The sequence below is a fragment of the Bidens hawaiensis genome, unplaced genomic scaffold, assembly GCF_021521415.1.
Source record: "Bidens hawaiensis isolate Kalapana, Puna unplaced genomic scaffold, B.hawaiensis_p1.1 tig00006734_1, whole genome shotgun sequence".
NCBI classification, from domain to species: Eukaryota; Viridiplantae; Streptophyta; class Magnoliopsida; order Asterales; family Asteraceae; genus Bidens; species Bidens hawaiensis.
This window is the reverse complement of record NW_027491459.1, coordinates 559,884-631,972: the sequence shown is the minus strand read 5'-3', so window position 1 is coordinate 631,972 and position 72,089 is coordinate 559,884. Positions and strand designations below refer to the sequence as shown.

The 72,089-nt window shown below is 37.7% G+C and overlaps 2 protein-coding genes, 4 non-coding genes and 1 pseudogene across 8 annotated transcripts; 4 read left to right on the top strand and 3 right to left on the bottom strand.

Moving 5' to 3' along the window:
* Positions 1 to 12,732: 12,732 nt before the first annotated feature.
* LOC143633473 (transcription factor bHLH148 pseudogene) lies at positions 12,733 to 14,256 on the bottom strand (annotated as a pseudogene). Its single transcript, XR_013153674.1, has 2 exons — positions 14,065 to 14,256; positions 12,733 to 13,529 (listed from the first exon to the last, which is right to left on the bottom strand). The product of XR_013153674.1 is annotated as a transcription factor bHLH148 pseudogene (transcript).
* Positions 14,257 to 26,906: 12,650 nt separating this feature from the next.
* LOC143633481 (small nucleolar RNA R66) lies at positions 26,907 to 26,977 on the top strand. The gene has a single exon (XR_013153675.1). It is a non-coding gene; the product is annotated as a small nucleolar RNA R66 (small nucleolar RNA).
* Positions 26,978 to 27,019: 42 nt separating this feature from the next.
* On the top strand, positions 27,020 to 27,102 carry LOC143633484 (small nucleolar RNA snoR118). The gene has a single exon (XR_013153678.1). It is a non-coding gene; the product is annotated as a small nucleolar RNA snoR118 (small nucleolar RNA).
* A 22-nt stretch (positions 27,103 to 27,124) lies between these two features.
* On the top strand, positions 27,125 to 27,228 carry LOC143633483 (small nucleolar RNA snoR69Y). Its single transcript, XR_013153677.1, has one exon. It is a non-coding gene; the product is annotated as a small nucleolar RNA snoR69Y (small nucleolar RNA).
* Positions 27,229 to 27,273: 45 nt separating this feature from the next.
* LOC143633482 (small nucleolar RNA snoR69Y) lies at positions 27,274 to 27,371 on the top strand. Its single transcript, XR_013153676.1, has one exon. It is a non-coding gene; the product is annotated as a small nucleolar RNA snoR69Y (small nucleolar RNA).
* Positions 27,372 to 48,149: 20,778 nt separating this feature from the next.
* On the bottom strand, positions 48,150 to 53,865 carry LOC143633456 (uncharacterized). Its single transcript, XM_077101766.1, has 17 exons — positions 53,651 to 53,865; positions 52,903 to 53,097; positions 52,742 to 52,816; positions 52,482 to 52,649; positions 51,737 to 51,900; positions 51,420 to 51,641; positions 51,203 to 51,329; positions 50,952 to 51,112; positions 50,726 to 50,753; positions 50,101 to 50,187; positions 49,868 to 50,022; positions 49,668 to 49,787; positions 49,365 to 49,590; positions 48,933 to 48,992; positions 48,670 to 48,843; positions 48,483 to 48,592; positions 48,150 to 48,410 (listed from the first exon to the last, which is right to left on the bottom strand). The coding sequence occupies exons 1-17, from the start codon at positions 53,837 to 53,839 to the stop codon at positions 48,245 to 48,247; spliced, it is 2,427 nt and encodes an 808-aa protein (XP_076957881.1). The 5' UTR covers positions 53,840 to 53,865; the 3' UTR covers positions 48,150 to 48,244.
* Positions 53,866 to 55,794: 1,929 nt separating this feature from the next.
* LOC143633455 (uncharacterized) lies at positions 55,795 to 61,554 on the bottom strand. 2 transcript variants are annotated; one of them, XM_077101765.1, is made up of 14 exons: positions 61,247 to 61,554; positions 60,406 to 61,040; positions 59,245 to 59,629; positions 57,895 to 58,495; positions 57,776 to 57,816; positions 57,606 to 57,674; positions 57,409 to 57,509; positions 57,247 to 57,325; positions 57,052 to 57,150; positions 56,892 to 56,960; positions 56,729 to 56,778; positions 56,547 to 56,628; positions 56,033 to 56,127; positions 55,795 to 55,961 (listed from the first exon to the last, which is right to left on the bottom strand). In XM_077101765.1, the coding sequence occupies exons 2-14, from the start codon at positions 60,912 to 60,914 to the stop codon at positions 55,811 to 55,813; spliced, it is 2,331 nt and encodes a 776-aa protein (XP_076957880.1). In that variant the 5' UTR covers positions 60,915 to 61,040; positions 61,247 to 61,554; the 3' UTR covers positions 55,795 to 55,810. The 2 variants fall into 2 exon arrangements, with proteins under 2 accessions (XP_076957880.1, XP_076957879.1); XM_077101764.1 differs by lacking the exon at positions 61,247 to 61,554 and having other exon boundaries at positions 60,406 to 61,196.
* Positions 61,555 to 72,089: the final 10,535 nt, after the last annotated feature.

Here is a 72,089-nt window from a genome sequence, read left to right as displayed (position 1 = left end):
TTGCCTACAAAAGTAGAAGTAAATAAAATACACACACAATAGGAAACATTAAAAGAAATATTAAAACTGTTTTCTTTAAATCCGCTTATATGTTAGCCCGAGCTTCTGGTAAGGCATTCTCATAAATCTCATCTACCAACTTATACTACGATTCTTGTTGGACATTTCTTCAACTTCTTTCTCTGCCCGCTTCTCATTTTTGTTTTAGGTTTTGGTTGGGTGTCGGGGTGCAGCCTCTTCTTCATCGGATTCGTGTGAGACTTGAGTGGGTTGTTGAAATTGTTGTGATTCGGCTGTAAATAAATCAAACTGAACAAAACAAGACTATGTTCGTGTTCGTTTGTTAAGCTTTTGTCTGACAAATAGACGGTTCATGAACACATTACCCAACAAAATTTTGTGGCTATGTTCGTTTGTTAAAGAATTGAGCTTATTCGTGTTCGCTGGTTAATTTTGTAAACAAACACAAACATGCACTTACAGAAACAAGCCAATGTAATCGAACATTAATGGATACAAATGAATATAAAGGAACACAAACGAACGCATGTTAATTTGAGAATAATAATAATAATCATTCAAAAATAGGAAAGTACACCACAAAATATCCTCACCATAGTAATCATAAATATAATTATATCAAAATAGAAATACTAAAATAAATAAAAAGGTATACTGATTTTAATTCATCGAAATTATCACCTCTTGGTTGTTGTCGGTCTCAACTAACAAAATGGTTAGTGACATTCCCACCTTTTAACATGTTTGTTTCCAACAATCCACGAGTAACGGAAGCGTAACTCCGTTAGTCTCTGGTCGTATAAAAAACGTTTTCGGCCGGTAAACTTCGTATTCGTCGGGAAACTCCGCCTTTTCATCCCAAACCTCTTTGAAACCTTAGATTGGACCTTTAAGAATCTTTTTTAGTAAAATCCAACTGTTGATGTAGCCGAACCCTGGGTGGTGTCACCGAAAAAACGTTTTCGGCCGAAAAACGCCTTTTTCGGGTGGAAGCTCTCGTTCGTGATGTTCAGATAATGATGGTCAGCGGTGGTGGTGTTCGGGTAGTGGTGTTCAATTGGCGATGGTGGCATTCATGCGGTGGTTGAATGTCGACATCAGTGGCGGTGCTCAGGTTGAGTTTTCCAACAAAAAAAAAAAGTTTTTCTGGCTGCCAGAGACTAAGAGAGTTACGATTCTGTTAATTATGGATCGTTAGAAGCAAACATGTTAAAAGGTGGGACTATCACCAGCAATTTCATTAGTTGAGACCAACAGCTACCAAAAGAACGATAGTTGGGATTACTTAAATCCAATATACCAAATAAAAATAGTAATAATAATAAAAATCTAATATAGGAACATAAATATGTAAATTAGTGTAACCGGACAGATGTAAACGGGCGTTAAAGAACGAACTTAAACAAACACATTATCAAATGTTCAAGAAGGCAGTTGAACGAACACGACTTCTGTTTGTGTTCGCTCGTTAAGCTCACTGAAAGGAATTCTTAGTTCATGTTCGTTTATTTACTAAATGGAAGAACATAAAGGAACTTCTCACAGAACGGTTCACGAACGGTTTACCAGACGTTCGGTTCGTTTACAAGCCTATTTGTGATTGATGGAACTGGTGTCATTGTAGGTAACATTGGAAATCATGGAGCACATTCACATTTGGGGTGAAACCGGCAAATGCTAGCAGGTTTTGTGGGAAAACCGAAGGATCAAAATGTGGGGTTTAACCGCAAGTGGAAAAAAGGATTTTGGATGTTATTTGGGTTGTTCGGGTCCATTTCGATATTCAGATATTGTGTTAAGATAGAGGGGAGTGCAAATAGAAGGTAAACCTTTATGTATAAAATGGTAAAGTCATTTAGATTTTTTAAGGAAATAAGGCTCTTTGTTTATTTGATTGAGTGTTCAACGACGGTCATTATTAGAGAATCAGTCACTTTTTAATTGAATGGTGCACACTATGGGGAGCCGTTCTCCATGCAAGCTAATAGCAAAGGCGTGGTGTTCCCTGTGACCCCGCTCGTGCTACGTAGGATCACGCAGACCTGATTGCTAATATAAAACACACACTCTTAGAATGTTGTATATTTAGTAAAAGGTCGAGGGTATTGTTAATTAATAACTAGTTAATAATATCAGTTGAAATTTAATAAGTGGTTCCTTTAATCTCTAATTAAAATAGTTATTTAATAAATGTATATGCAGTATATTATTGTATTTAACAATATCCATTTATTTATATTTTTATTAAAATTATAATAAGTTTTGGGTAGGAGGAGTTTAACGACAAACAAACCATGACCCCTCCATGTGATTTTCGACCACTTTAAACTAAATCATACATTTTTCTGATTCATTGTCCTTTTTATTTTCCATGCCCTTTATTGGCTTTCACATCTCGTAGAAAAATATGAAATTGTTTTCACAAAATGAGAAATAAAATTTCGTAATTTACAATTAATAAAAGCAGAATACTATTTATTAAATTTGCAATACCTTTAAAAAACAAAAAGAACTTGTAACAAAATAGTTTAAATTTTGTTGAAAAGGAATTAATATTACGTTTTAAAAAGTAATCTAAATGTAAAAGATTGTATGTTTAGATAATCTACATATCTTATCCGACAATATTTAAACAAGATTTTGCAAGTGCAATAAAACATACTAACATATGTGATACAATAAGGAAGATGTCATTGATTTCTATAAAACGTATAAATACTTAGTATAATGGCGAAGCATGGACGAAAATGTCGAATGGGCCACCCTAGCCCCAACTATCCTTCGCCACTGACTTAGTATATAGGGCTAATGTTTATTCTAATGTTTACATGGGTTAATATAGTATTTGAAGTTGTATACCTCTAAAAAGTTAGAATGTATATGATTTAAATCCAATATTTAGTAAGTCAACGCTTTTAGTGATCATAAGTGCTATGCCAATCCTCTAGATTATGTAGTTTAAAAGCTATTTCATTTTTATTAGTGTTTTATCGTTTTTTTTAAACAATGCGTTCACTAGTTAGAATCTTAATTAACCTTAATGCATTAACCATCATACATTTTGTACATTTCTTATTTTTTTTCAAGTACAACTAGAGAAGATAATATGCATTATCATTACATATAAGCAGATTAATTAGTTAGTCATAATGCATATATTTTCAAATCATACGAATACGTACATAGCGTTTATTGTGTAAACATTAATGTTTCGATGTCAAGGTGTTATCAAGTAATTAACCAATAATGACAAAACATTAGTGTTTCAATGTCAAGATGTTTTCTCTTAGACTTGCGCGGTGGCCATCTTATGGTTAAATGGATTTTAAATTAATAAATTAAAGTTGTATATATGTTAAATTTCTTTCAAATAATTAGATTTAATTGACTAACAATTGTTGAATATGATTCCTACACGGCTATGTGATCTTAGATACCCTGACGTGTCCTACTGAAGATCACACACTAGCTTATACATGATTGAAGATATATGTGCATGTGAAAGACATGGTTCGTGAATACCATATTTTAACATTTATGTCATCATGTAACTTTATGGAATTAAAGAGATCATATAATAATAATAATACTAAAGAACACAACTTAACTCAACTCTCGACTAACTACATATTTGTGTGACAAGAATTGTGATGCAGACCCCACACCCAAATGTAAGGATTCTATTAAGGCGTGTCGAATGAGGCTAGAACAATATAAATACATATCTTAAGTTCACCCAAGAAGAACTCAATTGGAAACGTGGTGGGTAAGAATTGATTTTTCAGGAGTATAAAAGATTAAGGATTTAAAAAGATTCGAATTCGATCAAGCTTCAAGTTTTTTTGTTCAAGATTCTTACATTTAAGTTATTTTTAGTTTTAACTCGTAACACCATGTATTTTAATTTATTATGGAGTATTTGTTTAATATTTGCAATGGTGAGATGAACCCTAATGATCTAATTTTTTTTTTTTTTTTTTGACTAATCGAAGTTTTATAATAAAATATAGTTTTTAACTTTTTATACATAGGTTCAGAATTATAAGTAGAAGTGTTTGCCTATTATAATTAGTACAATACCAAATTATAGGTCATATTACATAATCCATCAAAATAAAAGTATAGATCAAATTTGTTCATGTTTTACACTAAAGGATAACTAGATTAACATATACACAAAAGCACATTTATCTAAGACACATTGTTCGATCCAATTAAACTAATTCTCTTAACTAATCAAGTAATCATGATCCTGCTGTTTGATGATTTTTTTCTAAAAAAAATAATAAAAGTTAATCACATTTAGCTATAGCTAAGTGAAAATATACATTTAATAATAGAAACCACAAATTGCAAACACTTGAAAATATGTAGTCAATATACATTAATGTCTCTAAGGTTACCCTGGTGCATGCATAAATATAGACAACATCTTTTGCAAGTGTAATTTTCTCACAATCCTGAATCCTCCCTAAATCACGAAGTTGCAAATCCGCAAATATGATAACCGTACAAGTGTGTAATTAATGACTACATATTCTTCACCAAAAATACAATGAGAGTTGATTAGACACTCGACCTTTGTTTCCGAATGGGTAGAGCCGTAGAGCTGGGTAAAATAATGGCACACTTAAATCAGGTGTGTATTAAAGAGAGTGGGGACAACTGGTTGTGGGCAATGGGTGATAATGCGGAGGCCTTCAATGCAAGCATGGAAAGATATGAACCGTAGAAGTGCAAAGGTGCTAGCAAACCTCAATGGGTATTTCCATGGAATAACTGTGTGCCATTAAGGTTAATTACTTTGCGTGGAGAGTGTAGCTGGATAGAATCATAGAATACCGACAAGAGAAGCATTGATGTTCCGAGGGATGATTTGTTGGATACTGATTGTGCAAATTGTTAACTTAGGGTGGAGTCGGTGGAACATCTTTTGTTTAATTGCATGTGGGTTGATACCATTTGGAACCGGTTGTGTATATGGCTAAACTTACCTCTTATATATGGTGGATGTAGACTCGTAGACTCAATGAGGAGTCTTTGGGAGTGGGGTGAAAAATCGAGGGAAGTGAGAAAAGGAAAACAATACAGGCGATACCCATGGTCACGGTTTGAATAATATGGATATGTATAAACAAGAGGATCTTCAATGGTAGGCGTATACGCATTAGGATGGTTAAAGAAGAAGCAAAGTTATGGTTGAACATAAGATTTGTCTCCTCTTTTTTCTGTACTTCATAAACGTTTCATAAACGTATGGTTATAAGTTGTAAAGGATTTTGTTGTAGATTGGCTATTTACATTCTATTTTAACCGTGGGAGTGGAACTACGTGATAAAATATAGTAATTAAAAAAATCAAGTAAATAATTACAAAAGGTTTCATATATGAATATATGATATTGCCTTTGTACTTGCTTTTTTTTAAGATGAATTGATATGTTATTTTGTTTGATTTATTAATTATATTAAACAAAACGTAAAATAAATTGTATATACTCACAAGGCTACATAATATTTATAGTTTGCACCTAGAAAACCCGGTCCAAACCAAATGGTCATTCCGGGGGCCATCCTTGGATATAAATCACCTTGTGCTTCATTTGCACATGCTTCCCAGTACTGATGTGCATGTGGACCTCCGAACTTATCTTTTCACCAATAAATATATCGTCTTAAATAACAAAATCTTATAAAAGTAAAAGCCTGGTAAGAGTAATTATTAATTACCGACAAAGTTGAATTTTATAATCAGTCTCGACGAGGATCACTATTTCGATCTTTGATCTGAACTAGTTGAATCTCACCGCACTGTTGTATATTCGGGCAAGTGTTTACGGACGTTGGCCTTAAGCGAGGGTTTTTCCAGTTCAAAAGACGAGTGTATCTTGATGTGTTAAATTTCGCTAATTGAGTATTACACTAAAGAAAAATAATTATATTGATGTAAAAGTTGACTACGGTTTTGCATAACTCTTCTTTAGAAAGTTTAGTTGAGTATCATAAAATACTTTTAAACTTACATGTGTTACACACAAACTTAAAATAAAAAATGACAAGAATCTATATAATATATAGATACTTAGTGCTTGATAATATGAAAGAGGGGGGGGGGGGGGGGGGGGGTCTTTGGATTTAAGAAAAAACATTCGCTTTAATCCCCAAATTTATGTGACCTCGGTTTTTATATAAAGATTTATAGCCTAGAGAAGTGAGAACGGCCATTTCTTCTTCTACACAGGATTCTTTGCACTAATTTGTAACTTGCTATTCTCTTACCTAACAGGCAAAGATTTGCCTCCGTGGAAAGGATGATTCGTTCGGATCGAACGTTCGTTCTCTTAATTGAATTTCAATGAAATTCGGCCCAATCTTTTTAGTAAAAGATTGGGCCGAATCCAACATGCATATATTTTACATACTTATATGAGAGTGAAGTTTTCATTTTGTACATGCCAGATCATGAATTAGTAACTGCATTCAATTGATCCAATTTCTAAAAAAATCCCAATTGTTAATAAGTGTTTGTTAATCCAAATTCTACTCGTGGGTATATCTTTTAAGTTTTAACCTCAAAAGTTCATTGTTTAATCGTGAGGTTGTGTTGACTTATTTCAGTATTTTCTTTGATTTTCGTTAACCTTTTTTTAAAAGGCAAGCTTGAAATGAAAATCACATCCGGAAAGAAAAATCTAACCGGGCACAAGAAAAAAAAATACATGCTAAGTAACGGGTTTTTTAGACACGCCACCAAGTTCAAATAAAACTTACAATTACGATATGATTTTTCGTTAACTTGTGTTTGGTTCTTACAACAGTCAAGCCTAAATAAGTGTTCTTTTGTCTTTCGGATACGAGTTCTTTTTCCTTTACCCCCTTATTTTATTTTCTACAATAATAAAGAAGAATAGAACGATATCAACTCAATGTTATATTGTATAAGATTAAGTTAATCAATATCAAATTACTACGCATATCATTCCGAACTTCTAGTTCTCAATTCTTTTACATATCCTAACTATCCTAAATTTATCTTGAAATTTCAGTTATTTTTTGTTGCCTATTATTCAAATGCAATAGTAAGGCGAAAGGGAAGAAGAGAAAGCTTGATTCAAGCACTAAGATATTTTTCAACCGTATTTGATATAATGTATTTGATACAAGTCCCCATGTTTCCGATTAAAGTTCCATTTTGCAACATGCACAAAATATGCAACCTATCTCATAAACATGCATATATTTGAAGACCTTAAAAAAATATACATTATTGGAAAACTTGACATTAAAATCACACCAATTCTAAAGCAATACCTTGTGGATGATTTGAATATCTCAACAATTAGTATATGATATGTATTAGCTAGCTAGCGCTAACCGTTACACTCATGAACACATGCTGACATTCTACGTATTTTAATTCTTTTTTATCTGTCATCGGAAATTATATATGTTTTCTATATTTAAAATATTATTAAGAAACTTTTACACCGAAAGTCCTTTGTTTTTTTCGGGTATTGGCCATTAAACTTTCTTATTTTAGTTTCCATAAACTATATATGATTTTGCGATGGTTGTTATTACTATGTATATTATTTCGCTACATGCCTACAACTACGATAAAGTGAATGGTATATTTAGCGAATGTCCAAAAAGTAAAAAAGAGACACGTTTGCAAGGTGTGTCTTTGTCGATTACTTAGCCAGGTGGTATTGAGGTAGCGACATTTTTATGATAGTGGCCCTAGTAATTAAGGTAAATTCCAACAGTGCCAATACAAACAAGTGAAACAACTATTATTTGGGGGCACATGATTCCCATTGTGGGGCTTCACCAATAACTTTTGCTCCAAAAATCTAGGGCCATACATTTTATAAGAAAACTAGTTATCATTTATGGATAAAATGTACCGATTATAACGTGTTATAAACTATAAAGGTGTATCTTTTAAGACTTAAGTAGGTTTAAGTTTTATTATAGACAAATGAAAGTATAGATAAAATGTGGTCATTTCTTACACGCTATAGTTTACAACACCATTAAACGTATGTGATGATCCATGAATTAACAAAGAGTAAGTCTAAACGTATCTCTCGTTGTTGCCTGTCATACTCTCCCCTCCCCCTGAAAAAACGACATAAAAAAGCTTACATGTGCATTACACTTAGATGACTTTTATTGTCTAAAGTGACTTTTATAGGCCAAAATAACATATTAACACGTGATAAAACCTAATTGAGGGACTTGTAACCTAAAATATATCAATATACCTAAATAACTCTTTATGGCCTAATGCTACTCGATATAGTCTAAAACAACATATTAACACATGACAAGGTTCATTAAGTCGACATTAGTGGAACTGTCATATACATATCTCATTTACAACTTACTTACTTGTTATACCCTCATGTGACTTTTTATATGCTTAAACAGCGCATCCTTGTTGGTGTTCTTATCATGTAACATCTGTCATTACATCTGAATGAATTTCGATGACCTAATGTAACATGTTAGGCTATGTGTAGTGGAGGGCTATAAAACGGTGAATTGCGCTATGTGGCGCCCAGTCAACAAATGGTAGGTTTTTGTTATAGGGGTGTAATGATGATGTAGCCCATACACACACACACGGATATATCACACACACATATAATAATAATAAACATTAATAAACAACATGCGATAAGTATTCAGCCCCCCCCCCCCCACACACACACACAGACACACAAATCGCCCCAATATCGCCTGGGTGGGGGGTGTTCCATATAAAAATCGCCCCCATCACCCCTTATTACTTGCCCACTACGGATAGCCTTATAGGCTAAAACAAGACATTAACACATGGCAATGTTCATTAAGAGTCTAAGACCCAATTGGTGGGCTTATTATGCAACATATGCCATTCACCTAAATGACCTTAAATAACTTAATGTGACTTTTAATGGACAAACCAACACATTAACACACATGACAACGCCTAATTTGTAAACTAAACATGTAGCTTATGTCATTGCATCTAAATAACCTTCTATGACCTAATATGACTATATGTCTATTAGACATGCTTCAACAACACATTAGGACATGACTAGGTTCACTAAGAACCAATTGGTTGAATGTCATCTAACAACAAATTAACATCAAAATAACTTGTTATAACCTAATGTAACGTTTTATATGCTAAAACAATAGATTAACACATGACAAACATCAACAGGTGGACTTACAACGTATGCCAATATGACTTTGTATAACTTGTTTTAGGCTAAAATAACATATTAACATATGGCATGGCCCATTAAAACCCAATCGATAAAATTATTATGTAACATGCGTTACTATACGTCCACCCCTAGATGGTTTTATGATTTATTGTGAATTTAATCGGCTAAAGCGACACATTAACATGATAAGGCCCATTAATTAAAACTATTGGAGATCTAATAATTCGAGCCATACCTTTTTAATCCACCAATTCAATAATTTTTTGGTTTTCATGTGTCTAATTTTATTGAGTAATAAAATTATGAAAATTTTAAAATAGCAAGAAGTGTATTTAAAAATCCTAATGGGTAATTTTAACTAAGTAAAGATTATGTGACACCTAACGAGTATTAATCAGATTTAAGACATAATTTTACAATTAGAAGTGAGATAAAAATTACCATTACGTATCCTATTATCTTTCGTAGATTGAGAAGAATTATTAGAAAAACATAATCTTTCATAAACCTTAGGCCATGAGGTATACATTTATGTCCTTAACTCCACGTAAACGTCACATTACCCACTTTACATATGTTTCATCTCACATAAAGAAAATGGTTTAGCCTCATTTAACCCCCCTTAATATAACTTAAAAACAATTTTTAAATTATTGTGTGTGAGTGTAGAAGATTTTAAATCTCGTTAACATTTTAGCTCATTTTACATTAAACGCCCCTTAACTCATGAAATAAGTAATGCCCCACTTGTTAACCTTTGTCAAATAAGTGTTAACGTCCTGGGCATTAAGGTATAATCAAGGGCCTTGTATAATTAGATTTTGATAATCAAATAAATTATTATTTTTCTGAATTAAACCTTAAATTAAATCCTCATCTTGCATATAACACCCCTTAACACATGAAAGGAGTGATGCTCCACTTGTTAGCCTTTGCCAAATAAGTTTTAACGTCTTGAGCGTTAAGGTATAACCAAGGGACTTAATTATATAATTAGATTTTGATAATCAAATAAATTAATATTTTTCTGGATTAAACCTCAAATTAGGAGGGATTCGTTCTTCCTTAGTTGCGTTTGTTGCAAGCTTTCTTAATCAAGCTACTTAATCTAGAAGTTTATTTCCGGTCAAAGTTTGTATGCTATGCATTTAATTAACTAAATACTTAACGAAATAAAATCTAAATAAAACAGTGTATGAAATTAAACTGCTAAAATAACCATATGGTTTCCCATGGAGGTAACCCCATTTACCTTGTACTGGTTTCTTGGCCTTCGGTTAATTTGCATTCTACTTTTGACTTTTCAACATCATTTGACATGCTCATGCTCTGACGCTTTTAATTTACTGCTTGTCGGATAACATGCTAGTTGTTGAATGACATTCTAATAGTCTTATTAATTAATTATTAGAGTAAATTCCTAAAATAGCTCATTTATAAAATGTGGTTCCAAGTTTGTCCCCCTTAAATTCAAGTTTCTAATTTTGTTCCTTTGGTATCTCGTCGCCGGCGACATGTTAGCGAACACCGACGATGTGTTAACATAACATGGGGTTGACGATGCGTTATGTTGCTAACATAGGGTAGCAGCGATGAGTTAATGTTTAAAGCAGGGGTTCCACGATGCGTTAATGGACAACACATCGCTGCTACCCTATGTTATGTTAACACATCGTAGGTGTTCGCTAACATGTCGCAGGCGACGAGATACGTTTATGTTGCTAACATAGGGTAGCAGCGATGCGTTATCAGCTAACGTATCGTGGAACCCCTGCTTTAAACATTAACGCATCGCTGCTACCCTATGTTAACAACATAACGCATCGTCAACCCTATGTTATGTCAACACATCGTCAGTTTTCGCTAACATGTCGCCGGCGAGAGATACCAAAGGGACAAAGTTGAAAACTCAAATTTAGAGGGACAAAATTGAAACCACATTCTATAAATGAGCTATTTTGGGAATTTTCTATGATTATTATTATACTCTTAAATCTACTTTTCTTTTATTATTTTCTTCTTTATAATTCTTGTACGCATCAATATTTTATCTTATAAGACATTTGTTTTGGATCTTCACTTTACCCGTGCCCTAAATTATTAGTTTTGTGTTCTATAAATATGCATACACACATATAACATAAAATTATAAGACTGAAAGCAATTAATTTTTTGAACAAAAAGACATAGTTTTGCTATTCGCTTTAGGCCCTTTTAAAACTCGAGCTAGCTCTGCTCTCTGTTATCTTTTTTTTTTGCCTAAAGCAATTTATTTTAGAAAACATTTTTAACATTTTTTTAAGTAGGATACATTTAGGTATTTAACCACTTGCAGTTTACTCATGATCTAATGGTCTAGTGGTATGATGTTCATCCTTTCAAAATAGAAGTATTGGGTTCAAATCCTTACAAGTGTAATGTTTGAGGGATTTTAGGTGGAAATAAAATTTGTTCTTAAAAAAAATCACTTGGGGTTTGACTTTTTCTAATCATAAATAATGTAAAACTATTTGATATTGACGAATAAGTATTTGGATTTTGGCATGTAAGAGATGGTCAGAACATGTTAGATCATAAATTTTTTCTGATATACGCCACATTTAAAATTTTCTCACAGTGAATCTATAACTTGCTATATTGGTGAACAAAATAAAGTGTAATTTTTGAAATCTTTCGACCCTGTCTACGATAAGAGAATCATCATCATCGTACTCAGTATATCCCACCAATAGCAAAGCTATAGTAGGGTCTGAGGAGGGTAAGATGTAGACAGCCTTACCTCTACCCCATAAGGATAGCACTCAATCATCGGGACACCGGCTGATCGGTGCATGTACCCTTGTCTTTCGGCTATCAACGCCACTACATGATGCCTGATTAACCGTCCGTCACTCTTAACGTTATTTTCACGAGATTAGTAAAATAACGTCAAAATTAGTGCAATTTCACTTTTGCCCACCCGAGGGTTCACACATATATACATCATATGTGCGTACCGCAAGCAGGGCTATGTCTAAGATAAGAGAATGTTACATAAAAAAAAGTTATAATAGATGCCACTTCTCATATTAATAGAAGAAATATATTTGAAAAAAAAAACTCAAATCCAAGCCTTTTAAAATTAACAAAAGTTTTGGACTATTTTAAATTTAAGAATTCTTCCATTTGTGAGAAGCCTTAGTACTTGTTCAGTATACATACAAAGAAAGCAAAGACGTAAGTAAACTTTTTTAAAACCAACAATTCAATTGATGTAACAAAACTAAACAAAAAGTATTAGGTTTTTCCTTTTATATTAAATCAACCACAACAATTTCTTAATAATAATATGAGGCTTTGATTGTTCAATTATATACGACCAACCGGAAAAAAAAATAACAAATAGCAAAAGAGAATGTATTTTAACAATGGTGAAAGTGGACAAGGTAAAAACAAAGACGGTAAACAAAATTATAAAAACATCAAATAGACAGTAGTAACAAACAATATCATAAGCACGGTGACGGCAGCCGACCTACATCACGGGAAGCTGAGCTAGCTCCACCAGATAACAGCTCCACAAGAGCAGCCATAGCTTTAACCTGCATCTCAAGAGCTGGAATATAATCAGTAGCTTCTTTCAACACCACCGGCAACGACTGTTTCCGGCAGCCAGGAACCAATCCGCCGAGAACACGTGCCTTCCGTTGCACCGCCGGTAAGCTCTTCCTGTTTATGTTCACCACCGGTAAGTTCTTCCTCCTCAGTTTCGGTATTCGCACTCTAGGTCTTCTCAACCGGCTATTACCGGTTGCCGTCACGATTGAGCCTCTGTGTCTCCGGTTATTAACAAACTTCAGTTGGAGTTTGTTAGTCAGAATCGCTCGGCTCCACCGTGTACGGCCTTTCGCCGTCGCGGCGAGTACTCGATCAGCCGTCTCACGAACGCCGGTACCGGTGCTGGTGCCGGTTGACCGGATCTGACGGAGAGCTTTGTGTAGTTTTGAACGGTAAACTTGCTGTTGAGCTTCCGATTTCCACTCTACATCCTCGTAATCATCGTTATTACGCGAATTCAAAACGCTTTGAATCTTCTTCCAATTATTATCAGATTCCGTTAGGAGTTTCTTCTTACTTCTGCGTTTTGATAAGTCACGTGATCTGTGACCGTCAGTGCCGTTAGGTACCGGTGACGGTACAGCCGTTGACGTCGTCATCAGCCTTAACCGTTTTGTAACGGAATTTGAGATCTGATCGGTTAGAGATTAACGGAATTCGATCTCGATGACGATGACGCAATAACTTCCTGTAGATTCAAAGTAAATCGTGTCAGAAGCAATAATTAGTCGATTCGGATCACAAATTCGTATATTCAATCAGATTATACCAATCGAATATAGTCGAATATCAACATAATCAGGCAAAATTCAACTAAATGTATAGAATATCAACATAAACTGTTAACATAATCAACATATGGATGAACATCTTTTACCTAATACCGCTACTGTACTGAACCAGTATCGACTAAACACAATTAGTAGTATTAGTTTTTCATGTTTTCAGTATCGGTATTTTCAATGATACTGGTACCGGTACCAATCTCAAGAACACTGTCGGTACCGATACCGGTACCAGTATTTAGTTTTTTATGTTTTCAGTATCATTATTTTCAACGATACTGGTACGGTACCAATCTGATGACCACAATCGGTACTGATATTTGGTTTTTAATATTTTCAATATCAGTGTTTTCAATGATACTGGTAAGATACCGATTTCATCCTAGTGTGAATAATTCCTTGCAAAAATTGATGATTCAAAATGAAAAGTTAAATTACCTTAATGAAGATACTAGCAATCAATTTGAGTATTGAAAATATATGAAATGAATGGGATTATGAATATAGAGAGTAATGAATAATTGGAATGGAGAAAGGGGGGTATAAAGGGAGTAGTGAGCACATGGGAGCACGCTTTGCTGCTTCTTTAAAGTCGCGTTTGTGAATGTTCACTTCTGCCCCTCGCACGTTCGTGGCTTTAGGTACTGGGCCCCTTTGCTTTTGTTTCTTTTTGTGGTGGAAGTGGTGGGCCGGTGACATGGGCCCCATCACCCATTAGTTTTTATTTACAAGAGCTTGTGGGCTCCTCCGTTGCCCCGCTAAACGACCATAATCTTTATACAATACAAAAGTAATGATATGGAAATGCCATGTTTTATACACTTAAACTACACTAATCATTTCGTTTGTTTTATACCCTTATGGATATTGAAATGTCAATATATCATTTATATATATATATATATGCTTTATATAAAATATAACAATTCTTCTAAGCCCGGTAACATTAAAGATAAGTCAGGCAAGTCAGCATCAGTACTCAATCAAGTAACGAAAAGTTGATTGATAAGTTTGGGTCCAAGAAAAACGTAGTAGTATGTGGAAGATTGTGGATTATCTGGATACTTAGCAGCTAGCAACGAGGGACCAGTACGTTTGAACATGTTAGGAAACCTGAAACCCTATTAGATATGATGGCCAATCTTGTATTTTAACCAATATAGTTGCTTAAGCTTCGTGAGAAATTTGATACAAGACTCACATCTCTCTACCTCACCTAGACGTGCACAAAAAAAACCGGTTCCGGAACCTAACCGGTGAAACCGAACCGGAACCGGTTCCAGTTCCAACCCGGTTGGAACAATACCCGGTTTGGGTATTTTTGTACCCGAAAATCGGGACCGGTTCTACTATATATATTTCAGTACCGGTTCCTACCCGGTTATTATTTGGAACCGGTTCGGGTCGTAACCGGAAAAACCGGTTCCGACGGGTTTTTTTTCAAGGGTCAAACAAAAAGTCAAACTAGCCGTTGGAACCGGTTCCAACGGTAATATAGCCGTTGGAACCGGTTTTTTAGACACCAAATAGCCGTTGGAACCGGTTCCAACGGTAATATAGCCGTTGGAACCGGTTTTTGAGGCAATATATCCGTTGGAACCGGTTCCAACGGTAATATAGCCGTTGGAACCGGTTTTTGGGCCAAACCTATATATAACTTGTTTCCATTACTTGTTTCACCATTACTTGTTTCCATTACTTGTAATTATTTGTTTTGGTAAAATTATTTGTAACTTGTTCGACTAATTATTTGTTTTGGTAAAATTATTTGTTTCGACGAAGAAGAATTGTACTATATGTTTTATTATAATTTGTTCGATTAATTTTTGTTACTTTTTTAATAACGACGAACATTTTATTTATTTAAAAACTAACTATTACAAACATTATTAACACATAAACGATACTAAACATAACAACTAAAACATAAAAAACAAAGTCCGTCGTTTTAATCCGGGAATACTTATTTTTGGGTTGTAGAGCCGGACGACTCTCCCACTTCCTTTTTTTTATCTTCCAATCTTTTTTTCTCTCGACAATACTTATTCGTATGTTTTCGTAATGTCGAGTTGGACCCTGCTTTAAGAAACTTCGAGCAATATTTGCAACGTGCCAACTCATGTGAGTCGGTCATGAGACACAAATCGTAATGGACCCAAACATCGGGGCATCTTGTTGTTTCGATCACCATAACAACGTCATCATTGGATGCCATTTGTGGTCGGTTTAAGGTTAATTTTGGTTTGTAGTGTGTTTTATGGTTTTGGAATTGGAGTGTGTTTGATAGTTTTGAAACTTGCTATTCTTAGTAAGAAAATACCCTATTTATAGTTAAAAAACCGGTTCCAACGGTCAAAAACGGCTATATAGCCGTTGGAACCGGTTCCTAACGGCTCTAATTTTTAAATTTCAAAAAAAACCGGTGGAACCGGTTTTTACGTAAAAACCGGTTCCGGTTCATACCCTACCCGGTTCTTAAAAGTTCGCATATCTGGGCACCGGTTCGGGTCGGGAACCGAACCGGTTCCTGACTGGAACCGGTGTCATTCTCTACCCGGGTTGAAAAAAACCGGTTCCGAACCGGTTCGGGTTTTCAAGGTGTACCCGATTTGTGCAGCTCTAACCTCACCTACTCCATATGTAATCGGTGGAAATGGATTATTCTTGTCCATAACATTATACTAAAGAAGTTCCCTTTTAGACGTTGGAATCTATAACAATTCTTTGTGATGATTGATTTACGAAACTTTGGGTCTTAATTTTTTTTGAAAGGCCAATATATATATATAACCGAAACAGGGACTCACAAGAAGCAAGAATCCCAATAAGTACAGAAGCAAAATAAAACACAGAAACAGAAGCAGCAAATGTTCTACAAAGAAAAATTAATAAAAACTGCACCATTTCTTCCAATCTAGTGAAGATTTGTTGCTCCTATGCTTTACCCAAAAGAATGAAGTTATTTTGATGTCGTTTATCACCTTGGCTAGCGAGAACCCAACAAGTAATTGCCGAAACCGCTTGTACCGCAAGACATTCTTCCTTATTTATTTTGTGTTTGATTGGATACTCAAGAATTTCTCGTATCGAATCAAAACCATATTGTTTTGGTACCTTTACCCAATCATGTATAGTAGACCAAATTTCCTTAACCGTCGGGCATTTTACCATCAAATGTGAGGCAGTCTCTGGATGTAAACTGCATAACGTGCAACAAATTCCACCAACATCAACTCCTCTATATGACAGTGCCAGTTTAGTAGCAATACGATCCAAAATGTGAGAATATTGATATGTGACTCACTGACTTGTGAAAAGGTGAAACATTCGAAGAGGGGTTAGATTAAAAAATCATGGAAAATTGAAATCCCGCACTTATGAATCTTGACACATGATTCGAGTTTTATTGAAGAAAAAATACAACATAGTTTTGTTTGATGCTAAACACTTGATCAAATTAGTTATTTTGATGATTTAGCAACCAGAAGTATTACTGAAATAAATTAAATATAACACACTATTTTAAGTAATCATATATCTTTTTTTTTCTTCAAATATTTCCTTCTTGATTGTACATCCATGCCCAAAGTGACATTTAAATGACTTAGATACAAATCAACCAATAGAAGTTCTAATAATTGTTGAAAGTAGGTCAACTTTCACAAATCAGGTATTACAACATCATCTATTGTTAAGCATATTTCTTCATTTCACATTTACTTTAGAGAATGCTTGTTATAAAAACACTAGTACAAAAATATATAAATAAATGTTTATGTTAACATCAAATCTAGAAACACTTCAAGTTAGAAGGGTGAAAATGCTTAATAAAGAGATTAATATTCCATATGACCGCAATGCTAATGGACCCTTGGAAAGACAGGTTTATTACACAAGCAATCAAATAATTATGCCCTAAGGAGCTAGGAAACTTAGATTAGCAGCAAGTTAGGTTCTATAAAGCTTCAAACATAAGCTTCAATTGACTAAATGAATTGTGTGCTCAAATATTTAGTCCTCCAACTCATCAAATAGTTATAAATTTGTAATTTAGTTATGTTATTAAGTATTATAATTTTATCAGATTTATGGGTTGTGTTTGTTAGAGTCGGTTATACAATTAGCAGTTGTTAGTAGTTATTGCAGTTATGTCAACTGTGGTAATTAGAAATTATTATCCAAGACAAAGATATGGGAATGCCGGGCCTCAATTACCACCAACACGTTTTAGGCACATTGGTTGTGACGAGCGAAGTTCATAGGGGAAGTTTCTGCTAGGAGCCTAAGATCACAAAAAACAAATTCGTAAGCTACTTGTGAGCAAATTAGACAATATTAGTTATGAGGTTGAATGTTACACTAAACATGCGATAAAACTAGAGTTAAAAGAAAAAGAAAATTGCCAAAACCATATATCAAGCATTAAACTATATTTAGACATATTTTAAGAAATATCTTATATAAGAATATATCAGTACTTTAAAGCAACAACATTTATTGATATTTGTTTAAATAATCTTGTCCTTTCCTGATCAATCAATAATTGTTATGCCATTAATTACTAATTTAACATGTTTATTGAAGGGTTCCTTGCTTACCAAAGTGTTTATCTTCAAGTACAGCTAGGCATGATGTCTAAAGTAGATTAAAGTACTTAGGATAATGAAGGTTAGCATCAGATTATGGTATTGGTAAACCCAACCAAAAAAGTGGATTTACTTAAATCCAAGATATGAATAGTTATTAATTACTAAGCAAAGTGTGCTCTTGGCCATCATATCCCACTAATCACATGGGAGATCATCATTGTATCAAGATAATGTTCCTAAACTTTGTTTGGTCTCTAGTCTTTTAAGTCTTTTGGCCATTCATTCAAACATAACCTTGGAAGTTTCTAATATGGTTAAACCATCACAATGATTATGAACACATACTTTAGTGAGTAGTGACCACAAATTAAAGAAGTACAAATGATCTATAAGGTTATATTTAGTGTCAAAACAAAAGGCACCTACCTGACCACCAGACTAGATAGAACAATCATTTGGTTCGTAAAGATTCTAAATTCGACTCTTGCGTTGTTGTCTTTTTGCTAAGTAAATTGTTCAATCAATCAGGCTGCTAGTAAAGCATGTGAGAAGATGAAACAATCTTGAATAGTGCATTCAACAAGAGCTTCTTGTACTGTGCTTCTGTACTTCTATAGTTCTATGTCAGTTGAATGCAAAACCTGAATCACGGATTCCCTTAGAAGCTTTACCAATGATTCTAGCCAACTGGATAGTGGCATAAGCATTTATTGGGGAGGATGATGATGATTGTGCCATTTCAATAGCATTATGATGATGGAGGTGAGTCATAGAGGTGCAACTGGGCCGTTTACGAATTTAAATTGAACTAAAAACTTAAAATTCTTTCTTTCAGTTTTTGAAAACCGTTTAGTTTTATGGGTTTTCGGTTTGGGTTTTGGTTCAGTTTCAGTTTCTTAGGCTTTACCATTTGGGCTTGAATTTTTTATCCGAAATAAAAAAATTGGTACAAAATAATGAACTTAGGTTTATATATTTTTGTTATTTAATGATTAAGTGATTCTTATACATTTGGGCTTAAGTGTTTGGGTTACACTATTGATTAGATTCTTATAAATAACTTGACCTTTAAAAATTTAAAATGAAACTCCATATATTTGGTTTGGTTGGGTTTGGTTTGGTTTTAATTACAATACCAAACAAAAACCAATCCAAAAATTAGGGCTTTACGAAAACAAAAAAACCCAAAATGTTGGTTTTTGTTTGGGTTTGGTTATTTCGGTTCATTCAAACCTTTAGCTTGAGATTCGTTATATTATGGGTATTATTAGCGTGGTTTCTCGGGCATAGTTGTTTGTTATTGCAAGCTCATGATTCAAGTTTTGTTTGGATTTCACTTATTTTTTGGTAACTTGGGTCCCTCGTGGTTAATGTCAAGGGGTTGAGTGTGCTATGTTTGTATTCTTCTATTTGCGTATGATATGAAAAATCATGAGGACAAATTTGTATGAACAATCGAATTTGCACGATGAGTTAGAAAACAAATTAAGGAAAAAAAACGACATAGTTCAACGAATCAAAGGGAGAGCATAGTTCAACTTCCTTTTGATCAAATCTTCCATCGAATACACTCACACACATATGTAAATGAAGCATGATGATCAGTGATTAAGGACACTGAAAAATTGTGCTCAATATAGATTGCGTAATGTATTCAGCCCAATAACCTTTATGAGTATGATGAAGCATGATGATCCTTTAGTCCAATAAGCCAATACCATGTTTACTTTAGCCCGATTGCGATACCCTTTTTTTTGTTTAGAGTTTAGACTATGTTAAATAATTATGTTGTTTGAACATGTTGCTCCAGAACATAAACAGAAACCGAAACCGGATTTTATCTATTTTTTTGGAAGACTGGAAAGTTTTTCTAACCAAATAAACCCAAAATAAGACCGATTAGCTCCCCTAATCTCGATTGTTTTTCATTTTAATATTTTATACATGGAACGGGAAGTGGCATGTTGGCCCGTTAAGTTTATTTTCAAAAGGTCGAGTTACTTTAATAAACTTACAAATGGGCTGAACTCATATATGGCTGAAACGGACCAATTCTATTGATTTAACAGCCTGGTGAGAAACTGCAAACAGATGGGCCTTAGAAATGTTGATGGGTCAACAGGTGGCAATGGGAGTGGGTTGGGTTGGATTTGGGTGATAGGCTAGGATGGGTATGGGTCAGGATAAATATGGGTCAGGATGGATATGGGTCAAGATGGGTAAAACTAATCCATCTTGACCCAAGTAAAGGTTAACATACAAAGGATTTTAAAACCCATCAAAAAAATATTCAAAAAAAATAGTAACTCAAAATATAAATAAAAAACGCAAAATATAAAATAACTAAAATGTTTCCACCATCATCCTCGTTCATAAAAAAAATAAAAAAAAACTTTTTGTACCGGTTCATATTCGAGTTTTTCGGAGGGGGGGGGGGTTCGGTTCGGTTTTGTTTTATTTTCATTTCGGTCGGTTTCGGTATCTGCTCGGTTTCAATGATTTCAGTTTCGATTTCTCGGTTTTTCCGGTTTCAGTGTAGTTTTGTTTTAGTCAGTTTTTTCGGTTTCATTTCGTTTTTTTGTTTTGTGCCGATTCATTTGTTTTATTTTGGTCGGCTACGTTTCAATTTTTTTCTTTTGTTTTGGTAAGCTTTTTGATTGCATTTCACTTTTTTTTTGTTTCGTTTTGGTCAGTTTTTCGGTTTCATATCGGTTTTTTTGTATCGTTTTGGTCGTTTTTCTATTTCGGTTTTGTTTCAGTTTTTTAGTTTCGTTTGGTCGGTTCGGTGTTTTTGATTCGTTTTGGTCTGGTTTTTAAATTGCATTTAGTTTTTTTATGTTTCCTTTTGGTCAGTTTTTCAGTTTCAATTCGGTTTTTTTGTTTCGTTTCAGTCGTTTTTTATATTTCGGTTCAGTTTCGTTTCGTTTTTTGTTTCGCTTTGGTCCGGTTTTTAAATTGCATTTAGTTTTTTTATGTTTCCTTTTGTTCAGTTTTTCAGTTTCAATTCGGTTTTTTTTTTGTTTCGGTCGTTTTTCTATTTCGGTTCAGTTTCGTTTCGTTTTTTGTTTCGCTTTGGTCGGTTTAGTGTTTTTGTTTTGTTTTGGTCAGGTTTCAGTTACATTTCGCTTTCTTTTTTGTTTCGTATTGGTCGTTTTTTTATTTCGGTTCAGTTTCGTTTTGTTTTGTTTTGTTTTTGTTTCGGTCGATTCGGTGTTTTTGTTTTGTTTTGGTCCTCTTTTCAGTTGCATTTCGCTTTTTTTTGTTTCGTTTTGGCCAACTTTTCGGTTTCATATCGGTTTTTTTGTTTCGTTTTGGTAGTTTTTCTATTTCGATACAGTTTTGTGTCGGTTTGGTCGATTCGGTGTTTTTGTTTAGTTTTGGTTAGCTTTTCGGTTGCATTTCGCTTTTTTTGTTTCGTTTTGGTCAGTTTTTCGGTTTCATTCCCGTTTTTTTTGTTTCGTTTTGGTCGTTTTTCTATTTTGGTTCACTTTCATTTTTGTTTCGTTTTAGTCAGTTCGGGGTTTTTGTTTCGTTTTGGCCGTTTTTTGGGTTTCGGATGAATTTTGTTTCGCACATGATAGTTTGGGTATTTTGAATTAGATAAATTTTGGATAACTTGGATATTTTGTTTTGACCCATTTTAACCTATAAATGAAACTCACTTGTATATTTTCAACCCATCTTGACCAACTTGAAGAATATTTATGATCTATCCTAACCCATTTTACTTTTAAAGGTTATCCATCTTGACCCAAAACAATCCATTTGGGTTGGGTTTGCCACCTTTAGTCAACGCCTAACAGTTAACTATGTTTACACTATCTACAACAATAAACCGGTTTTAGTAGCTGGAGGAAAACGTGTAGCAAGTTTACAATCAAATTACTACTTAGTATATATGGTTTTAATATATTTAAAATAGACTGTTATAATACGTTTCCCTGTTTCCCAAGGGGAAACGTCCAAATCAAACTCTAAAGTCAGCGTATGTCTGATTTAGACAACATGGTATGTCCATAGTGAGACAACGGAGCTCTTCAAATTGTAGAGTGAGGTGGCTTAAACACAAAAAAGAAAATCGCATTTCTAAAAAAAAGTTATAATCATATACTACACGTACAGATAATATTACTATGTAGGAAGTATATTTGTTATCTCTTTCTTTTTTGGCTTGTGGAAAAGTTATATTTTACTTTTTCGTAAATATAATACTTTTATTGCTTGCTTAACAAAAGATGCTTTTGCCCCTCATGTGATAGATAAGGGAGCAAATTGGATGAAATACTGATAAATGGTCAAAACTGCAAGCTATTTTAAATGTCACAGGTTAATTCTCCATAAACTTGCATTTTAGGTTGAATGAGCTATAAAAGATAAACCACATTAGCTAAGATAGTAATTTACTCCCATTAAAATTAAAAAACTCAACACGGCCCCGCCTCAACTCTTACGTCACCATTCTCACCTCCTCGGAATGAGCTGGTCAACGTTCTTAGCAAACGCCACCTCACCAACCTCATAATGTACTCAATAAACCCCATCGTGGATTCCTTAAGTGGTAAATATCCGTGTATTTCATAATCAAGGTAGTGTGTTTTTGTAATGATCATTTACCCTATTTCGCTAGTTATTTCATTTGAATTTTGTGCCATTGTGAAAGCAGCCACTAATATGAAAACACTCAAAAGAATTTTAAAAATTAATAACAAAAATTAAGAAACGTGAGAGATTTAAATTATTAGTTTTATAATCATAATTATATTGATAAATTTTGTTTAACAAATTTTGTCGAGATTCCTTACATAAAAAATATGATAGAACAAATCAATTTACCCTTTTTTGGGGATTTTGGAATCACAAGGAAACGTTATAAAAAACTTTCACTATTCTCGGGTTTAAAATACAAGCAAAAAATATGATAAGATTAGATAGAGGACGAAAGGAAAATAAATTATACTTAAAAAACATTCTCGAGTTAAAAAAAAAGAAAAAAAAAAGAAAGTGATTGTTACATTCTTGAGTTAGATTGGAAGGAAAATATAGAAATTTTTTTTTTTTAATTTTACAATTATGTCCTCATAGCAACATGAAAAAGAAAATTAAGATACGGTACATTGGTAATATGGTAATGAGATATAAATTTTCCTTCACAATCCGGCAATATTTGGCAGGAAAGTTTTGAAAGAAAAAAATGCTTAAATTTCCTTTCCATTCTCTTTTTTTTCTTTTAATGAAAAAACTCAAGAATAAAAAAAGAAAAATTTTCTTATCTTTTCTTTCTTATTCCCTAAAATAAAAAAACTCAAGAATGCAGACTGTATGAACTATGAAGACCTTGTTAAACTATGGTAGCGTTTGGTATGTATGAATGAGAGATGTAATGAAATGGACCATTATGATGGAATGAAAAAAAAATGTGTTTGGTTGGTTTTATGAAATATAATTGCCTATTACCATGTCTATTTCATTCTTTTTAAAACACCTCAAATTTATTCCATTCACCCCCTTTATTTTTTTTCATTTCATCTCTCTTTCACACTATATCACCTCCACCGACATTCCACCACTACTACCTATTGTCCTCTCACCACCACCACCACCACCACCCAACACTACTACTCATTGCCCTCTCACCACTACCACCACCACCCACCACTACTACCCATTGCCCTCTCACCACCACCATCACCCATCACAGCATCCGCCGGCCACCGTCACCACCACCCCCTCTGCCGCCCGCCGCAACCCGCCTCCGCCGCCGCCACCAACCATCTCTCCCATCCATCACCACCATCACCCGTCGCTTACCACCACCGCCCACTGTCACCACCACCTGCCACCACCAACAATAGCTCCCGCCACCCACCACCACCATTGCTGCTCATCGCCCACCACCACCATCCCACCTCCACTCACTACCATTTTATTTTATTCTAATTTTTTCTAGCTTACCAAAAAATAAAAACTAATAATTCAAGTCATTCTCACATGATAATCAAACATGTCAATGCAATGAAATGGTAATTACCCTTCCATCACCTCGTCCTTTCAATTTTCTCGCTCATTTCATTACCCCATAATTTTAAGAAATTTTGAAGGAAGAATCACCTATAATTTTGAGAAATTTTGAGTCTAATGTATTAATTTATTACCTTTTTAAGCGGTATTCTACTAGAACAAGTGACAAATCGCTAGTCACCAAAAACAACAATACACAACTACTTACATGTTTGTGATATCGAGTTCCCTAATTATCCCAAATGGCATCAAATATTTTCGTCCTTAAACTCACGCAAAGAAAAGTTAATACTTTTATCTCTTCCACTAGCGTGCTTGATCTCTGTGCTTATGAAAATTTTTTCGTTCATTGCTTTCCACAGGCACTATAACGTTACCCGAGATATTTCTTATTTTGTCTATCATTTTACTACGGCTATTGTTATCTTGAATTGTCATGGCATCCAAGATTGAAAATGAATAAATAGGAGGAAACTTACCACCACCTTAAAATTTCTTGCCAAACGATATTCGCCTCGAGACATGTAGTTAACAAGTGGTCCACTGTCTCGTAGTGGTTCGAGCTCAATAGTCACAACGTCGAACCGACGTGATGTTCCTTCCTGATAGAGCAACCCATATGTCAATTCTTTCCTGTTAGGCTTTCCAACAAAAAAAAATGTTTCTTTTTTGGAACCCAATTAACCCACTCATATACACTTTCATTATTGACAACATTTTGATTGCCAATTGCCAAATAATTTTCGGGCTGAGCTCACAGAAAACAAATTACACACCATATGTAGCAGTTGCCCACACCCACAACCCACTTATCCTTCTCATTAGTTATGTTTTATTACTGTTTGTTTACATTATGAGCTTTTGATTATTACCTTACAGTAATATATTATATGGGGTCAACCAATCACATGATCTGAATTTTTTCAAAAATCCAAATTATTGTTTTTTAATTAACATATATGATTATAGATATTTCATGACCCAATAGTAGAAATTATCACCTATTTAACCAACTCCATTTAATTCATGTTTCAACTAATTACTTTCTTCAAGAAGAAAATACACAAGGTAAAATTTGCAATCATACAAAACTTATTATTCATACATAAGTTACTATATTTTTCTTAGTTTTGTTACTTGTTTCAAAACTAACATGATAGTATTTTATAAATTTCAGTGTGTTGGGAACTCCATGGCAATTACTTTGAAGAAGACATGGCTCGTTATCTTTGTAGCCCTAGTGCTAGTATCGGGAAGCGTTATAGCAGAAACAGATCTTGGACGAAAGGTTGGGTTTGGGCCAACAAAGAATCCTGTGACTGGGAATACTGACGATGACAAAGGTGACGCAGGAGTCGATACTCATCACACATATCACTCAGTAAATCGCCCAGAAACTGGCAATTAGTTACATAAACAAAATCTCATGTCACCTTACATGAGGTATGTTCGTGATGTTTATGAATGAATAATGTCAATCGGGTGAATCAACTCTTCGAATCCATTGACTAATGTGTGTTTTCTTTTCATTTGGTTTGTTTTTGTATGATAAATCAAGAAACAATCATGTGTGCTATGTATGGGTTTGTCGTTGTATGTTCTAACAAATCGTTTGATTTATCTTTCAAGCAAAAAATTAAAAGTGATAGTAGTATTGTGCACTTCATAGTTATACTCTATGATGCATTTCACAATCCATTTGGTATGCTAAACTGTCAGCTGACGTCTTGAAGAGCGACATATCAAATTGATCGTGTTGACTTGGTTTAAACTAGTTTACTTTAACTTTGCTAGAATGATAAAAATAGTTCACAAATAGTATACACAAAACTGTTAACCGTTTTAAAAAATGTCAAACTGTCTGATAAGTCACAAACAGACGAAACTACCAACTTTGATTTAAACACTTCGACCTGTTTATATATATAAAAATATTTTGTTTACATATTATTTCTTTCTACACAACCTGCTTTAACTTTTAACAAACCAACAACCCACTAAGAAAATTACATTCTGGACGATACACAAACGAAGAAATGAAATGATTCTTAACAATCAAGAGTCGACATCAAAATACTGAGAGAGTTGGTGTATGTTTAATTTTGTGAACTTTCCATTGTAAATGTACTAACCTACGTTAGTTCAGTTTTTTTTCCCTTGCAATTCCTTTCGTTTGTAAGTTTCTTGAGCTTTTAACTACCGATTAAAAGTTCCCGAATTTAGTTCCAACAAATCCGGCCTTTATAAAAAAAACTAATAAAAATTTACGAAACAATTACCAAAAAGAGTGGACTTGAATACTGAAAGTGGGCTTTAATTTGGGCCTAGATAAACCCTAACTCCCCCAGCTGCTATATAAACAAACAGAAGCCGTCAGCTGTACATCCATAATCAGTGATTCAGAATCTGAAATTGTATTTGCTGTGTGTTTTCTCTTGTTCGGTTATAGGTTACGTATATCTGTATCTATTTGTTCTGCCTCTGAGTGAGAAATCCTTTGTAATTTAAACAATCCAAGTGTTTTCTCCATGAATTTACGCTCATTTGAGGCGTAAATTTACTGCGGGAGTCGCTTCGCCTTAGTTAATCAACAGGTGCAGCTAATAAAACCCCGCTAAATTCAGTTTATGTTAACTGATTTTGTGTTGTTAATTTGAAATGTGTGTTTATTGATCCAATGATGGCATGATATCTTTGAGACCTGATTCCTTTGATGACAACTATAAGCATTTTTCGCTGAGGATCATTTTATTATTATTATTATTATTAGTTTTAATTTGTTTATTTGAGATGATGAAGTTTGCACTGGGCTCTGATGATTAATTGCTTGATTTGATGCATAATGCAGCCTAGAAAGCTAGTCTGATCATCTTATGTTTTTTTTTTTAAAATTTAATTGCTATGATGATAGAACTTGCATCCCAGCTCATTATGAGGCCTTAATATGTTTGAGGTTCTTGATTACAACTGGTTCATCTTTATTCTGAGCCTTTTTATTTAATTTATATTTTTAATATTATTTTTAGTTTAGTTTTGTTTGTGCAATGATGATGAAACTATCTAATCCCAGCTCTATGAGACCTTAATTTGTTTAAGGCCCAGGAATTACGTTCTTTACTGTTTTATCTGAGCTTTTTGGTTCACTTATATTAAAATTAAATACTAACATTTTAATAAGTATGTTCCCAATGATTAAGAATTTTACCATGCTAAATTTCTCTTGAGATTTTAAGGTTAGACTTGCAACGGAGGGGTGTGGTTTTTAGGTCTGGTCATACTGTTACGTTTTACATCCAAATAAATGTAATTACATAGCAGGTATTCAAGACTAGAATTGTATCTCGGATTTCAGTAATGGTTTGGCGAGGGTGTTATTTCGACTTTGTTGTTATCGCAACCCGCTACAAACCCTAACTTAAGTTTGATGTCTGACCAAAGGCTTATTGCTTATGTAGTTTTTATTAATTTTGTTGTTGTTAGGAAAAATAGATGGTGTCTCGACTTTAATTGTTTATTTTTGGTCGATAATCGCAACCCTTGAATTGTTATTGGTTTAGACAAACAGTATAGTCTTTCAAAAACTGGTTAATAACAGTTTGTATTACCTTGAAACAAACTCTACTTCACTTCTTAAAGCAATTATAGAATGGCGAACCTTGCGTTTGTCTATGGCTTGTTCTTAGTCTAAACAAGAGTGCATCTAGCGATGTTAATAACCGTTTTTGAAGAGTTGTCATTTTGTAACTTTTGTTTGAAGACAGATGGAAGAGTTGTTTCGGAATATGTATTCAAAGTTGTACCGGTAATTGTTGGCCGGTTATGAAAATAAACTGTTTAATGGTATTTTATGTACTCTAGAATTTACTTTAATTTATGTTTAATTTGATGATTTTGCTTGGCATCCTTTATTAAAAAGGCTTTAGTTCAGAATTGTAAGCTTGTTTATGAGTTTGTTTTGCAAATTGACTGCAATGCAACGGTGTTAAATCTTATTTATAGAAAATGTGTAAAACCCAACCGTGATATGACATGGTTGTATATTTTGAACATTTCATTAAAATTTTAAAGTTAAAACATACAACACGGTTAACTTAAGACTAAATAGAGTCATAAATCAGTTCAAACGTCTTAGGACCTTGAGGGTCTTTGAGTGAGCTTCTAAAACTTGCTTATTTGCTATTTGTTTGTTGAAAAGCAACTAGACGTGCACAAAAAAACCGGTTCCGGAACTTAACTGGTGGAACCGAACCGGAACCGGTTCCAGTTTCAACCCGGTTGGTACAATACCCGGTTTGGGTATTTTTGTACCTGAAAATCGTACCCGGTTCTTCTATTTGTATGTCAGTATCAGTTCCAACCCGGTTCCTACCCGGTTCTTAATTGGAACCGGTTCGGTTCGTACCTGGAAAAACCGGTTCCGACGGGTTTTTTTTGAAGGGTCAAACAAAAGTCAAACTAGCCGTTGGATCCGGTTCCAACGGTAATATAGCCGTTGGAACCGGTTTTTTAGACACCAATTAGCCGTTGGAACCGGTTCCAACGGTAATATAGCCGTTGGAACCGGTTTTTGAGACAATAGATCCGTTGGAACCGGTTTCAACGGTAATATAGCCGTTGGAACCGGTTTTTGATGCCCAAACCTATATATAACTTGTTTCCGCCACTTGTTTTACCACCAAACTCAAAAACAAACTAAAATACTACTCCTTTAGCAAACCCGTTCCTTTACCCGACCATCCAACTAAATATTATTATGGCACCCATCAAAAAAACTAACAAGAAGGCTAAGAAGAGTGCTTTTGTTGCCCCCGTTCCTGTTACGGAGGACCCAAGGGTTGTTACGGTAGTCAACCATAACCGCAACCAAGACATATGGAAGAATTGGGATTTGATTGTGGATGATGAAGGTTATCAAAAGGCTCGTTGCAAACTATGTGGTTCAATATTAAAGCACGATTCCAACTCTACTTTGAGAAAGCACATCGAGAAACCATATTGCAAGGCGTTGAAAGGGATTGGCACGACCGATCAAATTGACTTGGGTAAAGATGGTACACTATTTCGTTACAACACGACTCAAGCTCAAGATAGAATGGCAAAGTTCGTTATTCAACGAGGTTTGCCGTTTAACCACTTTGATGACCCGGAGTTGACGTCGTTGATTCGCGAAACTCTACAACCGAGATACACACATGTAAGTCGTACTACCTTAAGACGTCATTGTATCAGGTTGTGAGAGTGTGCTAAAAAAGAGTTAATCGAGTCTTTTCATTCTTTAGAAGCCATTGTTAGTTTAACTACCGATGTTTGGTCGGCACCACACGGGTTGCCCGAATCATACATATGTGTCACCGCTCATTGGGTTGATCCGGTGACATGGCAATTGATGAAACGCACCATCGCTTTTGAAAACTTCCCGTTCCCACATACCGCCGAAAAATTGTTTGAATTACTTGATGAAGTTATAACGACTTACAACTTGAGAAATAAAATATTTTCGATTTCGTTTGACAACGCTTCAAACAATACTAAGGCGGCTGAAAAATTTATCATTAAATATTCACCACCTTGTTTCGGGGATTTTTTTCATGTCCGATGTGTTGCACATATCATCAACTTGGTTGTTCAAATAGGTCTTGACAATGAAAACATTTGTGATGATTTAAAATACTTTAGACTTATGTTACAAGATGTCTTCAAAAGTGGTAAAAGAAGACATCTTGAATATAAGAACTATTGCAAGTCGGTTGAAAGAAAGTATTTGGGGCCGAATTGGGACGTTCCAACCCGTTGGAACTCAACTTGTTATATGTTAAAGTGTGCTTTTGCCCAACGCCAAACTTTACAAACTTTTCATAACAATCTTGTTGAAGAACGCGAGGCCGATATGTTTCCGGAAAGTGTTTGGGTCCAAGTCGGTTATTTGTTGGAGTATCTTGACGTGTTCAAAAAGTCAACAACAAAATTATCGGGAGTCTATTACCCTACTAGTTGTTGGGTTTCGCAAGAATTGTACTATATGTCTTGTGTTTTTAAAAGCTTTGCGGAGAAGAACAAACTCTTCGAAAATATTGTTGCGGTGATGAAAGAAAAGTTCATAAAATATTTTGATAACATACCGCCGGTCTTTACTTGTGCCGCCGCATTAAACCCCTATTGGAATGTTAATGGGGTTGAAACAACGATTGAGGAAATATTCGACAACTTAGGTATGCACGAGATTGACCCGAAGTTGTCGACGGAAGCGAATGACAAGTTCAACAAAAACCTTCAAGACCTTTATGACCATTATTTTCAAATGTATGGTCCAAGCACGAGATCGTCTTTTGTGAAAAAAACAACAACTAGTAGGACGTGCAATGACCCACTTATAAACTTGATGAATGGGATTCGTGAATCGGCATCTAAGAGGCAAAGAGGAAGCACACCAAGTAGCGAACTTGGTCGATATAGTGGAGCAAACTATGTTGAGGGCGCAACGGTCGACGAAATTCGCAATATTGATTTGTTGGCTTGGTGGAAAGGTAAACAAAACGAATTTCCCATTCTATCCGCCATGGCTCGTGATTTGCTTGCCGTACAAGCCTCAACGGTTGCTTCCGAATCGGTTTTTTCTCTTAGTGGGAGGGTGTTATCTATGCGAAGAACAAAACTAACTCCCGAGTCTCTAGAGGTTTGCATTTGCCTAAAGGACCATTTGGATGCGGTGGATCGTGTACAACACAAGGCGAACTTTGAAAACAAAATACCAATAGAGCGTCATATTCATGATGAGGAGGCGGAGGACGGGGTTTCTTCCGATAACGAAGACGAGGGTGAAGACGAGAATGAAGACGAAGAAGAGTTGTAATTATTTGTTTTGGTAAAATTATTTGTAACTTGTTCAACTAATATTTAGTTTTGATTTGTTTTATTATAATTACATTTGTTACTCATGATTAATTTTTGTTACTTTTTTAATAACGACGAACATTTTATTTATTTAAAAAATAACTATTACAAACATTATTAAAACATAAACGATACTAAACATAACAACTAAAACATAAAAAACAAAGTCCGTCGTTTTAATCCGGGAATACTTATTTTTGGGTTGTAGAGCCGGACGACTCTCCCACTTCCGTTTTTTTAGCTTCCAACCTTTTTTTCTCTCGACAATACTTATTCGTATGTTTTCGTAATGTCGAGTTGGACCCTGCTTTAAGAAACTTCGAGCAATATTTGCAACGTGCCAACTCATGTGAGTCGGTCATGAGACACAAATCGTAATGAACCCAAACATCGGGGCATCTTGTTGTTTCGATCACCATAACAACGTCATCATTAGTTGCCATTTGTTGTCGGTTTAAGGTTAATTGTGGTTTGGAGTGTGTTTTATAGTTTTGGAATTGGTTTAACAAGTACACAAACAAACCTTGCTATTTAGAGTAAAAAAATAACCTATTTATAGTTAAAAAACCGGTTCCAACGGTCAAAAACGGCTATATAGCCGTTGGAACCGGTTCCTAACGGCTATGATATTTAAATTTCAAAAAAAACCGGTGGAACCGGTTTTTACGTAAAAACCGGTTCCGGTTCATACCCTACCCGGTTCTTAAAAGTTAGCATATCTGGGCATCGGTTCGGATCGGAAACCGAACCGGTTATTGATTGGAACCGGTTCCATTTTACAACCCGGTGTGAAAAAACCGGTTTCGAACCGGTTCGGGTTTTCCAGTTGAACCCGATTTGTGCACGTCTAAAAGCAACACGTGTTTGTTAAAGCAATTTCAAAAGCTTCAAAATAAAGCTTTTCAAATGTAACATCCCGAAATTTCAAAGTGATATTAATTATATTACTTACTAATAGAGGGAAAGTTTACTCGGGTTGTCAGGAAATAAATAAATAGAACAGGAGTTGGTATGGGTCGGGCTAGTGTTGGGTAATGTCACACCCTCAAAATCCACTAACGGAGTTTTACCGTCAGAGGGTGTGAACTGGCAGGATCGGAATCATTAGTTATAATCAAACCAAAGAAAAACGTTTAAATGTAAGTAAGTGCGGAAGCGTAAAACCTTAATTCAAAAGTTGCGTCACGCAGGACGATTTAAAACCAAATGTAACTGTTAAAATTAAGTTTGCAGAATAAAGATGTTTTCAATTAATGCATGCTCCTAAACCGCGCGCCCGTTACGACGTTTAAGTGTTGCGTAACCTCGTTACGACGTTTAAGTGTTTTGCATTACCAGATAGTGTTATGTCAAATTATATATCGATAGGTAGCTAATCAATACAACAAGTATCGCTAAGTGGTTCGCGACCGAAGCTGACTGTTTATCAAGTGCCCGTCACCAGGTCAATCCAGACCATGGTAAGTGTTAGCCAAAATTACACCCACTCAACCTCCAGTTGAGCTTAACGTCGGGTGGGGTTTGTCAAACCCAGTAGTACTACTCAACAGTGACTCGCTATTCCAAATATTAACCGGTCCGATGTGTGGGACTTCAAATGTTACGTTTGCCGCTTAGCCTTTACAAGTGATATATAATTTATAACAAAATCTTAAATATGCGTTTATCTCAGAAAATGCGTTTATCGGAGTATGTTATCTCCCCCAAGTGAAAAACGTTTGAAAACAGTTCAAAGAGCGGGGTAAGTGAAACTCACTGTTTGCGAAGAATATCCCGATATAGATCACCAAGTGATGCGCGTCGTAAAAACTCTCTAGCGTTCTTCAAAACACCAATACAAGCAAGAGGAAGGTAGGAGATGATTAGAAACGGGTGTAGGATGCTTCAATTGTGAAAACCCAAGATTAAAACCAAGTGTTTGGTGTGTGTTTGTGAGCCGATCGCACGGAGAAGGGGGGGTCTAGCTGCCGTCGGTTTTTGTGAGGGGAAGGAGAGGAGTTAGGGTTTGTGATAATGATATATTTATAGATATACAAGTTACATTCTAGTCCCTAAACTTCCAAATGTTACATCTCTAGCCTAAATAGTTGGTTCCTGTTTCTTGTTTAACATTCCACATAACAATCAAGTAACACACATATATCTAACACATAATTAATACATAATTATTGTTTTGACGTTTGTCATTTGTTTATCAATCGTTTGCGTCAACTCGTTTGCATTTCGGTGCAAATCCCGAAAGACTACACATGTAGTAAGTGTTAAGCGTCATTTAAACCCTAGTTTAAATGTAATGAAGTGTGCGTTATAGATTCAACGATCTTAAAGTTTGAATTGACGGAGTTGAGTTAACGGGGTTAACCTGAAACTGACGATTGTCACATCATTCCCATGTTAAAGAATTTTCGTCCCGAAAATTTGAGTCAAGTCGTGATGAGAGCCTGAAAAAGTAAGAAAAATTTTCAGTTTGTCATATCATCCCTTAGTAGAAAGAAATTTCGTCCCGAAATTTAGTTCATACCTCCGGTGATGTTTGACGGTTTGCCGGGTTTCGCGGTTTTCGGTGTTTGGTTAGTCCTTCAAAAAGGTGAGGATACTTTTTCATCATGTGATCCTCGCGTTCCCATGTGAACTCCGGTCCACGTCTCGAGTTCCAGCGAACCTTAACGATTGGAATTTTGCTGTGTTTGAGCGTTTTGGTTTCCCAATCCAAAACCTCGACTGGTTCCTCAATGAACCGTAACTGTTCATCAACTTGTAGTTCCTCCAAAGGGACTACTTGGGTTTCATCAGATAGGCATTTCTTCAAATTTGATACGTGGAATACACCATGTACGCCACTGAGTTCTGTTGGTAGGTCCAGTCGGTACGCCACCGGACCAATGCGCTCAGTTATCCGGTACGGACCAACATATCGTGGGTTGAGTTTGTTTCGCTTCCCAAAGCGAACCACACCTTTCCAAGGTGAGACTTTGAGTAACACCCGATCGTTCACTTGAAATTCGAGAGGTTTTCGGCGCTTGTCGGCGTAACTCTTTTGGCGATCTCGTGCTGCTGCCATGCGATTTCGGATTTGAACAATCTTTTCCGAGGTTTCGAGTACCAGTTCCGGACCAGTGATTTGGCTGTCACCCACCTCTGCCCAGCAGAGTGGTGATCGACACTTCCGTCCGTACAGCGCTTCAAACGGCGCTGCCTTAATACTTGCGTGGTAGCTGTGATTATACGAAAACTCTACCAAGGGTAAGTGGGGTTCCCAACTTTTTCCGAAATCTAAAACGCATGCACGCAACATATCCTCCAGGGTCTGAATAGTTCGTTCAATTTGCCCATCCGTCTGAGGATGGTATGCTGTACTCATATCGAGACGGGTGCCCAGTGCGCTTTGCAGCGACTTCCAAAAGTGCGAGGTGAAACGAGAATCTCGATCGGAAATGATCGAGACAGGCACTCCGTGTCTAGACACCACTTCTTTCATGTATACGCGAGTCAGTCTTTCCATTTTGTCCGTTTCCTTAATTGCTAGGAAGTGTGCCGATTTAGTCAACCGGTCAACGATCACCCAGATGGTATCGCATCCCGTCGGCGTCTTAGGCAAACCCGTAATAAAATCCATTGAGATGTGTTCCCATTTCCACATTGGGAGTTCCGGTTGTTGCAGAAGACCAGATGGTTTCTGGTATTCTATCTTGACTCTGGCACAAGTCAAACATTTGCTCACGTGGGTGGCAATGTCGGCTTTCATGTTCGGCCACCAGTAAAGTGCCTTTAAATCATGATACATTTTATCTGAGCCAGGGTGGATAGAATATCGGGACTTATGAGCTTCGTCCATCACTAGAGTTCTCAACTCTCCGTATCGTGGAACCCAAATCCGGTTCTCAAAATATCGGACCCCGTCCGATCTGGTTTCAAGTTGCTTGTTCATGCCCCGCATGAGTTCCGACGGAAGATTATCATCTTTCAAAGCTTCCAGTTGCGCATCGCGAATCTGATCGGGTAAGCTGGCATGAATCGTGAGTTGCAATGCTCTCACCCGTCTGGGTTTATCTGTTTCTTTTCTGCTGAGGGCGTCGGCCACCACATTGGCCTTGCCAGGGTGGTACTTGATGGCACAATCATAATCTTTAAGCAGCTCGACCCAACGACGCTGTCGCATGTTCAGCTCCTTCTGATCGTAGATATGTTGGAGACTCTTGTGGTCGGTGTAAATGGTAAACTTGGTACCGTACAAGTAATGCCTCCATATCTTAAGAGCAAACACCACAGCTCCGAGTTCCAAATCGTGGGTCGTGTAGTTCTTCTCGTGAACCCGTAGTTGTCGAGAGGCGTAGGCTATAACCTTCTCGAGTTGCATCAACACACAACCGAGACCTTGTATAGATGCGTCACAGTGTACCTCAAAATTTTCCGTTCCCTCGGGGAGGGCTAAAATAGGGGCGCTACAAAGCTTGGTTTTCAACAGTTGAAAAGCGGATTCTTGCGTGTCACCCCAGTTGTACTTAGTGCCCTTGTGAGTCAAAGCGGTGAGGGGTTGAGCAATCTTTGAAAATCCCTCGATGAAACGCCGGTAGTAGCCGGCCAGTCCTAGGAATTGTCGCACCTCAGTCGGAGTCTTAGGTGCTTCCCAGTTTTTGATGGCCTCTACCTTACCGGGATCGACATGGATACCATTCTCGTTGATCACATGTCCTAAAAAGTGAACCTCGCGAAGCCAAAATTCACATTTCGAGAGTTTAGCATACAGTTGTTCCTTCTTCAGTAGTTCCAGAATTATCCTTAAGTGCTCTTCGTGGTCAGTCTCGTTCTTGGAGTAGACGAGAATATCATCAATGAAAACAATCACAAACTTGTCGAGGTACGCCTTGCATACTCGATTCATGAGATCCATAAATACGGCTGGTGCGTTGGTTAGGCCAAAAGGCATAACCGAAAACTCGTAGTGACCATACCGTGTTCTGAAAGCCGTCTTTGAAATATCTCCTTCGCGCACTCTCAGCTGGTGGTAACCGGATCGTAGATCGATCTTCGAGTAGTAACTCGATCCCTGAAGCTGGTCAAACAAATCATCAATTCGGGGTAAAGGATAACGGTTCTTGACCGTCACCTTGTTCAACTCCCGGTAGTCGATGCACATTCGGAAAGTCCCGTCTTTCTTTCGGACAAACAAGACAGGGGCTCCCCATGGCGATGAGCTAGGTCGGATAAAACCTTTATCCAACAAATCTTGCAACTGAGTGGACAACTCCTGAAGTTCCGCCGGTGCGAGTCGATACGGGGCTCGTGCTATGGGTGCTGCACCGGGTGTCAACTCAATTTGGAATTCGACTTGACGAATAGGAGGGAGTCCGGGCAAATCCTCCGGGAAAACTTCCGGAAAGTCTCGCGCAACCGGTATGTCTTCAATTCGTTTCTCCTCCGCGGGTTTCTCAACAATCTGCGCCAAAATTGCCGGATGACCCTTTCGTAGATACTTCTGTGCCTTCAAAAGGGTAATGACGCTGGTGGTCATGCCGCTTCTCTCGCCTCGGACCGAAATGATCTCGCCGGAAGGGGTGGTAATATGGACTATCTTATCATGGCATATAATCTCCGCTCGGTTCTCGGATAACCAGTCCATGCCGACAACGACATCGAAACTACTAAGCGTAAAAGGAATAAGGTCGATGTCAAAGACATGACCTGACAGTTTCAACTTACATCCCGCAAGTATATGAGTTGTTATTACAGTTTTACCGTTAGCTAATTCAACAGGAAACTTAGCGTCTAACGGGGTTGGAGTAAGGTCTAAAAGTTGGCTAAAAGCTTTTGACACAAAACTCCTATCAGCTCCAGTGTCAAACAAAATAGAAGCAAAACAATCGTTTACAGGGAACTTACCAGACACCACATGCGGATCATTGCGGGCTTGACCCGATCCAATCACAAATGCTCTTCCTTTGCCATTTCCTCCACCATTACTGCCACTTCCATTACCCCCATTATTGTCATTCTGTTTCAGCTTGGGGCAATCCTTCCGGAAATGACCTTCCTGTCCACATTCAAAACATCCCTTAGTCGTCATCGGTGGCTTAGGAGCACCCTTCGCCGCAAGGTCAACTCTACATTCCTTCGCTTGGTGACCTATCTTTCCGCATCTTTGACACTTGACACGGTCACACTGACCAACATGATGAAAGTTGCACCTGTTGCACTTTGGATATTTCCCAGCATATCCGCTCGAAACCTGCCCGCTACCGTTGTTGTTGTTGTTGTTGTTGTGATTCTGAGTGTTGAAACTCCGAGTAAATTCGGGCTTACGGTAGTGGTGTTGCGGTGGGAGGTTTGAGGATGAAGATCTAGTGTTGTCAAACTTTCTCTTCCCGCTGTTCGGGTTGCTGTTGTTGTTACTGTTGCTGACGTGGTCATTACTCGGGTTGTCACGGGCTTTAACAGTCGAACCCCTCGGTGGTAACGCACCCTGGGTCACAACCTGATCCGTCAGTTTGTGAGCCAAACGGATCGCTTGCTGGATCGTGGCTGGTCTGGAAGACGTCACCATACCCTGAATCTGTGGTGCTAACCCATCAATGTACATCTCTATCCTCTTGCTCGGCGGATCCACCATCCGCGGACACATCACAGCCAACTCGTGCGAACGAGTAGTGTAGGCTTCAATCTCCGAACCCACCATCTTCAACGACCAAAACTCCGATTCTAGCTTCGAAATTTCCTCCCTCGGACAGTACTCCTCTCGCATCATGTTTTTGAACTCCTCCCAGTTCATCGCGTTAGCCAGTTCCAATCCAAGGATCTGGACGTTCGAATTCCACTAAGTGAGGGCGGAATCCTCAAGTGTCCCAGCAGCGAATTTGACCCTACTGGCAGGGGGACAGTTACACATCTCAAAGGCCGACTCGGCCTTCTCAGCCCAACGCAGGAAGCCTATAGCTCCCTCAGTGCCCTTAAACGTACTGGGCTTGCAGTCTAGGTAGTTCTTGAAGGTACATGTTCCATTCGGACCTCCTGTTTGATTCTGAACGTGTGCAGCTAAAGCGGCCGCCACATGGTCATTCAGCAGAGTTTGGAGTTCAGCTGCAGTCATGCTGATGTTACCACGTCCTCGTCCAGCGTTTCTTCCGGCCATTTCCTATAATCACAGTATAAAATGTTAAACATGAATTTTTCCTTCATATACAACACACCATACATGTAAAAAAATAGGTGTATTCGCTACAAAGTATTTCCAATCAATCCTTAAAATCATAGAAAATAATAGTTCGGATGGAGACAACCCCTCCATCTAAGTGTCATCATCACTAGATGTCGTCATCTGAGGACACCTCCGAGTGTGCCTCCTCCTTAGCCGGTTCTTCCTCCGGTTCTTCTTCGGGTTCCTCCTCGGGATCTTCCTCGGGATCCTCATCAGGCTCCTCTTCGGGATCTTCTTCAGGTTCTACTTCAGGCTCTGCCTCGGGCTCGGCCTCAGGCTCTGCCTCAGGTTCTGCTGCGTTCTGAGCAAGTTGCATTTGTAGGATATCGCAACGTTCTAACGCTATCTCAGTTCGGGTCCTTGCTTCTTGGAGTTGCTCTTTCAAGTCTATCATTTCGGCTTGCATCTTCATCATAACCTTCATCTGTTGATCACTAGCCCCTTGCATATCTTTCATTGCCGCCGCCATGCGGGCAATCTCCTCCTTATTCTCGGTTTCGTCTTTTAACAATCTGGAAACGTTCTCTCTCGTGTAGCGCATGTAACCCACATCACGCTCCAAACAAGAAACGACAGCTGCGAGAACTCGCTCCACAGGTTCGGTTATGGGTGGTAGAGTGTTAGGGTAAGCAGGGTGGTTCGGGTGAGGCAATGGGGGAACTTGTTCACGGTAGACCATACGTCTGATCATGTTGGGGTACCAATCCCAGCTAACGTCGTTTTCATACAGGCCTCCGGATAGGCGGTACCTCTTCGGTGCAGGAGCTTCGAGTTCCGGGACTACACGGGGTGGCGAGGCAGTAGGTAACTGCGGTTCCTTCCCGTGAGCATGCGTCATCGAATCGGATGACGATGAGGGTGGCGTCGACATTCCTACAGGTAAGCCGTGTATGCGCGCGTATGAGTGAAAGAGATAAGGAGATAAGATTACCAGACTACACAAACCTATGCAGTGCGTATCATTATAACTAATGGGTCGTCGCGGTTATAGTCTAGTATGCATGCAGCTTCTAGTTCGCTATAACCAATGGCTCTGATACCAATCTGTCACACCCTCAAAATCCACTAACGGAGTTTTACTGTCAGAGGGTGTGAACTGGCAGGATCGGAATCATTAGTTATAATCAAACCAAAGAAAAACGTTTAAATGTAAGTAAGTGCGGAAGCGTAAAACCTTAATTCAAAAGTTGCGTCACGCAGGACGACTTAAAACCAAATGTAACTGTTAAAATTAAGTTTGCAGAATAAAGATGTTTTCAATTAATGCATGCTCCTAAACCGCGCGCCCGCCTCGGCTACCTGAGAATAACATACTAAAAGTGTCAACACAAGGTTGGTGAGTTCACAAGTTAAATAAGATAAATCGTTTAGCGTTTTGCGTAACCTCGTTACGGCGTTTCAGTGTTGCGTAACCCCGTTACGACGTTTAAGTGTTGCGTAACCTCGTTACGACGTTTAAGTGTTGCGTAACCTCGTTACGACGTTTAAGTGTTTTGCATTACCAGATAGTGTTATGTCAAATTATATATCGATAGGTAGCTAATCAATACAACAAGTATCGCTAAGTGGTTCGCGACCGAAGCTGACTGTTTATCAAGTGCCCGTCACCAGGTCAATCCAGACCATGGTAAGTGTTAGCCAAAATTACACCCACTCAACCTCCAGTTGAGCTTAACGTCGGGTGGGGTTTGTCAAACCCAGTAGTACTACTCAACAGTGACTCGCTATTCCAAATATTAACCGGTCCGATGTGTGGGACTTCAAATGTTACGTTTGCCGCTTAGCCTTTACAAGTGATATATAATTTATAACAAAATCTTAAATATGCGTTTATCTCAGAAAATGCGTTTATCGGAGTATGTTATCTCCCCCAAGTGAAAAACGTTTGAAAACAGTTCAAAGAGCGGGGTAAGTGAAACTCACTGTTTGCGAAGAATATCCCGATATAGATCACCAAGTGATGCGCGTCGTAGAAACTCTCTAGCGTTCTTCAAAACACCAATACAAGCAAGAGGAAGGTAGGAGATGATTAGAAACGGGTGTAGGATGCTTCAATTGTGAAAACCCAAGATTAAAACCAAGTGTTTGGTGTGTGTTTGTGAGCCGATCGCACGGGGGGGGGGGGGGGTCTAGCTGCCGTCGGTTTTTGTGAGGGGAAGGAGAGGAGTTAGGGTTTGTGATAATGATATATTTATAGATATACAAGTTACATTCTAGTCCCTAAACTTCCAAATGTTACATCTCTAGCCTAAATAGTTGGTTCCTGTTTCTTGTTTAACATTCCACATAACAATCAAGTAACACACATATATCTAACACATAATTAACACATAATTATTGTTTTGACGTTTGTCATTTGTTTATCAATCGTTTGCGTCAACTCGTTTGCGTTTCGGTGCAAATCCCGAAAGACTACACATGTAGTAAGTGTTAAGCGTCATTTAAACCCTAGTTTAAATGTAATGAAGTGTGCGTTATAGATTCAACGATCTTAAAGTTTGAATTGACGGAGTTGAGTTAACGGGGTTAACCTGAAATTGACGATTGTCACAGGTAATGGATGTGGGTTAGGGACTTGGATTAATAGAGATGGGTTAAATGAGAATGGGCCTTAGGTCCATGGGATTTCAGGGATATAAATAGCCCCTAAACCCAAAATATCTTTCATTTTCACCAAACTCCCTAACACTCCAAAAACACACACATACATCACCAACTTCGCCGGCGGCCGGAAAAGAGAAAGGCGGCAGATCCGAGGGAGAGAGAGAGAGAGATTAGTTGTGATAACGAGTAAACAAGACCCAAACAAGCTCAAAAAGGTATGATTCTTGATCTTTGAAGTTTAAAGATCCAAGCTTTTTAGTGTATAAGCGACCGAAAATGGTCGGGAAGCGTAGTGGGTGATATTGAAGCATAGAAAGGGTGTTAAAATAGCTTAAAATGCTGGAAAGAAACCGAACAGCGGCTGTCTGGGCAACTTTGCCTGCATCTGGGCAACTTCGCCTTCAAAGCGATGAACTTCGCCTGCAAGCTAAGTTCGCCTGATGAACTTCGCCTGCAAGCTAAGTTCGCCTGATGGCAACTTCGCTGTAAAGTTAAGTTCGCCTAACTGGTAACTTCGCCTGAGGCCAAGTTCGCCTGATGACAACTTCGCCTGAAGCCAAGTTCGCCTGATGACAACTTCACTGTAAAGCCAAGTTCGCCTGAGGTTTAACTTCGCCTAAAGCCAAGTCCGCCTGAGGTTTAACTTCGCCTAAAGCCAAGTCCGCCTGAGGTTTAACTTCGCCTAAAGCCAAGTTCGCCTGAGGTTTAACTTCGCCATAAGCCAAGTTCGCCTGAGGTTTAACTTCGCCTAAAGCCAAGTTCGATTAGAAAATAAATTAAAAGCGATAAGTTAAAGTAAGCTAATACTAGGCCACCAGATTAGATCAGGCAAGTATTGATACGTGTAACTTGTACAGTCAGCCGAGCTCAGTTAAAGAAGGGATTTACAGCTACCAGAGGAAGAAGCAGAGTTCAGGTGAGTTTCTAGCCCCATTCCTTGTTATGTTTTCGGGGCTGTGTGCATACTCAATGTGATAGTTAATACACTTACCTTAAATGGTAAGTGTATGCCGTGTATGATATACGTGATAGATACGATTGATTGCTTGACGGTACGTGAACGATCTTCGGATATTGCACGTACTGTCAGGTTGTAATGCTATGTATAAGGTAAGTATGTTATGTATGTTTATGTGTATAAACGTGATAGAGATAATGAAAGAAAGAAATGATAATGTATGGTTGTATGGTTACGGAAAGGGTACCGAGCCCTAATAATACTCGAGGAATGTAGGGCGTAATGCTCTTTATAACGTAAGATATGAAGGTAAGTTAATACAAAAGAAAGTAAGAAAGTAAGAAGGTATGAAAATATGAAAGTATGAAAGTAGGAATGAAAGAATATAATGTTATGTGAATAGTATGATTATGTGATTATCTAGAACTCAGGATATAAATAAAGATATTAATATTGTATGTAAGGTAAGGATGATGTATGAACATTATGAATGAAAGCTTGTCGGTACGTGAACGATCTTCGGATATTGCACGTATCGTCAAGGGAAGTGATTAGCTCCTTACATGGATATTAAATAATAACTTATAGATAGTGTTCCTTCTATGGAAAGTATAGTGTTCCTTCTATGGAAAGTATAGTGTTCCTTCTATGGATAGTAAAGTGTTCCTTCTATGGAAAGTATACAGAGTGTTCCTCCTATGGAAATTATATATAGTATGGTAATGGTAATGGTTCTTTTAATAGATATTACGTGATGATCCTCCTATGGATATTTATACGAGGTTAAGGTAGTAATATGTGTCTTCGGATACGGGAAGAAATATATGGGAATAAATTGTATGTAGAACAGAAGGGTAACCAGTGAAGTATGGATATGTATCTACGGATATGTATGTATGTGTATGTATTGTATGGCGTTCGATTAACTAGAACTCACTCAGCGTAGCTGACTTTTAGTATGCACGCAGTTGAGCTGATTATAGAGTTAGCATGAGAATGACACACGGCATGGATTGAACGGCTGGAATCTGAAGGAAGAAGTAAAGATGTTTTAAATATAAAGTTTTGTGTTATGGTATCAAAGAAAAGATTTAATGTTTTGTAACAAATGATTGATGTTTTATATTCCGCGAAAAGTTTTAATAAACTCTGATTTGAAGAACCGTGTTTATGAGTAAATCCGACGCTAAAGTAAGGCTACCGGGTTCGGGGCCTTACAAGTTGGTATCAGAGCATAAGTTCGAGAGATTTAAGCATCCTACATGCTTAGACTCGAACAGAGAATGGGATTTACGTAAGAAAAAGAAAGAAGATGCCAGTTCAAGAATGCCATGTGTCGCTCAAGCAAGATCAGTAAAGGTAAAGTGTATGATTAAATTATATATGTTAATGAGAAAGGAAAGATATGTGAACGATAAGGATAGAAGTAATTGATTGTTTGATTTGACTAACTGCTTAAGTAGAACCAGCACAAATAGACTCATAAAGGGAAGTGTATAGGACACGGAAAGCAACGTGATCAGCTAGTCACAGCTGGCCACTGTTATTACCTGTTAGCCTTGCTATCCTTGTACTAAATAGTTCCTTGAGTGATGATGTTTGTGTTGTCCCTTTAAGAATACTGATGGCTGGAGCTGGAGAATTTGTGGGAACTGGGGGTCGCACTGGGCGTCGTGGCAGGCCTCGTCTTGTCCGCAACCCTCGGTAGAAGAAGCTTCCCACACCGAAGATGAAGGAAGCGCCGCTGGAGGAGACCAGAACAACAACGAAGAAGTTCAACTTAGCCCTGCAGTTCAAGCAGCCATTGTTCAAGCTGTAGTTGCTGCTGTGAAGAACCTGAATCCCGAAGGATCTGCTGGAAGCCGTGAACGAACTGCTGAAGGGGCGGGTGGTGATGGTAGGAAGGATGGGGAAGGAGAAAGAGGGGCCTCGAGTGAGGATAAGTCTGTGAAAGTCGATGACAGGAGAAGAGGCCAAGGTGGGTGCAACTATAAGTCCTTCAAAAGATGCGACCCGCCAAAGCTGACTGGGTTGGGAGACGCAATCGCTACTCTAAAATGGATAACCGCCATGGATAAAATTATCCGCATTAGCGAGTGCCGTCCTGACCAAGCTGTCGGTTATGCCACCCAATCATTTGAAGATGAGGCTATGTATTGGTGGGAGAGTGTGGAGCAGAGGAAGACCCGTGAAGAGATCAAGGCGATGAGATGGAATGACCTAAAGGACATGGTGATGAAGAGGTTCTGTGCTGATACAGAAGTTGAAAGAGTGGAGATGAAGTTTCTGAACTTGAAAGCGGGAGAGATGACACAACGGGAGTATACTACTGAATTCAACCGCATGTCTAGGTTGGTACCTGACATGGTGAACACCGAAGCTAAAAGGATCAAGTGTTACGTAAGGGGACTTCCACGGAATGTTCGCACTTTGGTTAAGTCTAGTAAGCCCGCAACATTTGACTCGGCCGTGGAATTGGCCGAGATGATTTATGAGGACCTTGCCAGCTGTGAAGAGAAGAAGATGGAACCGAAGAAAAGGAACCCAACCCCAGAACCAGAGGAAGCCAATGAGGTGGATCCACGCAAGAAGAAGGCAAGGCAGAAGGGGTTCACTGCTTGTGAAAAATGTGGGAAGAGACACTCCGGAGAGTGCAGAATGGGATTAGGTGTTTGCTACAGGTGTGGAAGAGCAGGACATTCCTCTTAGGAATGTAATGATTACCATAGGTTTCACAACTGTGGAGGACGTGGGCACCTAGCAAGGGATTGCAAGAAGCCAAAGGGAGGACATGAAGGAGAGAAGAGTGCTTGAGGTTTAACAGATTCCTCCGTATGCTTAGAGAAGCCATTCAAGAAGGCTAGATGCTAGCCATAAGTATTAAATCTATGTGTAACTTATTGATGACTCGATGCGTGTTGTTTTATGTTGAAGTTTAGACTGGTGTTTATTAATTATGGTACGAATTGTCTGAATGCATGTTAGTCATGATAAATTGTTGTGTTGTGATAGAGTGTCGACTTAGGCTTTAGCATTAATATGATATAAGACAAAGCCTCTTGAAGATCGAAACGAGACTTGGTACATTGAGGGCCTCATGGACAAGCTACCTTAAATAGCTAATACACATGACCACCATTCGATGACTGCAAAGTCGGAAGTAAGAAGGGTAACTCAGAAAACGAAGGCGATTCAATAAAGCGTGTAAATATAAGAAGTTTTCCTGTTATAGGGAATAAGTTAGGTTTCGGGGACGAAACCTCTTTAAGGAGGAAAGACTTGTAACATCCCGAAATTTCAAAGTGATATTAATTATATTACTTACTAATAGAGGGAAAGTTTACTCGGGTTGTCAGGAAATAAATAAATAGAATAGGAGTTGGTATGGGTCGGGCTAGTGTTGGGTAATGGATGTGGGTTAGGGACTTGGATTAATAGAGATGGGTTAAATGAGAATGGGCCTTAGGTCCATGGGATTTCAGGGATATAAATAGCCCCTAAACCCAAAATATCTTTCATTTTCACCAAACTCCCTAACACTCCAAAAACACACACATACATCACTAACTTCGCCGGCGGCCGGAAGAGAGAAAGGCGGCAGATCCGAGGGAGAGAGAGAGAGATTAGTTGTGATAACGAGTAAACAAGACCCAAACAAGCTCAAAAAGGTATGATTCTTGATCTTTGAAGTTTAAAGATCCAAGCTTTTTAGTGTATAAGCGACCGAAAATGGTCGGGAAGCGTAGTGGGTGATATTGAACCATAGAAAGGGTGTTAAAATAGCTCAAAATGCTGGAAAGAAACCGAACAGCGGCTGTCTGGGCAACTTCGCCTGCATCTGGGCAACTTCGCCTTCAAAGCGATGAACTTCGCTTGCAAGCTAAGTTCGCCTGATGAACTTCGCCTGCAAGCTAAGTTCGCCTGATGGCAACTTCGCTGTAAAGTTAAGTTCGCCTAACTGGTAACTTCGCCTGAGGCCAAGTTCGCCTGATGACAACTTCGCCTGAAGCCAAGTTCGCCTGATGACAACTTCGCCTGAAGCCAAGTTCGCCTGATGACAACTTCGCTGTAAAGCCAAGTTCGCCTGAGGTTTAACTTCGCCTAAAGCCAAGTCCGCCTGAGCTTTAACTTCGCCTAAAGCCAAGTTCGCCTGAGGTTTAACTTCGCCTAAAGCCAAGTTCGCCTGAGGTTTAACTTCGCCTAAAGCCAAGTTCGCCTGAGGTTTAACTTCACCTAAAGCCAAGTTCGATTAGAAAATAAATTAAAAGCGATAAGTTAAAGTAAGCTAATACTAGGCCACCAGATTAGATCAGGCAAGTATTGATACGTGTAACTTGTACAGTCAGCCGAGCTCAGTTAAAGAAGGGATTTACAGCTACCAGAGGAAGAAGCAGAGTTCAGGTGAGTTTCTAGCCCCATTCCTTGTTATGTTTTCGGGGCTGTGTGCATACTCAATGTGATAGTTAATACACTTACCTTAAATGGTAAGTGTATGCCGTGTATGATATACGTGATAGATACGATTGATTGCTTGACGGTACGTGAACGATCTTCGGATATCGCACGTACTGTCAGGTTGTAATGCTATGTATAAGGTAAGTATGTTATGTATGTTTATGTGTATAAACGTGATAGAGATAATGAAAGAAAGAAATGATAATGTATGGTTGTATGGTTACGGAAAAGGTACCGAGCCCTAATAATACTCGAGGAATGTAGGGCGTAATGCTCTTTATAACGTAAGATATGAAGGTAAGTTAATACAAAAGAAAGTAAGAAAGTAAGAAGGTATGAAAATATGAAAGTATGAAAGTAGGAATGAAAGAATATAATGTTATGTGAATAGTATGATTATGTGATTATCTAGAACTCAGGATATAAATAAAGATATTAATATTGTATGTAAGGTAAGGATGATGTATGAACATTATGAATGAAAGCTTGTCGGTACGTGAACGATCTTCGGATATTGCACGTATCGTCAAGGGAAGTGATTAGCTCCTTACATGGATATTAAATAATAACTTATAGATAGTGTTCCTTCTATGGAAAGTATAGTATTCCTTCTATGGATAGTAAAGTGTTCCTTCTATGGAAAGTATACAGAGTGTTCCTCCTATGGAAATTATATATAGTATGGTAATGGTAATGGTTCTTTTAATAGATATTACGTGATGATCCTCCTATGGATATTTATACGAGGTTAAGGTAGTAATATGTGTCTTCGGATACGGGAAGAAATATATGGGAATAAATTGTATGTAGAACAGAAGGGTAACCAGTGAAGTATGGATATGTATCTACGGATATGTATGTATGTGTATGTATTGTATGGCGTTCGATTAACTAGAACTCACTCAGCGAAGTTGACTTTTAGTATGCACGCAGGTGAGCTGATTATAGAGTTAGCATGAGAATGACACACGGCATGGATTGAACGGCTGGCATCTGAAGGAAGAAGTAAAGATGTTTTAAATATAAAGTTTTGTGTTATGGTATCAAAGAAAAGATTTAATGTTTTGTAACAAATGATTGATGTTTTATATTCCGCGAAAAGTTTTAATAAACTCTGATTTGAAGAACCGTGTTTATGAGTAAATCCGACGCTAAAGTAAGGCTACCGGGTTCGGGGCCTTACATCAAAATTGCTTTTGCTTTTCATAACTCGGTTCAAATATTCTAAACATAACACAGTAACACACGTTTGAATTGACATGTTTAACATAAAGTAGCTGGAATCTTTAAAATGTGTAGCAAGCATATTATTTAATTTAAGATGTTTTTGTTGGTCATGTTCTCTCCACTAATTGTTGGTGGCAGCAGAAACACGACTAAAGTTTATTATTTATTTATTTATTAGATGCTGCAATTAGACAATATAGGAACGTGGCAATTGTTTCTTTCTGGGTGGGTAAGCCGGGTCACTACGTTTGTTCTTCAAACTGAAGATTGATCCATTTAACAAGATGATCCCGGGTGCCCTGGCCTTTGTCTTTAGATTAAAAAAAGAAAAGTTATTGACTCAAGTCGCTATTTTTGTATTATCAGATTTTCACATGAGAAAACTAGTAAAGCAACTGAAATAGTAGTAAGTAGATTGTCGAATGTCACGCGACCATATGGCAAATTGTTTCCTAATTTTCTCCTGTCTATTGTCATAAACAATTCAAGACTTACCAACATCTGCAATCTCAATATAGATTTTGTTTTCTTCTTGTATCCTACCACAATTGTATTAAACAGAAACACTAAAATTTCAGAAGCAACAAAAGTATCTCTGTTATCTTGTAATGTCCTAACATAATTGTATTAAATGTGTTTTCTTTCTTCTGTGACCGTTAATCAAAGCTGCGATTCAACAATCACCTACCTAACAGGAGATGAAAAGAAAATGACAAGAAAATAAACAAAGACACCTGCTATCAGAATCCCAGCATATATAAAACTTTGTGATGTTTGTTTTGGGGACTTGAACTTTATTTCACAGCATTTCATTTTTTCCTTTTCAATCTCCAAAACATGTTCCACATACCTGCATTCACAAACACCATTATAAACAAACATAATATATTTAGAATCACATAATCACATAAACATAACTTACTGTTGTGTTAAAATGGAACTTTGAAGAATTTCGGTGCTGTTTGCATTTGCATCTTGTAGACGATGATCATAAAGAAGAGAAGATAAATCCACAAGTTGTTCTGCAAGACCCTGTTATTTATTCAACAAAAGACATGTTATTTAGTGAGATATAAGACATAAACATGTATAAACATTAAAAAACTTACATCCAAATAAGTTTCAAGCCTTTCAACTAGTTCATGAGGAAAAGGCTCAGGCAAGTTTCTCTCTTTTTTGTAAAACTTTTCTATCCATAACTCGGTGGTTGTTTTATTCTTCTTGCCCTTCACGGGTTCACCGAGAGGCGTTTTCAAATACTCTCCCGCAAAAGCTTGGACCGACTATTAAAGATCATAAAATAAAATAATAATAATGACAACGATGACGATGATGGTAATAATGATAAGAACAAAAATAGACCATGTTTTACCTCTGATGTCTCTCGGATCCTGTGAAGAGCAGAATCCACACGCGCATATATAGTGTTTCTCTGTTGAAATCAAATCACCCCAACAAATTTGAAGTCTTTAGGCTCGTTACAATTTAATCTAGTTATAATAACTTTTTAGGTCTAAAACATTATTTTTTACATTTTCTTTTAATTGTTTTAGCTCAATCGTGTTCATTCGTTTAAATTCGTGTACCGTTCATTTATATTACTAATAAACGGAACATAACCGAGCATGGACACGCGTTCGTTTCGATCGTTTGTTCGGTTAAAGTTAAATGAACGAACATGCCCCAGTCGTCTTCGTTCGGTTCATTTACATGCCTAGTCACAGAAATTAGTAAATCCTATAGTTGTGATAATCATTAAAGGCAAAACAGCCGACGGGTTAAAAAGGAAGAATATATGTCTTACCAATGCAACATCCTGAAGCAGTTGACTGACCCGAGAAATGTTAGAGAATGGTCCAAACGGATGAAATCCAGCAGCCCATAGCCAATTGACAACCGGTCTCTCATGAATATGAGAAGCCTTTTCATAAGGTGCACTTAATCCACCGACAACCGAAGCCAATCCTGCCACTATATGGCGTTGCGCTTGTGATGGAAAAACATGCCTTCTCTCGGTTTCCGAGACATAACTAAACAACAAAAGCCAAATCAGTAAATACATAAAATAATATTCGTTACAATATATAATTATATAATATATCCCAACCTTAAAGGTATCTTCTCACTTTGATGTTGAAGTACAATAACAACATCGTTACTTGTCCACAAAAGGCTTTCATCATCCATCATAAGGTGTGGGTCCACATCAGCTAATGACAGAACAAAGCTGCAAAAAAAGAGAGTTTTCTAACTTATCTTTGTTTATCCTTCTAAAGATTCAATTCAACATGTACCTAAATTACTTACACAGGAACCACTCGTGTTCCATAGGTACGATGTAGGTCCCCTTGTTTCTTTTGCATGGTTTTACTTTTCTTCTTTCGGGATTTAACGTTAGTACCCCAAATAGGTTTACGCTTTAGAATTGAATCACTCACATCATCTGATGCATCCATCCAATGCTATGAAATATAGATATAATGCCTGTTTATAAGTGTGGCATCAAAATAATAATAAACTTATGATAAAGTTAGACTAACCTGACGGATAAAATATTTATCAGAAAGGGATGGATGGGAGACCTCGAGTAAACCAGCGGCTAGTACGTCAGCCGATCGTTCCATTTCCTATATTATAAATACGTGTTTGTATTATAAGAAATTATAATGTAAAATATATATGATCAACCAATCATTTATGTTCATTTAAGTTCGTTTATTGATGTCCCTTTATATCTATTCTTTCATTTACATCCGTTTAAAAGTGTTTTTATGTTTGTTTGTTTAAACATTCATTCAAATTTAAGTATTATTAATATCAATTTGCGATATTTTTCATATTTTGAAACCCTTTGTTTACTTTTAAAATGTTGGAGTAATGATGATGGTCTATTAGACTTTAATTTGGATATTCACATTTACTTTAAACTGGTATTTGTTTATTTCGTTCATTTATGTTTGGTTATGTTCGTATGTGTTTGTTTATGGTCGTAAACTGTCCGTTTACAGTATTAACGATCGAACATAAAGTCATCAAAGAACACGAACAATAAAAACCGTTCATTTATGTGTTCATGGTCGTTCATTTGTTCGGTTAAGTTAAACGAACGAAGATGAACAAACCCTTTTCGTATTTTTTAGGTTCGTTTACAGGCCTAATTCTTACCTCTTTAAGGATTGCACCATCAAGATATGTCTTTGTATGCACGTGAAAACGTCCGTCTTTTTTTGTTTCTTGGAGTGAAGGACCGCGCATAGCTTTTGAAACCGCGATTGCTAGTTTTTCAAGATATGTCTTTGTATGCACGTGAAAACGTCCGTCTTTTTTTGTTTCTTGGAGTGAATGACCGCGCATAGCTTTTGAAACCGCGATTGCTAGTTTTTCAAGATATGTCTTTGTATGCACGTGAAAACGTCCGTCTTTTTTTGTTTCTTGGAGTGAATGACCGCGCATAGCTTTTGAAACCGCGATTGCTAGTTTTTCATGAAGATGTAAAGAATGTGAACCGCCAACAATCACCACATCTTCTCCTTTGTGTACCATCTTCTTAACCTGAAAACATGAAGGTGAAATATTATATATTGGAAAAAGACGATATTGCCACCAAATAAAAAGAAATAAACCTTTTAGAAGAAAAGTCACCTCGGACTCAATGACTTCGATATCTATACTGTAGTTCTGGCCTTTTTCCATGATATTATAACGGTTATGATTTTGTAGCACAATTATTGGAATAAGCAACCGTGTTGCAAGATCTACAGTTTCAAAGCTGCATCCACCATACACAATTGCAAGATATTAATAACAAATGAAACAAACTCATATTAAAAACTACAAGCTGTACAAATCTTAATCATGCCTGACATCTGGAGCAATAACATGTTGAACTGTAATGCCAATCAAAGCAGCAAGTTGACCAATAAAGTTGTCATGCGTGGTAGAATGATCATTAGCAGAAATCAAGCTTTTAACAGACATTGCGTTTCGCAACCGTGGAAGGGTTTTGGAACTAACACTTCCTTCTTCGGTTTCAATCTTTCCATATGTGCACGGCCCCGCTGAGATATCAATTACAACAAACCTGCCACCATTTAAAGTCAATTTATATTTTAAAATTTTAACAAGTACAAGTAGTAATACACCTAATCAAGATAATTAGTGACATATATGATGTACCTGCCCGATCCAAGCCATACTTGAGATGCTCCGCCTCCATTATAATGGTATCGATAAATATAGCCTCCTTCTTGTTGTTTAATATCTTCTTCAGTTAAATGATTCGGTTTTGCATACATTAAACTATCAAGATCAATATCTTTATTCCTAGGATCCATTCTAACCTGCAAAACAAATAACCACAAAAGAAACATATGTCACTAGGCCTGTGAATGAAACCAACGCTCAGTGAACCGTTTGGCAGGAAGTTCCTTTATTTATTAAACGAACGAACACGAACACATGTCTAGCTCGTTCATTTATGTTCGTTGATGTTCCTTAGGTTACGTTCATTTATATTCGTTAGTTTATGTTTGTTTAAGTCCGTTCGTTCGTTCACATTCGTTATTATATTCATTTGAAATTTTTGCCCCACTACAGCTTAGTTTAGTTTTAATAACTTTTTAAGCCCGGCACATTGTTCTTCGCATTAAATAAAAACTGGTTTTAGTCCAGTTATATTCGTTCATATATGTTCAGTTATGTTCGTCTATACTGTTAATGAATGAACATAAACAAACACGAACATGTTTATTTTCTTAATGAACGACACGGACAAGAAAGCCTTGCTCGATTACAGTTAAATGAATTTACATGAACATGCTCCGTTTGTGTTCGATTGGTTCGTTTACAAGCCTATATGTCACTAACTAAACGATGGATGATTATAGAAACCAAGGGATGTTAGTTAAACTGTTAAAAATACCTTATCAAAATTCATAATAAATATTGCTGTTGGCATAGGCCGGTCCGCCTCATCAGCATTATATCCCATATTCTCATAGTCAAACAAGTAAGAATAAAGTTTCTGAAACTCTGGCTCCACAACCGATGCATCCACATCAAATGCAGGAACTTCCCTTCCAAAATCAGCCTAAAAGTAACACAAAAAGAAAGGTAACATAATACCAAAATTATCTACCCAACCATAAAAGTTACTAGTTAAAGCCTGAAGATTGCAATCACCTCTCTAGCGGTTCCAGCTGGAACCATAGCTGCTTTCAGAGCCTTTTCAAGTGCTATCAGTTCTGGTTGTGCAGCCTATAATAATGACAAGTTTACAGACACTCAAAAACAGTTTTTGAGAAAACAAATGAATAATAGAATTTTAAAAAGAGTTTTCTTACTGGAAATGCATTGAACACCATGTGATGCTCAATATCAAGAGGCTCACCAGTCTCTAAACAGGAAGGCCTGTGAGACGGAAAACCTACTCGAAGAAACTCTTCCACTTTCTGTGAATCTAGTGTGTATCTATAACCTCCATCTCCACTGAAACCAATGAGGACAACATTTACTTCAAGTGGAACTTGAAAGGGAACCTGCATCGATTGCATCACACAAGTAACCAAAATCCCCTCAGAATTAGATTTAACATTTAAAATTAGTTAAATAAACTGTAGAGCTATCTTAGTTCTTAATCTACTGATAGTTAATACGGACTCAGAAACGTGCTTTCATAAAATTACTTTAACTTAACGGCAAAATACGAAACGTTAAAGTGCCCTCACTATCAGGATTTGTATTTTAACTTAGGTGCATAAACTTAGGGCTGGCAAAACAGGTTAGAGACGACGCGTTTTGAACACAAGTATCAAACATGAACACGACTCGTCTAACTACTTTATATCTCATGTCTATAACAACACAGTTATTAAGTTTCATGTACCAGTAAGGAGAAATGATTAAGCCTAGCCTACTAATTTCAGTTATTTTAAAAAATAGAATAAAATCACATAATGCACTTTCTTTTAATAACAGGTTTAATTGCAATATATATGATCTGATGTAAGTAAGCTACTATTAAACCAGTACCGGTAATCGTGATTAATTAGAAGCACAATTGAATTAATAATAAGATGTTAATGTTATTACCTGAGCGCGAGAATGGAGCATGGTACGAACATCCGATCGAACGGTTTCTTTGACCTCTTGAAAGGCGCTGTGGTGCCATTGAGGATGACCTGGATCTCTTCTGTAAGCTTGAGTGGCCGCTGATTCTGAAGTCTTCAGTAGAAGAACAACTGCAAGTAATGGTAAGAAGAAGGTACGAATCAAATCCATTTTTGAAGGTTTATAAGAACCCTAATTTTGCTGCTGATTATTATTCATGTTTTTTCAGTCGGAGAGGATTTTGCTCGTCTGCCAGTTTACCGGGATGGCGTTTCTTTACTGGTGACCAACGCCGTGCGGTTTTTTTTCTTCTTCTTTTTTTTTTTGTTAAAATAATCATGCCAAACATGCCCCCATGTATTAGTTCGGTTCGTTATGATACCGGTATTCACTATAGTGTGAGGTAATTTTTGATAACACGTGGGATGAGATCGGTGCCTTTCTGTACTGAAGATCGCAAATTTTTTGTATCGGTATCGAAATGTTTGGTTCGGTACCGGGACAGTATCGGTATATAAGGTAAAATTTGGGAAATACCGTGTTACGGACTGAAACCATTGTAAGGTATGGGACTTGTCCCACATCGGTTGTATGGGCAACTGATGTGGGGTTTATAAGCCAAATGGGTTCCCTCGCCTATCAGACTAATCTTTTGGGTTGAGTTCTTCTGTTTGGCTTGCAACATACCGGTACCGAAAACTCAAAACTTTGATGCCGATTTGGTAACGACAGTATCAGTATCGATTGATACCAATGCCGAAGTTGCTCATCACTACGTTAATGATTCGGTTACATGTACGTTACTATTCACATCTCCCGTTTGAGTAAAATCTATATTGAAGCATTGAAAAGTGTAGCATGTGGCAACGTTATAGTCAGTCAAAACACAGATAAAAGTAAGTACGTCTCAATGGTTAGGGGAAATTATTGTATAAATATTGCAAAATGTAGAAACGTTGTGATTTTCTATCATAGTAATTCATAAATCTCTTTCATAAAAAAAGTAAAAAAAATGTATGTGTTATATTTGAGTAGGGATGAAGCTTGATTAGGGATGAGTAAATTCGGTACCGGTACCAATTTTACCATCGTTACCGAATCAGTACCAAAGTTTTGAGTTTCGGAATCCTACGGTATCGGTATTTTCCAAATTTTTTACCTTCAATATCGGTGTCATCCCGGCACTGTACTCCTACCGGTACCAATACCAAGAATTTATGATTTTCGAGATTGGGATTTTCGGTACCGGTACGGTACCGATCTGATCCCTAAGCTCGATACCAATACTGATACTGATAATCGTCAAAAGTGGGTAGCAGAACCAAAAATGTTTGACACGGTACCGATATCGAAGTCAATAAATAGGTAAAATACCAGCACCGTACCAAATCCAAAATCTCAAAAAGCGGATGCATAATTGGTATCGAAAGTGCCCGACTCGGTACCTATACCGATACCTATATATTTGAGTATTTAACAAAGAACTTTTGTCTACACTCAAATCTAATTGCAGGGGTACGTGTAAATTATTGTTCATATGTGAACTACTTACCAGATTTCATTCGTCAATAAAACTTACGTATGATTACTACCTTCGAATAACATTTATTCATATGATTTACAGCCTTTAATCCTTAACTAATTACCAAATTTCAAGTATGGCGTACATTGCCGTACAAAATATCATTTATACGAACATTACATATTACATATTAGTTCTCAAAAGATTACCAAGCACACATTAGATTTCTCTAACTGGGACAAATCATCAAAATAGTTATCAAGTGAGCAATTCAAGACATAATAAATAAAGCCATAAAGGAACATCATATCAATCTCAAAACAATTTTTTTTTAACCAAAAAGGTTTCTATTTTATTTTATTTTATTACTTTTAGTAAATTAAATAATCTACTTAAACTTGTTTTTCACAATTCAAATACCATGTAAGTGATTCATATACTCTATACAAAGTGTTCCTTACGGGTCACAAAACAATGGCGTATATTGTCCGATATATCAGACGACAATTGTGCACAACACTGCCACATTAGCATAACAAACCCAACCAACTCAACCCAATACATGGCCCCACGACCGACATGTAACACTTTTCATGACAAAAAAACAGTTATATAATCTTCTACAACTCCTTTGAGTTGTTGTTTTCAGCGGTAGCTGCGGTTGTGGTAGTGGCTGCAGTACGCGCTGCCTGAAGTTGTAAGGTGAACTTCTTTTGCAATTCTTTAAGTCTATCTAGTATTTCTTGGAATGTCGGTCGGGATTGTGGGTCACTGAAAAATACGGATTAGTAAGACTTTGACTTAAAGTCAAATAGTCAACTTTCTACGTTAAAAATACAAACCTGCAACAGCAGCTTTCGATAAGAGAAGCCCATTGCGGATCCACGTCTTTTGGTATATCAAGCTGTTGATTCATGAACCCTACGGCTCCGATTACCTGCAAATACAAGCACACATTAACTTCACTTTTGTTGACCATTGACATATGGGCCCCACCGATACCCTACTAACCCGTGGGACCCATTCAACTAGTGAAAGCTGGTTTCGAACATAAGACATCTATTAGAGGTAAATCTTTACAGTTACATGTTGACCTTTTGGTCAAACAAATTAAAAAAAACTACTAAACTTGACCTTAAAAGTCAAACTTTATATTTATTGACCATTGACGCACAAGCCCACCAATACCGTGCTGACCAGTGGGACCCACTCAACCAGTGAAAACTGGATTTGAACCCGAGTCCTCTCAGATGCTTACCATTGTGCCACCCTATGAAGGTTACATTTTGACTTTCGGGTCAAAGTCAAACAAATAAAGTTGACCTTAAAAGTCAAACTTGGGAAGAGAACACGCACCTGCATTGAGTTAAGACTATCCCAAGGGATCTTCTCGGTGGTGAGTTCCCATAATACCACCCCGAAGCTGTATATATCAGACCTGCATATTCAAAACAACATTATTGTTTATTACCAATATATAACTTTATACACATTCAACATTTGTCAAACGAAAACGATCGTTTCCGGTTAGAGCTTACTTTTCATCCGCCTGTTCATTCCGAAGAACCTCGGGAGCCATCCATTGCGGCTAAAACCGAAAAAATAAATAAATAAATAAATAAACTGTAAAATCTAGTAAATTACCATTGAATGATGGCAACTTAAATAAAGCAAGAGGGTACATAAGTAAATAAGCAATACCGTTCCCTTCCCCGTCTTTGTTGTAAGGTATGTTTCATGCTTGAGACGCGAGAGACCAAAATCCCCAACCTGTATTTTTGCAACAAAAAAACGATAAATAAATAAAAAGTAAGAAAAACATTATTTATAAGTTCATATTTAATCAAATAAAACAACAAACCTTCACATTCCAATTCCTGTCAACAAGAAGATTTGAAGATTTTAGATCGCGATGAATGATGGGCGGGTGACAATGATGAAGATAGTTCATGCCTCGAGCCTATACGACAAATAAACGGACCCCACAAAACAAATCTGTTAAAGAAAACATTTAACAAACAAACAAACAGAAGATCAAAAATAACATTTAACTTACTATATCCATTGCCATATGAACTCGACGTCTCCAATCTAATTTAGTCGTATTTCTTTGAAGTAACCGAAACAAACTTCCCCTACATAAGATAACATAACTACATTTAGCACATTAACAACTTGTAAAAATGACTAAAATTCCCGTCATTAAAATATTTATTACCGAGGAAGAAACTCGGTGACAATGCATAGGCGTTGAGGGGAAGTTACCGCACCCATGAAGAGTAGAATATTGGGATGTCGAAGGCGTTTCATGAGAGATACCTTCAAATGAAAAATAAGTATTATTTTTAGTCACTCAATTTTCATCAAATATGCAACATTTTCTTTTTACATGATTATTTGAATATTTATAACTACCTCTTGTCTGAACGATAATATCACATCGTCTGAATATTCTTGCCTTGAGAAAACCTTAACCGCAACATCCTGCATATGCAATCAAAACATTTGAGAACCACGACATATGGTTGAACCTATTGTAAAATGACTAAAATACCCTTCAATATCAACATTAATGAAGAACGTACCGAGCCATACCACATTGCATGGTATACTGTCCCACACGAACCTAGTAAAAACATCAAAAGCTTTTAGTATTTAACCACATGGAAATGACTAAAATACCCTTCAGTGTTTAAAATTATACCTTGCCCAATTTGTTCTCCAATTACTAAATCTTCCCACAAAATTTCGAAATCCAAACTATCAGTATCCATATCAACTTTATTTATCGTGCTACTATTTGTGCTACCACAACTACTCGCACTGCTCGTGCTATTCACGTTAAATGAAGACCATGAACCTGGAGCCTCGTTCCTATTAATATTTTCCCACGGTTGACTTTCTACTTTTGATGGGCCCGTTTGTTGATCCGAGTCATGTTCTTGATCATTATGCAACCAATGCAGACCAAATCGACCCGTTTTTGAATCCCGTTCTCTTTCCCCTTTACATGGCCATGTAATTCCCTTTTTGCCCATCCATGCTTCGGCTTTTGAGGATAGAATCTTGTGGATACCGGGTTTAGATTCATTTTCATCACCGGAATCTGTTGATGGTTTGGCTATAAATGGTGATTGGGGAATATCACTCCTTGGGGTGCTGGCTCCGCTTGAATATCCGTCATTATGGTAGGGGGCGTTTTGGTCATTTTCGGAATTATGGCCGTCTTCACTCCTGCCATCATGATGCATGATGTTCTCGCCGGTTTTTATTTTTGACTTGACTTTGTTGCTGACTTTTGAAGCCTGTTTTTTATGTATTCAGTAATCAAGATTCATTGATGTATAATATAAAGGGGTGCTAATTGCTAAATTGTCAGGTCCGTTCGCAGGCCAACCCAACACGAACCTGAAAATCGTGTCAGGCATGTGAACCCGAACACGACACGGATATTCGTGGGTTGACATGACCATGACCTGTTTGACCTGAATTTTTTATTGTTTATGTATATACTAATACTTTAAATTTACATTTTTACAAATAAAAATGCAAATATAAGTGAAAGAATTACACTTAAGTTTGAGATCATATGTCAATTTCTCTTCTTAAGTTTTAATATTGGCATGAGATACCCAACCAATTTAATTTATGACATAAAATATGGATTAAACAGGTCAGCCCATGAACCAGTCGGCTTGACACAAAGACAGCCTATTTTTGCTAAACGAGTTTGCGGGTTCAACCTAAAATAACCCAAACCTGCAAATTTTGTGTTAGGTTCGCATCATTTTAGAAACCCAAACTTGTGAATTCAGTGTTGGTAAACGCACTTTTAAGCAAAACTGGATCACTCTTTGTCTACATAAAAATGGTTTATGAAACTTTATGCATAAAAATACACTTTCGGCAACTTTGACCGACCCATTTGAGTTGTTTCCTTTTAATCTATTTTTTATTTTAACCCATCTGACCCGTTATAGACAAAACATAGCCTGATTATAGTATTATACACAAACATAAGTAAACAAGTCAAAATTAACAACATAATACTAACCAAATCTGAAATCTTAGAGGCAATCGCAGTTTGTAGAGGTTGTTGAGGATCAAGTCCGAGTTTCGCTGAAGCGATCCTTCTTGGTGCACTAATGTTCCCAACGGGCATCATTTCTGCAAACGGGCGCGTATCACTTGATACGCATATAACCCCAATTAACTTTCCGTTTTCATCACGAAATGGCGTGTGAGTTGCAAGAACAACAAACCGTTCCCCTCTTTTATTCCTAACCGGAAACTGACCCGACCAGTGTTCACCCTTTGATGATTGTTGTAATATAGCGTCAGCTAACGGGTAATCATTAGGTTCTACTAAAAGCTCAAGGGGCGTTTTCGTGAGCGCTTCTGCAGCCGTGTAACCGTAAAGATTTTCAGCCATGCGGTTCCTACATAAGTTTTGATCATCAAAACATGTTAAAAATGTTTCTTTTTTTGTTTTCTTGAATAGTTGAATTAGCACACAAAAAATGATTCCATATTCACACCATCTATCGGTTCCTACATAGTTTTTGATCATTAAAGATGTTAAAAACGTTACCTGTTTTGTTTTCTTGAATTAACCCATAAAAATTAAGATTCCATATTGACACAATCTATCGGTTTCTACATAGTTTTTCATCATCAAACATGTTAAAAATGTTACCTTTTTTATTTTCTTGAATTAACCCACAAAAATCAAGATTTCATACTGACACGATGTTTGATCAAGCATGTTAAAAATGATAACGTCTTTATTTTCTTGAATTAATCCACAAATATCAAGATTCCATATTGACAAAATCTATCAGTTCATCCATAGTTTTGATCATCAAACATGTTAAAAATGATAACTGTTTATGTGTTTCTTGAATTAGCCCATAAAAGTCAAGATTCCATATTGACACAATCTATCAGTTCTTACATAGTTTTGATCATCAAACATGATAAAAATGATAACCTTTTTTGTTTTTCTTGAATTAACCCACAAAAGTCAAGATATCGACACAATCTATCAGTTCTTACACAGCTTTTGATCATTAAACATGTTAAAAATGACGATTTTTTATTTTATTTTATTGAATTAACCCACAAAAATTAAAATTCCATATTGACACAATCAATCTTAAAGGGGGGTTTGGATGCGTGTTTTGAAAATGATTATGTCATATCGAATAATACTCACCAGTATATTATCTGACCTTGCAGATCAAATATATGCACGGATTGACCCATTGACTGCAATATGTTCAAATACTGTGTTTCCGTCAGCTTCACAGCTGATGGCCCACAAACACCACCACTGTCCCTAGTGGCCGCGCCACCATACTCCTCAGTGGCGCGGCCACCAGCAGTGGAGGTGTTATTGGTGCCATCATTGCTGTAACTGACATCAATGCTGCGAGTTTCTCTCCTCAATGGAGACGAATGCCGGAAAGACGTTGAACCCATTTTGAAAGCGGCCATAGGGCCGCCTTCAAACACCCCACTAACACCGCCCATGTTTCTTCGGCGAGGGCGGCGGGGAGATACCGAACTAGACCGTTGCCGGTCGGATTTGTGCTTTTCGTCCGAAATTTTTAATTTTGAAATTTCTTGTTTGAGATGAGAATGGCTTTGTTCTAAATCATGGATCTTCTTTAACAGCTCCTCAGTTGGTGGTGCTTCCTTGTTGTTGTTATTATTATTATCCATTTTTCACACTAATACACACACTTTGAATTCAAGAATCAAGAAATTGGTTTCTTGAGCTCCAAGTTTTCATCTTTGATGAATCCCTGATAAGAAAACCAAATTGACAATCTTTTTCTTCAATCTTTACTGCAATATGATCAAGAAAACACCATCAAGAACACAAAATGAAATAAAAAATCCAATCTGACTTGCACATTGATCAAATAACCAAATACCCATAAGACCCTTTTCACTAAACTTTTATTATTCAAAATCCCAAATCAAAAAGATTAATAAAAACCCATGCTTGATTGCATACAACTCAAAAGAGAAAACACACACACACACACTACCTTTGAACAATACATAAGGTGATTGGTGATGAATGAATCAAGTTGAATATGGGTATGGAGAATTGATGATGATGATGATAAGATGCACCACTCTAGTTGGATGAATTAATTGAATCTTTCTCTCTCTATACGCATCTTTTTCTATCTTTCTTTCTTACACACAAAGACACATTAAACCCTGAATTAGGCCATCTAATGCTTGTAAAACCCTGAAATGAAAAGATGAATCTTGAAATAATAAAAAGAAAGAAAGATGCTGTGTGTTAAACTTAAAAGGTCAAAGACTTAGAAGAACAAACTCCTCTCTCTCATCTCCATAAACCTTCTTCCAACTTTCTTTCTCTATTTTTTAATAATTATAATACATATTTGACCCTTTAACTTTCAAAGCTTGTCAGACTTCAACCTCAAATTTCTTACAACTTTTTATTTTTGTTTATTTCATTAATTTAGTAATTACATGTGGTCAAGGTTTTGCTACAAGGTCATGTGTAGTAGAGGGGCTATAATTGGGGCGAATTGTGACACGTGGTGCCCAGTCAGCAAGGAGTGAAAATTTGTTTTAGGGGTGTAATGGTGTAGGGGCTAAAAGTTGGGTCACAGTTTCTTTTTTTATTATTTTCTTTTTATAATAAACTAAGCAAATAAAAACCAATTTATTTAAATAATTAAATAAAAATGCATTAAAATTAAATAGAAATACAAAAAAATTAAAAAAACATAACTAATAATGCATTAAAATTAAAAAAAATACATAACTAGAAATATTAAAAAACATAACTAAATAAAATACTAATATCCATAATATTCGCACATTTTTTCCATTCGTTGTCGTTGCAATAATGCGGCCTCTTCGTGTAACCCGACCGCTTTGAGGGATTTGTATTCTTCACTCATTTCCCGCAATTCCAACATTTGGGCAGTCTTTTCGTGTTGTTTGTCGGTTTCTCTCATGGCCTCGTTGAGTTCCTCGACACACTTTTTTTGTTTTTTGACGATTTCTCTCATGGTAGCGGCGAGTTCCACGAGTGTCGGTTGGTTCGGGTTGTTTGTAGGATTCATTTTGCTAAATTTTTTGAAGAATTTGGGTATGAATTGTGTATGAAATGGATATGAAATGGAGAAGAAGGTGTACGTTTATATATATATATATATATATATAATTTAAATTAATTTTTTTAATATTTGACCGTTTTACAACGGTCATATGAATATAATAATATTAATTTCTTCTCCACCCGGCGACAAACTAACCCCGCCCCTGCCCCTTTTCGCCCAAATATCGCCCCCGGGGGCGGTGTTCTAGCCCTTTGTCGCCCCAATTCGCCCCCAACTCTCGCCCACTACGTTTGGCCTAAAGCTTTTCTTTCAACGGGTCCCAGGTTCGAATAGAACAAGTGTGTGTCAGTAAAATAGAAAGAGTTAAATTGCTTTACTTACTAAACAAAAGGGGTTTCTTTGAAAATAAATTGCTTCATGTGGCGGTTGTTACTCGATCGCATTTCGACTAAATGGGAGCTGTCCAAAACAGGGGTTATGTTGGAGGATTTACAATGTGTGTTTTGTGGAGACTCTTTTTGAAACATCACAACATCTAATGATAAATTTTAGTGTCTCCAAGTGGGTATGGTCTATTATACATGTGTGGGTCAAACTACCTAGACGGACCAATTTTGGCATGTTGGAGGAGATGCTTGGTTACCCAGATAATTTGATAAAGAACAAAGAGGAATGTAAAGCGGTGCAATCCATCTTAGCGGTTACTAGTTTGATGATATGGAAAGCCGAAAACAACATTATTTTCAATAATGTGCCTTTTTATATGTCCAAGTGGTCAACAACATTAAGTCCACCTCCTTCTTGTGGGTGAAAAATCGTGGCAAGGTCTCGAGCCTTGATTGGGAGAAATGGTGCAAGTTTAGCTTATTTAAGTTTCCCTTATAGGGCATTTTGTACTCGGTTTTGACTTTTTATGTTTGTTTGGACTTCTTGCTTCTTGCTAGTTGTCCCCGTTTTGTTTTATAATATCTATTGGTCTTAAAAAAGTAAAAAGGATAGAACACCATCATTCTATAATCGAACTTGGATAAGGAAAAATTGGTAAGTGGTGTGACCTTTTAAGGAGAAATCGTTATTATCAAGCTAATGTTGTTAAGGAAAAGCTTGGTAATTCGTGTAGATCTACACTATGCTAAAAAAAGGTTAAAAATATTATAGCTATAATAATAATAATAATAATAATAATAATAAAACTATAAAAACAAATTTTGATTGATATATTTTTTTCAAAATACATGGCATGATATCTAGACAGTATCCATTAGTCATATAGACCTGCACGACTCATATATATGTGTCATATGGTCTCATCCATGAGCTGTATAGACCTGCACGACTCATATATATGTGTCATTTGGTGTCCGGATTATCGCATCTGAATGGTTGAAGCTTCTTAAATAAAACCTATTATTACTACAAAATGCTATTTATAAATTCACTTTATAAGAATTATTTGAATACATACCTTTACATAATCATTTTACATCATTATCATATATACTATAATATTAAATAGAGTGTGCACATATAAACTAGGCTCTTGTGTGTAATACCCCGACCGATGGCGGATTATACATCGGGGCGCCACTTATTGTTTCATTACTCGCGACACTATTTGGGTGTCAATATTTAATAAATACATTTCATTGCGCACGCGCAGATCATGACATAAAGTAACATAATTCATATCATAACTTAAAATATTCAAATAACATAATTTGCCTTGTTACATTTTAATCTAAGTCCAAAGAAAAAAGAAAACATCCTACGTGTCCTTGAGATTCCCAAAAGCAGCTACAGCAAACCTGAACATGTGTTAAAATAAAACGTCAACACTTACGTGTCGGTGAGAAATCAAGTTTAATAGATATAAATAGATAAAACAAACACTGTGCGCAACATGTGCTTAACTGGGGTTTAACATAGGGTGTAATCAGATTGTGATCAAGCCTTAGATCATAGCTCATAGTTCAATCCGTGCTCCCAATTGAGCACAAAAACGAGAAAACATTCGTGCATGTGTGATAAAACAAGAAAACCGTAAACGATAGGTCTCCCGTGTTCATCTAATGGATCCATGAAAACTTCGGAATAGGCCGAACAAAGCGGTTAATGATTCACACATACAAATAAACAGCCAAGTAAACGTCCATAACACATGGGGTTTTGCGCACATAAAGTTCATAAACAAGTTTAAGACTCAAGTTGTACGAACACATGAACATCCCAAAACGTTAAAAATAAAAGGGGATTAAGTACGAGATTACTCACCTGAAAAAGGTGTGTTGAAAGATAATGCAAGAAACAAGCACAAGTTAACCTATAAATAAGAGATTATTGGTTTAACGATTGGTTTTTATGTCTTGAATATATGCAGTAAGTATCGATTCTTTGTTAGTTAAACAAATTAAAATAAAATATATATATTTATATTTACCGAGATTCCGGGCAGAACAGAAGAGAAGACGGAGGCAAAGAGAGGCGCTGAGGAACTAGGGCAGAGAGCAAAGGGAGAGATTTGGGGAGAGGTTTAAGTGTAGTGTGTGTAGTGTTAACAAGAAAATAGTTTTATTTATAGGAAAACCCTAGGGAACACAATCCCTAAAAAGGAGGAAAAGATCTTATCAAATCAAGCAAAAGATATTAAAAAGTACAAGAAACCAAAAGCAAAAGATATCAAAGATAAGCCGGCAGCTGCAGGGAAAGGGGAAAGGCTGACAGGTTACAGGTCAAAGCATGGGAGGAGTCAGATAAAACACTGTTCAAGACATGCAAAAGAAGATTTCAAAAGATTATGTCAGTCACTTTTTCTGTCAACCAATAGGATTGGTGCGCATGCTGCGCCGAAAGTGGCTTTTCGGACAGATGTTGGAACTGACCTAAAGAGCTCAAAAGATAAGATAAGATATCAAAAGAATACAGGCTGACCTAAACAGAAGAAAAGACTTAAGGTTTAGCGCGAGAAGATACGAGCGCACGCGCGAGGGCGAAGGCAGACAGAGAACAGTCCAAAGCGCGCCGCGGGAAGAACTAAAATCCTTAGCGCGCCGCGGGAAGAACTACCATTCTTAGCGCGCCGCGGGAAGAACTACAAATCCTTAGCGCGTCGCGGGAAGAACTACCATTCTTAGCGCGCTGCGAGAAGAACTACAATTCTTAGCGCGTCGTGGGAAGAACTACCGTTCTTAGCGCGCTGCGAGAAGAACTACCATTCTTAGCGCGCTGCGAGAACAGTTCGCCTCGCGTATCGCTATGAACAACTGGTCTTCACGCAGGCTTCCTTGTAAGGAGTCTGGCGCGTGGAGCTGCGCAGACATCCTTAGGCGGGAAGAACCAAAGGACAAGCAAAGAGTTAAGAGAAAAAGGGGTTTCAAGGCTCGAGGGTTAAGGAAAAGGGGCGGGACGGCGACAAAGGAGAAAAGGAGGCGGGACGGCAACAAGAGAGAGGAAGAGGCGGGACGGCGACAAGAGAGAAAAGAGGCGGGACGGCGACAAGAGAGAGGAAGAGGCGGGACGGCGACAAGAGAGAAAAGAGGCGGGACGGCGACAAGAGAGAAAAAGGAAGAAAGGGACGGGTCGGCGGAAAAGAAATTATTATTAGTAAGTAATATAAAAATATATATATATACATAATTATTTAATGTTAAATTTACAAAGATTAAATAATCAAATTTTAGATCGTAAAAAGAATCGGATTCGAAAACGGGTACCTGGGTCGGGTCGGATCGGGCAGTTGTCACAGTCTCCCATACTTTAAGAAATTTCGTCCCGAAATTTATCTCAAAGTAGGTTGCGCAGAAAAAAGGTGCGGGTACTTGATCTTCATCTGATCTTCCCTTTCCCAAGTGAACTCGGCTCCGCGCTTGGACTGCCAACGAACTTTAACAATAGGGATGCGACTGCGCTTGGTTTGCTTTACCTCGCGATCCATAATCTCAACAGGCTTCTCAACGAAATGCATAGACTCATCAACTTGAACTTCATCAAGTGGTATGTGGAGGTTCTCGTCAGCTAAACATTTCTTGAGATTGGATACATGGAAAGTTGGATGCACATTGCTGAGCGCGGGCGGCAGGTCAAGCTTGTAGGCAACTTTTCCCACCCTCGCAAGAATCTTGAACGGACCAACATAACGAGGTGCAAGCTTACCTTTCTTCCCAAAGCGGACAACACCCTTCCAGGGCGACACTTTGAGGAGAACAAGATCACCAACTAGAAATTCGAGAGGCTTCCGCCTGCGATCTGCGTAACTCTTCTGTCGGCTTCTGGCAGTCAGCAGATGATCACGGATCTTGGCGATTTTATCGGTTGTCTCTTGAACTAGTTCGGGTCCTGTGATTTGAACTTCACCCACTTCGTTCCAACAAATCGGGGAACGGCACTTTCGACCGTAAAGTGCTTCAAATGGGGCCATACCGATACTGGAATGATAGCTGTTATTATAAGAGAACTCGATCAGGGGTAGGTGTGAATCCCAATTACCTCCAAAATCAAGAACACAAGATCGAAGCATATCCTCAAGGGTTTGGATGGTTCGCTCAGACTGTCCGTCAGTCTGAGGATGATATGCAGTACTCATGTCCAAGCGAGTTCCTAACGCAGATTGGAGAGATTTCCAAAAGCGAGATATAAAACGGCCATCGCGATCGGATATGATGCTCAAGGGAGTACCATGACGGCAGACAATTTCCTTGACATAAAGATGCGCAAGTTGTTCAACACGGTAGGTTTCACGAATGGGCAGAAAGTGGGCAGACTTGGTCAATCGATCCACTATTACCCAAATGCTATCATGTTTGCTTGCGGTCAAGGGTAACTTGGTGATAAAGTCCATTGCTATACTTTCCCATTTCCACGTAGGAATTTCAGGTTGTTCGAGCAAACCAGATGGGCGTTGATGTTCAGCTTTTACCTTAGAACAAGTTAGGCATTTAGCTACGAACACAGCAATATCCTTTTTCATACCAGGCCACCAAAAGGAAAGGCGCAAATCTTTGTACATATTGTCAGCACCAGGATGAACAGAATAACGAGTTTTGTGCGCTTCACTCAGTATGACAGAGCGAAGATTCTCATCATTGGGGATCCAGATGCGATTGAGATAACAGAGAATTCCATTCAGGTTAGGGACTAGATGTACTTCTGCACCACACGCTAACTCGGCGCGTAGGTTGCCTTTGCTGATCGATGCGCGCTGCGCGTCGCGAATGCGCGATTCAAGATCGTTTTGGATCGTCGCGAAGCGAAGCTGTGTGCGCGGCAAGATACAGTTAAGCTGGCTGGGTTTTCGGCTGAGCGCATCGGCTACCACATTAGCCTTTCCAGGGTGATACCGGATCTCACAATCGTAATCGCTGATGAGCTCGTTCCATCGGCGTTGTCTCATGTTAAGTTCCTTTTGATCAAAAATGTGCTGAAGGCTTTTATGGTCGGTGTAAATGATGCACTTAGTCCCATAGAGGTAGTGTCTCCAGATTTTTAAGGCAAATACAACTGCACCAAGTTCGAGGTCGTGAGTCGTATAATTCTTTTCATGAATTTTGAGTTGCCTTGACGCGTAAGCGATAACCTTGCCTCGTTGCATAAGTACACAACCGAGACCTTGGTTGGAGGCATCGCAATAAACGACAAAGTCGTCAGTACCCTCAGGTAACGCTAGAACAGGAGCTTCGCACAACAATTGCTTGAGCGTTTGAAAAGCTTCTTCTTGCTTAGAGCCCCAAATATACGGTTTGCCTTTGTGCGTTAAAGCTGTTAAAGGCAAGGCGATTTTTGAGAAGTTCGCAATGAATCGCCTGTAATAACCAGCTAAGCCCAAAAAGGAACCGATTTCGGTAGGAGTGGACGGCGTAATCCAGTTCTTGATGGCTTTAATTTTGGATGGGTCGACATGAATGCCCATTTTATTTACAACATGACCAAGAAACTGTACTTCATCCGACCAGAATTCACACTTGGAGAGTTTGGCATAGAGTTGTTCGGTTCGAAGCTTTTGCAACACCAACTGAAGATGTTGCTCATGCTCGGCCTTGGTTTTGGAATACACCAGAACGTCATCGATAAACACGATCACGAATCGGTCCAAGAAAGATCTACACACCCGGTTCATTAGATCCATGAAAACAGCGGGTGCGTTGGTTAAACCAAAGGGCATGACCAAGAATTCGAAATGACCGTAGCGGGTTCGAAAAGCAGTCTTGGGAATATCCTCTTCGCGGATACGCAACTGGTGATAGCCAGAACGGAGATCGATTTTGGAAAAACAAGAGGCACCTTGGAGTTGGTCAAAAAGGTCGTCAATACGCGGTAAGGGATACCGGTTCTTAATGGTGAGCTTGTTCAGCTCGCGGTAATCGATACACATGCGAAACGTACCGTCTTTCTTTTTAACGAACAACACCGGAGCACCCCATGGCGAAGAGCTAGGGCGAATGAATCCTTTATCGGTCAACTCTTGAAGTTGACTTGCTAATTCTTGCATTTCAGCGGGTGCAAGTCGATAAGGAGATTTGGCTACGGGGGATGCACCAGGGACAAGATCAACACGAAACTCGACTTCTCGAGCGGGAGGTAAACCAGAAAGATCATCGGGGAAGACATCAGGAAAGTCACGCACGATGGGGATTTCAGAAAGTTTCTTCTTTCCTTCATCGGGTTTGACCACATGGGCTAAGAAAGCGACACATTTCTTCCGCAAAAGTCTTCGGGCTTCAGAGCACGACATAAGTTTAAGACCGTTAGAGGGTTTCTCGCCGTAGATATGAAGATCACCATTTTCTCGAGGGATGCGAATCAACTTCTTGGCGCAGATTACTTCGGCGCGATTTTGCGAGAGCCAGTCCATTCCAATAATCACATCAAAACTTCCAAGAGGCATGGGAATGAGGTCGATTAGAAAATCATGTTCATTAAGGTTAAGCGTGCAATCTTTGATCACGGAGTTTATTAAAATAGTTTCACCATTAGCCAATTCAACTGAAAAGTTTTCGTTTAAGTTTACTCGCGGTCGCGCGAGTTTTTGTTCAAATGCGCGAGAAATAAAACTTCTATCGGCGCCAGTATCAAAAAGTATAGATGCATATTGTCCGTTAAGTAAAAATGTACCATTAACCACGTCATTATTCGCTTGCGCTTGGTGCGCGGTTATATTAAAAGCTCGGCCGCGCGTCACTTGGTTTGAAATTTGGTTAACCGGATTAGCTTGCGTAATTTGTACTTGCAGTCTCGGGCACGCGTTCCGGAAATGACTGGGGTCACCGCAGTTATAGCACGACCTGGGTCGTGGATTAGGGTATGTTGGTTGTGGGTTTAGCGGGTAAGTTGGTGGTGTTTGCACGATTGGGTTGGCGGGAAGGACTCTACAGTTCTCAGCAGTGTGACCAGTACGGCCACATCGGTTACATTGTCGACACGGGACCTGAGTTGGATGGTGAAGTCTACAGGTTGGGCAAAAGGGTTGGTTTCCTGTGTAAGGTTTCTTAGTTGACGGGGTAGGGAGTGCGGGATTGGTTAAGGCATAGTTATGGACTACAGGGGGTGTTGGGTAAGTTGACAGTGGGTTAGGAGCGGTGTACTAGGGGTTGGTAGGCGGGTTGCTGGACAATGGGCGGGTTGGTAAGCGCATAGGCTTTGCGCCTGCGCTTGAGGTTGTTACGGTTTGAGGGTTCTGGCTTGGTTTCTGTTGGTTCTGGGACAGTCTTGGTGAGTTTGGTCTTCTCTGCTCCCCGCAGGAACAGGGTTCCTGCCCTGACTTGGTTGTCGCTGAGCACAGCGGCCAACTCGATGGCGTCAGAGAGGGTTGCTGGGTTCCTGGCCCATACAGAATCTTGAATTTCCATGGGGAAACCCCCAAGAAACTTCTCGATGGCTCGGCGGGAAGGGGTAACTAGGTGTGGGACAAGCAAACTAAGTTCGTGGAAGCGCATAGCGTACTCGCGCGCTTCGCCACTGTACTGCTTCAAGTTCCAGAATTCCTCCTCAAGGCGCTTTATTTCGTTGGGAGGGCAGAATTCTCTAGTCAAAAGTTCCTTGAATTCTTCCCAGAGCATGCTAGAAGCAGCCTCTGCGCCACGCGCGTGAGCTACTCCATTCCACCATGTAAGCGCTCTTGATTCCAGGACACTTGAGGCGTATAAGGTTCGTCGGTCTGGAGGGCATTGGGTATGGAGGAAGGTGTTCTCAATTTTCTCGAGCCATTGGAGCATTACGGTGGCTCCTTCAAGTCCTGTGAATTTCGGAGGGTTACCCGCATTAAAGGATTTAATATTGTATCCGGAGGGGTTGGGATTATTTTGGTTTAAGGCTTGGGCTATCGCGGCGGCCATTTCCTGGGAACGTTGCTGCCTACGTCTGCGCGCTGCTTCTCTCCTCTGAAATCGGCGAGATAGCGGAGGCATTCTATAAAAGTTTTAATTTTTGTTAATATCTTGGTATGGGAAATCGTTTTTAGCGCAAGTTATATCGTCGTAAAGCTTGTTTCGCGGAGTTAAATGCTATCAAATTTTGAAGTAAAAATATGAATTTAAATGCAAACTTAATACAGGTAATAAATTCGAATTGAAAATCGACAATTCATGCATCACCATGACTTTCCGAATTCTCAATTTAAAATATCGAGTAAACGAGCATTGAAGGTTGACAATTCATGTATCACCATGACTTTTCAAATCTTCAATTTAAAATATCGAGCAAATGAATATTGGAGATTGACAATTCATGTATCACCATGACTTTTCAAATCTTCAATTTAAAACATAAAGTTAATGGTAATTGAAAATCAACTATTCATGTACCACCATGACTTCTCGGATTTTCAATCTCCACAACAAACGAATATGCAAGTAAAGAAACAAAATTGAAATTTACCAATAAAAATCGAAAGATCGCGAAATAAACATGAAACCATGTGCTGCGTATGTTCAAGCATATTTTATAAATATCGAGAAATTAACAATTAGCGCGCAAACATGAGATATTTCTCATGCGCGAGAGGGGACTCTTAGGTATTCTAGGTCGTTGTCTAACCACCTATCCTAAAGTCACGGAGCTCTGATACCAATCAGTAACACCCCGACCGATGGCGGATTATACATCGGGGCGCCACGTATTGTTTCATTACTCGCGACACTATTTGGGTGTCAATATTTAATAAATACATTTCATTGCGCACGCGCAGATCGTGACATAAAGTAACATAATTCATATCATAACTTAAAATATTCAAATAACATAATTTGCCTTGTTACATTTTAATCTAAGTCCAAAGAAAAAAGAAAACATCCTACGTGTCCTTGAGATTCCCAAAAGCAGCTACAGCAAACCTGAACATGTGTTAAAATAAAACGTCAACACTTACGTGTCGGTGAGAAATCAAGTTTAATAGATATAAATAGATAAAACAAACACTGCGCGCAACATGTGCTTAACTGGGGTTTAACATAGGGTGTAATCAGATTGTGATCAAGCCTTAGATCATAGCTCATAGTTCAATCCGTGCTCCCAATTGAGCACAAAAACGAGAAAACATTCGTGCATGTGTAATAAAACAAGAAAACCGTAAATGATAGGTCTCCCGTGTTCATCCAATGGATCCATGAAAACTTCGGAATAGGCCGAACAAAGCGGTTAATGATTCACACATACAAATAAACAGCCAAGTAAACGTCCATAACACATGGGGTTTTGCGCACATAAAGTTCATAAACAAGTTTAAGACTCAAGTTGTACGAACACATGAACATCCCAAAACGTTAAAAATAAAAGGGGATTAAGTACGAGATTACTC

Bases quoted from the DNA above. Each gene is read 5' to 3' on its own strand.
- LOC143633456 (XM_077101766.1), bottom strand. From the start codon at position 53,839: ATGGATTTGATTCGTACCTTCTTCTTACCATTACTTGCAGTTGTTCTT. The intron at 50,754-50,951 runs ATATCTTGAAAA...GCATACAAAGAC, and splicing joins TTTCACGTGCATACAAAGAC to ATATCTTGATGGTGCAATCC. The intron at 48,593-48,669 runs GTAAGTTTTTTA...AATAAATAACAG, and splicing joins GGCTTGAAACTTATTTGGAT to GGTCTTGCAGAACAACTTGT.
- LOC143633455 (XM_077101765.1), bottom strand. From the start codon at position 60,914: ATGGATAATAATAATAACAACAACAAGGAAGCACCACCAACTGAGGAG. The intron at 58,496-59,244 runs GTTAGTATTATG...CATAAAAAACAG, and splicing joins CCTCTAAGATTTCAGATTTG to GCTTCAAAAGTCAGCAACAA. The intron at 57,151-57,246 runs GTAAGTTAAATG...TTTGTCGTATAG, and splicing joins TTCATATGGCAATGGATATA to GCTCGAGGCATGAACTATCT.